The 62874-nt window shown below is 42.6% G+C and overlaps 2 protein-coding genes across 3 annotated transcripts; one reads left to right on the forward strand and one right to left on the reverse strand.

Annotated features, from left to right (window-relative positions):
- The first annotated feature begins 17434 nt into the window (after window positions 1–17434).
- Window positions 17435–19164, forward strand: LOC105043504 (B-box zinc finger protein 20). 2 transcript variants are annotated; one of them, XM_010921074.4, is made up of 4 exons: window positions 17435–17595; window positions 17739–18010; window positions 18101–18556; window positions 18654–19164. In XM_010921074.4, the coding sequence occupies exons 2-4, from the start codon at window positions 17810–17812 to the stop codon at window positions 18879–18881; spliced, it is 885 nt and encodes a 294-aa protein (XP_010919376.2). In that variant the 5' UTR covers window positions 17435–17595; window positions 17739–17809; the 3' UTR covers window positions 18882–19164. The 2 variants fall into 2 exon arrangements, with proteins under 2 accessions (XP_010919376.2, XP_073111880.1); XM_073255779.1 differs by lacking the exon at window positions 17435–17595 and having other exon boundaries at window positions 17653–18010.
- A 3254-nt stretch (window positions 19165–22418) lies between these two features.
- On the reverse strand, window positions 22419–49207 carry LOC105043503 (kinesin-like protein KIN-7K, chloroplastic). The gene is given in 28 exon segments (XM_073255780.1): window positions 22419–22637; window positions 22745–22881; window positions 22979–23108; window positions 24369–25000; window positions 25003–25123; window positions 27268–27342; window positions 27345–27401; window positions 27630–27677; window positions 27856–27906; window positions 28019–28145; window positions 30417–30550; window positions 33445–33630; window positions 33947–34129; window positions 34290–34421; window positions 34511–34618; window positions 34874–34953; window positions 34956–34977; window positions 35657–35761; window positions 35848–35904; window positions 38229–38296; window positions 40460–40538; window positions 41827–41886; window positions 42275–42328; window positions 43774–43839; window positions 45250–45302; window positions 47781–47870; window positions 48505–48602; window positions 48733–49207. Coding segments are annotated over 27 exon segments (3234 nt in total). The 5' UTR covers window positions 49065–49207; the 3' UTR covers window positions 22419–22637; window positions 22745–22795.
- Between the last annotated feature and the right edge of the window lie 13667 nt (window positions 49208–62874).

Here is a 62874-nt window from a genome sequence, read left to right on the forward strand (position 1 = left end):
TAACATATTATGTTATATTATATTATAAAATATTAATATATTATTTTATTTTATTATTATACATTAATATAATATAATATATATTATATAATATTATTATATATAATAATATAATATATTATATTTTAAATATTAATATATAATATATAATATTATTATATATTATTATATTATTATAATATATTATATAAATATTATATTATATTATATTATTATATGGTTAATGGGAATTAGGAATGAATTAAATGGATTACTTTTTTAGTTGATGAAAAAATGATTTAGCCACCTCCTAGGTGGGTAAGATTTTTCTCTATTTCATGGGTAAATGCTATTCATGAAAAAGTAACTTATCCATCTTGAAAATCATGAGAACATGAATAAGTTGGTTAATAAAAAATTTGATCAATTTTTTTATAATATTTATCCGTAAAAGAACAGGCCCTATAGTGTAAATTTGTGATGGAATTGCTGTGAATATTTTAGATCTTAGGAGGAGAGTTTAGAGTTACTTAAGTTTTTTAAGAAGGCAATAAGAGCCCATCATGAGTACTAAAAATTAAATCAATACATGCCAAGAATTTGGTATATAATAGATAAAATTAGTTATAAGAGAGATTTAGATTTATCATTTAGTAGAAGAAACGCATATGTAGAGATGCACATATGGCAAAGAGATAGTGAGGAGGGAATTAACTTAAGAGGGAATAAAGAGATAGAGGTATATTGGGATGCCACCTGGCAAGTTTTTTCAAGAAGAGAGAAGGATGGTAGGTTAAGATGGTTTTAATAAAGTACACGCCTATTCTTCTTGAGGTGTATGCATGATAAAAGGGTATGGTTTATAGGATGAGGATATCAAGAGATCCAATGATATCTAAACTTGGCCAATCTATCATGTGATTCATGAAGGATTCAATTTTGAATATAAGTATAGGATTTAGGGGCTAGCTAATCTTATATGCTATATCTAAAGCTTAAATCAAGGTACTAGATTAAAGGGATGAGATAAACTTAACAAAAGGTTAGATTTGCTGGGCAAGGTTTGATTAAGAATGATTAAACATAATCAAGTTCAATCACGTACAATTGGATGTAATCAGAGAGATTGATTTGGCTAGATTTGGAAGGATATGGTTGATTTGATTGGCTAAGGTTGTGATGGGTTGGATCAAATGGGTTAGGGTTCAAGTTCGAAATCAAATAGAATAGGGTTCAAATCAGATGAACTAGGATTTAGATTGGATGGATAAAGTTTTAGGTTGCATGAACTAGGGTTTAGATCAGATGGATTAGCCTTTGCTACATTATGCAGGAAAGCTATTCTCTTTGTAATTAGGAATGTCTATAATCATGCAGTATGAAATATATAAGTTTCCTAGCTATTGCTTAACAATGCAGTTTAATGATATATGCTACCTCTATTAATATACTAAGTTACAAAGCAGTCCTAGCAAAGCAACCTCTAATTGAAAAGAAAATCTTAGTAGAGCATCCCAAAATGAAAGATTTTAGTTTCCTAGAAGAACAACATTGCAGAATAAATCTCTAATTATAAAGTGATTAGTTGCATGTTAGGACTCAAATGCTACAACATAGATGAAGGCTGGTGAATACAAGTTCGATTGCCTGCATTCATTTCGGATGCAAGCAGCTAAGATAAAGGCACGAGGTGTTTTGCTACATCTCGATATGTAATTAAAATTTCATATAATCCGAGATGCAGGATTCTCCTGATATCTTTAGTGACTTGATACTATCTCAATAATAGAGGAGAAAAGAGTTTGCCTCCTCATGCTGGAGCTTCCTCCCTCTCATACGCCAACTTGTCTTGCTCCCACGATCATATCTTATTTCTCTAGCAAAATCTCCATAATCCAATAAGCCATCTATTTGAGGTGACCTTACTTTGCTTCTTTCTTTGATCATGAGGATAGTTCCAGCTACATATGGCTACATCCGTCCTCCCATGAGGTATTTTGGCAACCCACTTCCTACCTCTCCCTCTCGATTCTCTCCCTTCTCTCTCTCTCTATCTATTTTCCATCATTCTTACACTCTCCCTCTTGTATCTCTCTCTCCCCCTCTTCCCCACCCTCCTACCACTACAAGAATTTAGATTTTTAGTGATAAAAAATTTGATCACAATATTTTTTATATTTTTATCATTAAAAATTTTTAATGATCAAAAATATTTCATCACTAGGTAATCATTAAATATGCCATCGCTAAAAATTTTAGTGACCAAAATATAAACTCATCGAAAAACCTACTATATTTGATGATGAAATATCAGTGGTCATTAAAGGTAAATATTAGCAATGATTATGTTCATAAAAAAATTAAAAAATAATCATTAAAGAGCTAAAAAATGATGACTTGTTTAGAAATTAATAATCAAAAATAAATTCTAATGAAAATTCAATATTGTCACTAAAATATTTTTTATGATGAATTTTATTGAACACAATAAGGTGATATAATTAGTGATAGAATGAAGATGGCCATTAAAAATAAGCATTTGTGATGAATTTTTTAATAACAAAAGATTTAAAATTTTTATAAATATTCTACCAAAGTAAAATATTTTTATTACAAATTAGAGTTGTGCCACCTCTATTTATATTCATTCTCACTAAATTTGAATGGGGATGTCATAAATCTAGTATTCATATTTTTTTTATATATAAGCCTCTACAGGGGAGAGAACCTAAGATCTATTAGATATTTGTCATATACTTAGCCATTATGATAATATTAACTTTTAATATGAAATCATATTTTATTATACTTATTATAAATTTTTTATATTATAAAATATTCTCATTTCAAATATACTATAAGATATTTTATTTTTATAAATTATTTTTATAATAATTTAATATTTTTTAAAAATTTTTTAAAAGTAGATAATTTATGAGTCTTTTTATTTATGCTGTAAGTAATCAGTAATGATATTTCATATATAATATTTTTTATACTTTTTATTATATAATTTATTTAAGTTAGATTGGTGATCCAAATTCTTGATTAAATCGATCTTCATATAAATTTTTAATGATTATGTCTTAAACTATTACCTGATTTTCATATGTTGCTTCCAATATTGATAATATATTTTATAGTAAAAATTATTTTTTAATCGATAAACTATATTGACTCATATACTTATATATTAATTAGTAGATTGGATCAAATCAAATTAAAAATAAATATTTATCTATCAAAAAATTTCATCAAAAAATAAAATCTATAATCAATTTTATTAATAAATCTCAATACAGCGTATAAATTTTGATAGTTTAATATATTTGAAAAATCTATCAAATATGCCATCAAAATCATAGAGTATTAGGCACATCTTATCATTTTTTAGTCTCACTCCAACTCTTGCAATGATTGACATGATTTTAACGGTATATCTAGTACAAAATCAAGATCCACATCTTATTTTAGTGATTAACATATATATTATTTATATATTATTATAATTAATATTTTAATTAATGATATCATTATTTTATTATTGATATGTAAGATTTTAACAATAGTATCACAGTTAGTACTAAAGATATAGATATTTAATAATCACTCTATAATCTCATCATTAATAGATATACCTATGGTGACTATTATATGCTTTAATGATGAATCATAAAATCATTATTAATATATTGATCAATATTTATTTTAATGATCATTTTATCAACTCATCATTAAAAAAATATATGCATACAGGATTATTTTAAAATATTATCACTAAAAATATAAATTTTTGTATTGAATTATAAAATTATTATTAGTGATTTGACCAATATAGGTGTTAATACCAAAATTATCACAATATAATACATTGTCATTAAAAATATAGATTTTTAATGACTGCTCTATAAGTTTGATCATTAAATATATATATCCACAATAACTATCTTAAAATATTATTATTAAAGATATAAGTTTTAATGATGAATTATAAAATTATCATCAATGAGTTGACTGAAATTAATTTTGATGCTAAAATTATTTTTTCACCATAAAAAGCTTTATTTAATGACCTATTTATTATGAAAAATAAAAATTATCACAAAAGATATATATATATATGTTGGTGCAAAAATTCGCCGGCATCGAAGAAGCTGGAGTCGAGGGAGTCGCGGTGCCGTCGGGACCTGCAAAAAAGTCTAAACCGGAGTTGGAGGTGCTCCGGCAAGACCCTCCGATGCTCAAGTCAGTTCTCTGCCTCAACAAGAATGGAGTGCTCGAACAAAAATTTTAGCAGAATTTTGAGATAGAAATTAGAGCTTAAAGAATAACGTATCTGGGGTCCCTTTTTATAGGCGGAGGTGCAACAGACTGATAGCGACGTTTGTAACCGCCTGGTAGTGGGCCGTTCGGGGCTAGGAGGAGTTTGTTACGAAGAGTAGTGGAGTGGAGTCGTGGCCATCACCGTGGCCTGCACGTGGAGCCTGTTGCGGGGAGTGGAGCAGTGTCTGTTGTCGCGACTTGCCAGAGAGTGGTGGAGTCGCACGAAATCCATCCAGGAAGTGGAGCAGAGTCGTGGCCATTACTGTGGCCTGTCAGGGAGTCCAGGCCTGTCGGTCGAAGCTCGGTTGAGGTGTCTGGGGAGAGAGGTGGCTATCCATCTGAGAGGAGCTCGGATGTTGCTGGCGAGCCTTCTACCGTTGGGTGCCTTGGGCGTTAATACTGCAGGCGAGGCCATTTGCTGTAGGAGCTCCGGTCAGAGGCTTTCCGTAGACGAAGTTCGGTTTTACGCAGAATTCGGCAGAGGGTCGACCGGCAGTGGATGTCGGACGATGCTGGAGAGGTTCATCTGCTGGAGGGGTCTGACTGCTGGAGTCCGTGTGTCGTAGGAGTTCTACGAATCTGTCCGCTACAGAAGTTCGATCGGAGTCCGATCTCCGTAGAAGCCCGGATGAGATCATTTGTCGAGGAAGCTCGGCCGAAGCCTACCTGCAATAGAAATCGGAAGAAATTCATCCACAATGGAAGCTCGAGTGAAGGCTTACAATGAAAATCCGGCGCGGACCGCTCGTAGTAGAAATTTAAAGTAGACCGCTTGTACAGAAGCTCAGAGTAGATCGCTTGTAGTAGAAGCTCGGAGTAGATCACTTGTAGCAGGAGCTCAGAGTAGGTCACTTGCAGTAGAAGCTCAGAGTCCGGCCCATGTAGGAGTTCGGATGAGGTCTAGAAGATGGTCGACCATCGTAGAAACTTGGATGGAGTTCGTCCGTCATGGAGAATCCGGTCGACACTGGTGGGGGTTTATCCATCGACAGAACTCGAGAACGTTGCGGAGGCTCGGCCGCCGGAGAGGTTCGGAAAGATGTCGCGAAGGTCGGACGTCGATAGAATCCTGGAGGGTCACTCCTGACACGAACTTCGGCTGGGGGTATTTTATACCCAACACCAGTCTCCCTACTTTCGAGTTCGAGTTTCGAATGAAGGAAGTACAGAAAAATTTTTACAACCGAAGTTGCCCCCTTGAATCCTGTGCACGATCGCCCTCAGATATTCCGGCATTTATTGCGCGCGTGCTGGAGTCTTTTTCCAATTAGGACGATCCGAAGAGTCTTTCAGAATTTTCGCTGGAGCGTAGTCCCAAGTGCCACACCATAATGGTCCCGCCAGTAGTCAGCCCTACGCCACGATGAGTGGGACACGTGGCGGGCATTGGTTGACCTAGGGATATCCGCCACCATGACTGTGCCGGCCCCGTCGCTTATTTAAATCCCCTCCTTCCCTCCAGGGACTTCATTTCGCCTGAGAGTCCAGACGACGCCTTTCTTCTGCCTGAGAGTTCAGCCACCCATCGGCGCCCTTTTCGACCCTAAGCATTCTTCGCGCCAATCTTCGCCATCCGTCGGCTCCCCACCGCCTTCAGTCTTTCGAGCCCTTTCGAGGAGTTCTCCCTCCGGGGCTTCTGCCCCAGAGGTCAACCTCGAGAGGATGCTACGGATCGAGAGGAGTAGGAGGGAAAACAGTGGCCTGCAAGTTCAGCGACTGCGAACCGCCACTGAGGGTTCCCACAGCTTCGAAGGGGGCTCGAGGGAGGATTTCTTCAACAACAGGGATTTAATAACGGAACTAGCCAGTGAGCGCGTCCTGCCAGAGAATTTCGAAGTAGTTGAACGGGGCGACATCGGTCAAGGGGTAGAGTTATCGTCATAAGCTGTGGCGGATTTCTTGACGTCATCGGGTCAAGGGACCAGAGGCGGTCGCGCTGACGGCGGACAGTAGAACTTATTGCGAGGGTGGTGAAGTAGCGCATGCCGACCTAACCGAAGTACCTAGGATGGTGGTTGTCGGGGAGCACACGGTGGTGGTGCATGCCTCCGGCGTTATCGCGGCCTCCGGGATACTTCGTTCTTCCCGATATAGGTCGTCGTTGCTGCTGCCGTCGCTGCCCCGCCCCTTGAATTCTATCCCCCCTTTTCCCCTAGGGTTGGGGTTTCGGCAATAGAGCGGAACGAGGCGGGGGGCAAGAGCCGATGGGTTCATCACATGCACTGGAAAATACTACTGAGAAGGATGAACCGAAAGGAGAAGTCAAAAGCTTGACGCGGTCTCTAATGTATTCTTTTCAAGTCTTGTAGTAATGTTCTTCTTTCCTCGGTCCTCAGGGCTTTGTAACGTACACCTTATTAATCGAGAATGAAAAAGAGATTTTTGTTACCTTGTCCGCACTTTGCGTCAAATTGTCGCTTGCCGAATTTCTTTCATTCACTTTGTTATTGTTGTATTCTCTTTTTTTTTTTCGATGCCGATGTTGTCTGGAGGTTCCTGGTTGTCGCCACGTCGGCTTGCTTTTCTAGTCATCTTTCTTCTTCAGCCTTAAGGGCTTTGTAATACATACTTAGTTAATGACATGAGAAGAAAATTTTTCGTTACCTCTTTTACTCACATGTTGAATTGTCATTTGTCGAGCTTCTTTCGGCCTTTGCCTTGCTTGATATCGATATCGTTCGGAGGTACCCTATCGCCATCGCATTGATCCGTCCTTTTGTTTATGGCCGAGATTTGTCCGGGACCACTCGAGTTTGACGCCTCCTTTTAGAGTTCGAGCTCGGAGGTCTGAGCTCCTCGTCGCCTCGAGGAAGCCATCTTATCCTCGGCCTGTGTTGAGAGCTCTCTTGGAGACCGGAGATTTTGATAAAAACCCCAATCCTCACTGAGACGAGGTTCCCTGTATCTTTGATTAATTTGCTTTCCATTTATCGTTGATGCAGTTCGTCGCTTTTCTTTTTAACCTCCCCTCCTTTTTCTTTTTCTTTTCTCGAGTGAGGTTTTTCCTCTGCTCTTAGTGGGTCGTGGGAGCGCGGAGGGGCCGCTGAGAAGGTTCATTTTTCTTATCTGTCTTGAATGACCAGACCTTAATTGGTGTCAGGACGAGGTTCTTCTCCTATTTCTGATGCAGTCGATTTCAGCTCAGGTTAGGATGAGATTCTTCCCTTATTCCTAACAGGGCTGTGGGGGCACATATGGGCGTTACAGGGCCTCTCTCCCCATCCTATCTAGAGTAACCGGACCTTCGACTTTGCTCATGTTAGGGCGAGATTCTCCTCCTGTCCCTAACAGGGATGTGGGGGCACATATGGGCGCTGTAGGGCCTCTCCCCCCATCTGGTCTAAAATAATCGGGCCTTCGACCTTGCTCATGTTAGGGTGAAGTTCTCCTCCTGTCCCTAACATGGCTGTGGGGGCACATAAGGACGTTGTAGGGCTTCTCCCCACATCCGATCTAAAAATAATCGGGCCTTCGGTCTTGCTCATGTTAGGGCGAGGTTCTCCTCCTGTCCCTAACATGGCTGTGGGGGCACATAAGGCGTTGTAGGGCCTCTCCCCCATTCGATCTAAAAATAACCGGGCCTTCGGCCTTGCTCATGTTAGGACGAGGTTCTCCTCCTGTCCCTAACATGGCTGTGGGGACACATAAGGCGTTGTAGGGCCTCTCCCCCTGTCCGATCTTAAAATAATCAGACTTTCAATTTTGCCCATATTAGGATTTGTTTTCGTTGTCTGAAGAGGTTATCCCCTGTCATTACAAGTCTATGCCAAAAGGGAAAGATGTGCAAATCTGAAAGGAATCTTGATTTAAAGCGAAGTCGTTCGTAATACATTTGTAGGTTTTTCAAATCTCAGGGCTGTAGAAGGTCTGCTCCCCATCAAGATCCTCCAGAGACAGAGCTGATGATCCCAATTGGAGGCCGATCTCTGGGCTGCTCTTCCCTCCTCGACGGCTCAGGTTGCGGCAGGGCCTTGGCCGATCCTCTCTACCCTCAGGCCAGCGTCGAATGAACATGTCGAGCCGACCTCGTCTGATGAGCTCCTCGATCTCGTCTCGGAGTTGAATGCATTCCTTTGTGTCGTGGTCGTGGTCACGATGGTAGAGGCAGAACTTGTTACGATTGCGCTTTCTGGGGTGCGTGCGCATCCTTTCTGGCCTTGGGAGCTGCTCTCTGACTTCCATCAACATCTGGGTTTTCGATGCGTTAAGGGGGCATAGCTGCAGAATCTTCCTAGGGGAGAGCCCCGCCGAACCCTGCGCTCCGGGCTTCTCTGTCTGCGTGCTCGGAGAGGAGTCTGGGCATGCTTGTCCCCGGAAAGAGTTGAGAATGTGGCCGAGCTTCTCTTGGCTCTTTTTCGACTGCGGGCTTACTCGAGTCTCCCGCCTGCCACTCTCTCGCGGTCTCCTCATCCTTCATCTTGAAGGCTTCTTCTGCTCGGATGTACCCTTCAGCCCGAGCCAGCAAATCAGCAAAATCTCTGGGGTACTTCTTTTCCAGGAGAATAGAAGGTCGTTCCTTTGAAAGCCGCCTTTCAGAGCGGCCATCGCGATCGATTGGTCCAAGTTCCGGACCTCCAATGCGGCGACATTGAAACGATTGACGTAAGCTCGAATGGACTCCCCCTCCCTTTGCTTGATGTTGATGAGGGACTCCGAACCCCTCCGGGGACGCCGACTGCTAACAAAATGAGCCGCAAACTGGTGACTCATCTGATCAAAGGAAAAGATGATACCCAGCTTCGGCATCGAGTATCAGTTTCTCGCTGCTCCCTTCAAGGTGGATGGAAAAGCTCGGCACAGGATGGCGTTTGGCGCGCCATGGAGTAGCATCATGTCCGAAAGGCCTCCAGGTGGTCAACTGGATCCGAAGTCCCGTCGTAGCTTTCAAATTGAGGAAGCTTGAAGTTTGGCGGGATCAGTTCCTGTATGATCATTTAAGAAAGGGAGAGTCAGTACAAATGTCCTCACCATAAGTGGGGGGAGCATGGCGGAGTTCTTTGATCCGTCGGTTCGTCTCCTGTAGCCTTCGATCCAGAAAATCCTCTCGACTACGGGTCTCGAGGGTCTTCTGACAGAATGGAGGTAGAGATCTTCCAGGAGTAGAATCGTGATCTGATTGAGGGCTCTCCACCCTCAAATTCGTCTTTCTGGGAAAGACGGGGCGACTGGCCCAAGTGGCCCGTCCTACCGTCGGATTTTGGAGTTTCGCGACGTTCTCTCCAGTCGCACTGACGTCTGCGGTTGTTGCTGTGCTGCATGGCCTGCACCGTTTCAGTGAAGCCTCTGACCTGCTGAATCAGTAGGTCGAATTGCTCCGCGCCAACCGTCATTGCCGGAGGAGAAGGAGGAGCCTGAAAAACTGGAGGTGAGGTCGGAGCCTGAGATCTGGCCGCGGAGGCCGTGGATCGCCGAGTGGATGCTTTGCGGGGAGGCATCGGGCGAAGATCTAGTAGAGAAAGGAGAAGAGGATGTCAGAGAAGGTGACCGGAGGCGGTCCCGTTGAGCACTCCTTTAAGAATAAGGATACTGCGAAGACACACCCCTTCCTCTAGCGCCAATCCTGTTGGTGCAAAAATCCGCCGGCATCAGAGAAGCTGGAGTCGAGGGAGTCACGATCACCGTCGGGACCTGCAAAGAAAGTCTAAACCGGAGTTGGGGGTGCTCCGGCAAGACCCTCCGACGCTCAAGTCAGTTCTCTGCCTCAACAAGAATGGAGTGCTCGAACGAAAATTTTAGCAGAGTTTTGAGATAGAAATTAGAGCTTAGAGAATAATGTATCTGGGTCCCTTTTTATAGGCGGAGGGTGCAACAGACTAATAGCGACGTTTGTAACCACCTGGTAGTGGGCCGTTCGGGCCAGGAGGAGTTTGTTACGAAGAGTAGTGGAGTGGAGTCGTGGCCATCACCATGGCCTGCCACATGGAGCCTGTTGCGGGGAATGGAGCAGTGTCCGTTGTCGCGACTTGCCAGAGAGTGGTGGAGCCGCACGGAATCCATCGCAGGAAGTGGAGCAGAGTCGTGGCCATTACTGTGGCCTGCCAGGGAGTCCAGGCCTGTCGGCCGAAGCTCAATTGAGGTGTCTGGCGGAGAGAGGTGGCTATCCATCTGAGAGGAGCTCGGATATTGCTGGCGAGCCTTCTACCGTTGGGTGCCTTGGGCGTTAATACTGCAGGCGAGGGCCATTTGCTGTAGGAGCTCGATCAGAGGCTTTCCGTAGACGAAGTTCGATTTTACACAGAATTCGGCAGAGGGTCGACCGGTAGTGGATGTCGGACGGCGCTGGAGAGGTTCATCTGCTGGAGGGGTCCAGCTGCTGGAGTCCTGTGTCGTAGGAGTTCGTCCGGAATCTATCCGCTACAGAAGTTCGGTCGGAGTCCGATCTCCGTAGAAGTCCGGATGGGGATCATTTGTCGAGGAAGCTCGGCCGAAGCCTGCCTGCAATAGAAATTCGGAAGGAATTCATCCACAATGGAAGCTCGGATGAAGGCTTACAGTGAAAATCCGGCGCGGACCGTTCGTAATAAAATTTAAAGTAGATCGCTTGTAGCATAAGCTCGGAGTAGATCGCTTGTAGCAGGAGCTCGGAGTAGGTCGCTTGCAGTAGAATCTCAGAGTCCGGTCCATGTAGGAGTTCGGATGAGGTCTAGAAGATGGTCGACCACCGTAGAAATTTAGATGGAGTCCGTCCGTCGCGGAGAATCCGGTCGACACTGGTGGGGGTTTATCCGTCGGCAGAACTCGAAAACGTTGCGGAGGCTCGACCGCCGGAGAGGTTCGAAAGATGTCGCCGAAGGTCGGACGTCGGTAGAATCCCTGGAGGATCACTCCTGATACGAACTTCGATTGGGAAGAATTTTATACTCAATAATATATATAGTGACAAATTTTATTTGATTATTAAAAATATTAATCAAAATAATTTAATATGTCTCTCTCTAATCTCTTCCTTCTCTCTCCCTTCCTCTCCACTCTCCATCTCTCTGTCTCTCCCTCTTGATTAGCTCTCTCCCTCTGTACTCTCTCCACCTTTATTTTCTCTTTTCCCACCACTCTCTTCCTCTCCCTCGCAGGTCTCTCCACTCTCTCTCTCTCTCTATCTCTTCTCTCTGCTCTGTCCGTTCGATCCATCTCTCCCTCTAGACAAACATCTCACATTTTCAAGGTTGGAGTCAAGATATTGACAAAGAAGTCAAAGCAATTCCAATATGGTCATTATACAGTCAACAGGTTCACAATTTAGCGGAGGTGATCCTACCATAGATCCAGCTACAGGATGATAATCTCTCTCTTCACATTAAATAACCAAACACAGCATTTGCGCTAAATCAAGCAGATACAATATTTTAGATACAGCAATGTTTAGAACTGTAGGCCTCCCGGAGTACAGAACATCAAACAGCCGCTGCTTGTATAATATATTTCTTGGTATCTTCTACAAAGCATGGTTCACCAAGTTGGAGACAGCACCATCTCAACTTTGACAGTCAACGAATAAACTGGTACCCATCGTATCCAGTGATATCTTTTATATAAATTTTATTTTTTTAAAAAGAATATTGAAAGAAAAGGATAAATTTGCTTTTTTTTTTTTTTTTTTTTTTTTTTTTTTTTTTTTTTCACTCTGAAAACGGAGCACAGCCAGCTACACCATCAGTAACTAACAAAAGAAGACAGCCCTGCATTGAATCTGATGCTCGAAGATTCGGGAACACGCCTTTCCATCGAAAGAGCGAACATAAAGGAAGAGACGGACAAGGAAGCAAGGATGGGTCGAAACTAGAAGGTTGGTTCTCTTTGTTGGGATATATGGATTGATCTCTGTATGTCGACTTATTTTCGGATCAATCTGACTGACATCCGATTCTATCTATCGGACAGACAGACGACTGTCAATAATGGCTGTTGACAATATCCGACCGAAGATATATCGATCAAACAGACCAATACTGTTTCCAACTAATCGAATGATCGAACCCATATCACCGACTCACTATCGGGGGTGGCGGCCGACGTCCGACTTCCACAAGGCAACAGATTAGCTGACGGTGTTTTCGAATCGTCACCCGACGTCCGACAGCCGAATACCGACATATAGTCGGTCAGTCCGCCCAAACGTCGTACAACCGCTATGGACATGCTGTGCGACCATCTTGGGACATTGTCCTGTAAGGACATTGGTTAATTCTGATGACCTGACAACCTACGTCGATTTGACAGTTCCCGACATTTGACAACTCTCTAGTTATCTGCACCATTAATGACGGGACCATACCGCATTCTACTATAAAAATGGGGTAAGGCAACAGTTTTGGTAAGTGTTTTTAAGCTCTCGAAAAACTCTCAAGCTCTTCCTCCTCCATTGAGCCCTAATTTTTCACTGTTGTCTAGTCTCCTTTCTGATTTGACCATCGGAGGGTCTCCATCGGAGGTATCTCTGGTTAGTGAAGATTTTTCTTGCAGGTGTGCGACTCCGACGATCGAACGATGAGAGATTGACCGTAATACTCTCAAATGGGGAGGAGGAGCGGGAAGATCAGAGACTATCTTTTCCCTTGCCAATCGAGCGACTTCTCACACAACAAAACATCAATTTTTTTTTTTTTAATTCGAAACTGCACGATTGGCTACGTGCATCGTATTCATTGAAACCCAAATTGTACCCGATGGTTTTCCAAGTATATATATGACATAAATTTTATACTTCTATTTTTTATCTTTTTATAGATCTTATTATTTATATTCTAAATAATAATATATTTTTGAGAGTCGAGTCCTAATCCATTGCCGACCCAACTTGGATCTAATCACTACCTGACACGGTCACTACTGGATCAGTCAAATTAACTCGGTCCAATTGTTCGGTGGGTGGCGAATAGATTCAGATGCAAACCGAATCTCCTAATTACAGATTAGATTTAGCTTGGGAGTCACCTAAATCTCATCAGACCTGCTCCCCCCTAGGATCTATGCTCGGTTTCTTCAATTTGATGATGGAGTGGAATTCGATTATTTCGATAAAATAGCTATGTGCTACTAATGTAATGGTTATAAGCCAATATAAACTTTGAAAATGTTTGAAAGACGAATTTTCCTCCATTCAGGCTATGACTTCACTAAAAATGGCTGCCGTAAAAAATTATGACAGCAGTATAATGATGAGCAAGATGATGATGCCTAGCCTGCTGGGAAAGTCTCCACTCTCCACGCAGCTGCATCACAGATGTAGGATTAAAGACCTTACAGTATATTTGTAATATATAATTCTTATTTTTAAAATATTTATAAAGTTAAACTCTCTTCCAATGATGCTGTAGAATATCAAATGCTCTGATCTCTTTAACCACACACCATTAAATATGTCAATTTAATGGCGCAGATGGGCAAGAACTGCTCTGTAAGACGTCAGCCGTAATCATCACAAGGGAGAAGAAGTTGGGGGTGGGAGGGGCGGGGACTTTTCAATCAGTAGAGGTGCAAAAAAATTTCATTCAAACCGTCCAACCTAATTCGAATTGGACTAAATACGCGGTTTGATGGTTTAACTAATTCGATTCAATTGAATAAAATAAAAAAATTAATATTTTAATTTGATTTTTAATTTATTAATTTATATGATTCATTGAAATCGAACTGAATCACAAATCAAAATTAAAATATCATCATTTTATATATTTATATATACATCTATTTATATGATTTATATATTTATATATACATTCATATTATATATTTATTCAAAGTTGGATTATATACTTTATTAAATTAAGAATCAAAATATCGGTTTAGTCCTATTTTATTTTAATTTAGATCAAATTAAATTTGATTATAAACTATAATAAAAAAATAAAAATCAAATTAATCAATCCGTCTAAATCAAAAAATTGTTCAAATTATTTAAATATTTAAAAAAATATATGAATAAATTTGGATCGATACAAAATCGAATTAAAAAAATCAATTATATTTAATTAAATATTTAATTTTAAAAAAAATAAATCAAAATATTGATTTGATTTTAAAAAATTACTTAAAATCGAATTGACTGAATCATTTTCAGCCCTACTGCATAGAGTTGCGCCGTTGGGCGCCCCCACGGCTAAAACATGGTGCTTATGGATCAAAAACTCCAAGGACGATGCCACCTGTCGTGTTGAAAGGCATTCATCATTGACTTCCTCTATTTTGATACGTACACCATCTCTTCAGCATGTCGTTTGAGATGACAGAAGCAACGAGAGTGCAACCACTGAAAAATTGAAGACGAATAACCACGAGGCAGTGTGGAAAGGCTGACCATTGGAATCGAAATAAAGGCGTGTGATGTGAATGCATTGGTGGTTGGATGGAAGGTCAAGGTGTTGCCGACTTCGCACCCCAAGGAGCTGGATGGCCCTGGCGAGTACGCCAAACGTCGCCTTTTGGTTATCTTATGACCTCCAACAAATCCAGCTCTGATTTGTCTGTCGGCTCCACATGCCTAAGAATGAAGGAACCTCGAGACAGGGGAGGGAGGAATGGGAGAAATTATATTTTACACGCCATGTGCACCATATGACCGTACATACTTCAATCACAATCATATTTTTTATAATTTTTTTATTCATTTATTTTGATGCTCCATTGTAAAAACGTATAATTGTGATTGATGGCATGGATAGCCACACGGTGCATGCCATATACCCGTATAATGTTCTCATGGATGTGTTGTGGCTTTTCTGAGTTAATTAGATTAGATTAGATAAGATGACTTGGTGGGACTCCGTTTAATTATTCTATCTTTTTGTGCTTCATTGGAGGGCATTCAATAAAATTAGGTGTGGCAGATGACAAGATTATGTTGCTAAAAGTATGATATGGACACTTGCACATGTGAGAATTTGATTTGCGACAAGTGGCATTGATATCATCTTAGATAAACAAATGATATCCGATAGAGAAATCTTGCTTGAGATTTTTTCTGGTAGAACAAAGGAATCCACACCTATGAATACATTTGCACTTTAAACTCAATCTTGTTGCTCCAACTCTGAAACAACTTAAAAATTAGATCTATTTGACCGGCTCACATGTAGATTCCTGTATTGCTAGTTCAGCAAATTCGCTTAGAAGCTGACTTTTTTATTTTTTCCCAAACCATGTTAGACTTCAAAAAGTGGCCGAAACCTAAGGGTCAGCAGTAGAAAAACAGTAAAATTAGAAAAAGTATGATTTGGCCAAATGGCCTATGAAATCATAATATAATAAAGGCCTACGAAACCATAATGATGGCCAGTACCTGCAGCATGTTCAATGTTCAGGCATGGATCCAACCTGACATTTTTTTTTTTTTTTAATTGGCATGGTTGGGTTTAGATTCGGTAACTCCCCACCTTTTTCCGTGCGAGAAAATCAGCTTAATATTGCATTTGAATGAATGCAGGTGAAAGATGGTAAGATGAAAGAGGACAGGAGAGTGCTCGTCCTAATTTCTTTATCATAAGTGCAGGGTGGCAAGGATAACAGTGGGGGAGGGCAAGTTGGGCCTATATCATTATGCTGGCTCGGATGGCTGAAGCTGCCCATGCTTCTTTTGTCTGATATCTGACCCCATACCTGTCATACCTATCCCTTTTGCTATGCCCATCCAACTCCGACAAAGACACAGGGCAATCAACATGGGAACGAGAGAGAGAGACAGAGAGAGAGAGAGAGAGAGTCAATAGATTCCTTCATGCTTTTATATGTGAAAGTTTGCAATAAAAGATTGGCAATTTGATTTTAATCTAACAGATCTGTTAAAAACGTTGTGAATTGTTCGTTATAGCGTGTCTACAGACAAAAACAGTATAAATTTTTTTATATCTTTCATAAGAAATATGGGGCACAGTCCAAGTTCTGAAGTAATGTACGTTTTGGGTCTTGAAAAATTGACCATTAGAAACATAAAACTTGGGATGAAGCCATCGCCAGCCTTCCCTAATTTGTGCAGCATTTACCAAAAACAGCCCCCCCCCCGAGGCAAAAATTTTGTGGAGCACTGAGAGGTTATCTTGTGGATATGAGATTTTTCTTGTTTCTTTTTCAGCAAACAGTCTCCGTGTGCCACCTTGCTGGTAAAAGATTTGATTTGATCAAAGCAACAAACTCTGTTGCTAAGGCAGGAACTCGAAATAGTAGTCCAATATTGTATAAGACATTGTTGCCTATTAATTTTATTTATCTGGGAACTGTGGACTTTGTATAATAAATAAAGTTGTCAAAAGAAGGAAAAAAAAAAAAAGTATAATACGGACAAACTGCATGCTTCCGTTTTCTTAGCTGTCTAGTTCCATTTAATAATCATTACAACACCAAAAACTACGATAACTATTTGTTCAAAAGAGAGCCAACGTATGATCCGACTTCTCCACATAAACACGGGGGTGGGACTCCTTGGAATGCTTAAAATATGGTCAAAATGCTCGCAGGATAAGCGCAATCAAGATATTTATTTTACAAGACATTAATGTCACCCGTGTCACGCGAGGAGGAATGGCTAGAGAAGCCGGACATCGACATGTTGGCTATGCTCACTCACTTGCCACCGGTCTGACGTATGGATATTTCTAAAATAGCAAAAACTCATCCTTCCACCCTAAATAAATAAACATATCATGGATATGTGAAAAGAAGTTCTACCAAAAGCGTCATCTGTCTTGAGGTCCCCCAAACACATCCCATCGGCATGCGCGGAAGGCGTTGACATTATATTTCCCGAGCAAGACACCAGCCAAGAAAGCAGTTGAGGCGGTTTCCACGAATTTCACAACTAATAAATGGAGCACGCATCACACCGAGAAACTGTAACCTCTACTGTATGGACCACACGGCCGCGCATACTCCTCCCACCAATCACAATCCACTGCTACAGAAACGACTGATTACGATTGGCGGCATACTGCATATATATAATTTCTCCGTTGTATCAGCTTAGTAATTAGTTTTTCTCTCTTCCATGCATGCCAACTCTCTTTTTCAAGTCAATCGGTCAACAGTGGTCCGCACATCTCATTTCAAAAGAAGATCATCTCCTCCCTTTCTCTTATTAGGATGGGATTAAAGTGACCGTCCATGACAACCGTCCAAGCGTACGTCTCCCACAGAAGTAGAAGCCGAGCATTTGAAATACCAATGTGGTAACGAGTATCCGCCGTAATATTAGCCGGCAGGGTATCGGCTTCAGAGCATAATTTCACTCGTTCTGAGGGATTCTCAGCGGCGTAAGAGGCTGATTGTCCAACCCCTGCTCTTTTTCCCCATGCTTCTTGCAGCTAGGTTAGATTTCTCAAAAAGCAATCAAATCGCATCATTTATTTTATTCCACCCGCCTCAAAGTCCTCCTCCCAATATAATAAGCAGCCTTTCCCAACCCTTTGCGCATCCTTAGTTCTCATCCTCCTCTTTCTCCCTCTATCCAGTCCAGGCAAAGAGGAACAGAAGAAGAAGAAGAAGCAGCACCCTTATCCAAAAAAAAGAAGAAGAATCAGAGATGAAGGTACAGTGCGACGTCTGCGCCGCAGAGGCTGCGTCGGTCTTCTGTTGCGCCGACGAGGCCGCCCTCTGCGACGCCTGCGACCGCTGCATCCACAGCGCCAACAAGCTCGCCGGCAAGCACCGCCGCCTCTCCCTCCTCCATCCCTCGCCCTCCTCTTCTTCGATTCAGTCCCCCCCGCTCTGCGATATCTGCCAGGTGAGCAGCTAAACGGCCCCCCCAAAATTCACCTTCGGCTTCCTCCCTTAATTATGTATGAAAGGCTAAAAATGTTGTTCGATCTTGTAGGAGAAGAGAGGAATTCTCTTCTGCCGGGAGGACAGAGCCATCCTCTGCAGGGACTGCGACGTCCCCATCCACACCGCCAGTGATCTTACCATGAATCACAGCAGGTTCCTCCTCACCGGCGTCCGGCTTTCATCCGCCCCTCTCCCATCTGCCCCACCGCCAGAGGCAGGGGTTGTGGATGACAAGAACAAAGACAACGACAAGCACGTCAAGATCAAGAACCACGGCAACAAGGGTCATGAAAATCTTGTAGTTGTAGCAGCAAAGGAGGAGGCCGCGTGCAGCAGTAGCACAACCACCACCGCCCCCGCCGCTGCTGCTGCGGCGGCGGCGGCGGACGGTAGCAATAGCAGCAGTATCTCGGAGTATTTGATAAAAATGCTGCCCGGATGGCACGTGGAGGATTTTCTAACCGACGAGGCCGCCGCCGCCGCCGATGCCGATGCTTTCTCTCAGGTCCGTTATGATTCTAATTTCTTTCCTTGGTTTGATATCTTTGATATATAGCGGCAAGAGTTGGACTGAGAGATGGGCACGGTTGAGTTGATTGCAGGTAAACGAGGAACTGTCAAAAGGCAGCAGCGGGCTGGGTGGGGTGGGTGAGGGACCGCCCATATGGGTTCCTCAGGCGAAGTATCCGGTTGAGGAATGCCAGGCGGGGCACTTGTTCCAGGGGTTTGTTGGGTCCAAGGCGAGCCGGCAGCGGTGGGGCGACGCGTATTTGAGGGTGCCTCAGATGCACGGCAATAAGAGATGCAGGACTACTGTCTGGTACTCGTGAAGGGATTTGCACGCGTTGGCACCGCCCATCGGGGTTTGTGGTGGGGTTTTCTTACCGTTTTTTCCCCTTTCCATTGCAGCGATCGATTTGCGATGTCGGAAGCTTGCTTCCCCCCCCCCCCCCCCCTTTTTTTTTTTTCCGCTTCCCTTTCGTCTCCGTGAAACTTTTATTCCACCATGTGATTGGAGCAAGAAACGAAGGAGAACGGAGCTGTGATTCATAAAGAGATGTATGCTTGGCTACTAAATCATGAAAGGATTGTGGGACAAATAATGCTTGTTCTCTTGCGGCGTACTCAGCAATTCTGTCTGCAATTCTGTCTGAACTTTTTTTTTTTTCCACCACCTCTTCTTTTTGGGGAATCATTCTGATGGGTGGGTGAGGGACCACCTCTTCTTTTTTCAAGAGAATCAGCCGAGTTTGCTAAACGATAAATAGCAGCGACTGACAGCATACTTTCTACTCCGTGATTGTCGACAGGCAAAGCCAGACACACTAAAGAAGCTCGTGTTAAAATCCTCCTATGCACACACACTTAGATATGAAATTATGACGTCAAAATGTACGGCGAGCTTTCGAGTCCATGCTGCCCAACGAACGCGAAAAGCTTCGGAGCCCTAACACAAAAGCAGAGCCGCAACTCATGTCGATGAAAATTCCATCGGCAGAGGAAGAAGTCGAAATTTAAAGCAAGAACACTCAAGTCAGCTCAATCGCACCTCTAAAATACAATTTTTTGGTTCATATACTCGTAGATAAGCATGTATGTCATTATCGTTTCTGCGGTTGACAATTTCTTCACATCGCTCTGGCTAATGTGAAATCATGCGTGTCCCCTGTAAATGTAGTTCTAAAATCTCCGAACTCCATGCTTCGGTCAAATAAATCAACGCTCAGCACCATAGAAGGCATGTAAATTACATGGTTCCCCAAATACGGCTCGGTCAAGCTTCCTGCCTGAACAGTTGCATTTTGATATTGTCGAAGAAGCTAAAACAAAAATTGTTTCCCAAATGCACCTTCCAAGAAATTATTAAATTTCTAATACTATTTTTACTTAATGTATATAGTTTCAAATTTATAAGCTCCAATCTTTGAAATTGGAACGCTTAAGCATAATATTTGAGGCGGAAAAATTCACAGAAATTGTAGAAGTAACCACTAAAGTCAATTTTTGGAACAGATATCACATTGCATTTTCAATTCGAGTAGGTTAACAAAGCCCTATATTTAATTTAATCAGGATGTCGAACAAAGTTGTTAGTAGAGTATACACGAGGAATTTTACAGAGATTTATATAACACCATTTTGCAGAGATAATAACGCTGTGCATGGATGATAAAAGTTTTAGCGCTTCGAAGGACCTTTGACGCACCCGTCACTAAGGAGAGCCCTATGGGTTGGATAGAATGGACAGGATTACAGCAAGGCGTTAAGAGATACCGCCTAAGGAAGCCCCAGCAGATCTATATCTTTGGAAAGACAAGAAAGCAGAGAGGAGATATACCGAATTTCTTAAGCCTCGTCTACAAAGTCCGAGGCCAAAGTTCTTACCTCCATCTAAGTGAATTCAACCCAGCACCTTCTATATTGTCATCCATCTTTGCATGGTGAAGAATCCCTCAAACGATCCAAAAATTGTTCTCTTGATGTGTTAGCCTCTAGTTTCACCTAGAGAGGATTGTAAACACAGACAGTTTCTCTTGATATTGTGAACCTTGACACGGCCAAGAAGAATACAATTATTTGTTGGAGAAAGTGAAGATCTAGACTCAATCTCATGATTTTCACCATTAGGTTTTCTACATAAGACCTCTATCGCTTATCCATTGATGACATCTGCTTGCTCTGTCAATAATTCCATTTTATATTCTCATTACTCACCAATATAGAAGGGAAAGAGATACCGTTCCTAGCTGTAGATTGCACACTGATACCATCCTCTATCCATCACCATGCATCAAGGTTTCACATGAGACAGTTTCCTCCGAACCTGTTTAGCCATGCCGAGTATCGCATCCCTCTGTGCGACCAACAGAATTTATCATGTGATGACTGCCCAGATTTTTAACGGAAAAACACTGGCAGCTCATATGAGGGTTGGATGTACCAGATCCAGCTCGCGGATTTCTTTTCGGATCCTAATTTTCATTTTTTTTAAAAAAAAATCCCACCTGTCCATCATACAATAAGCAAGGAACCTAATCTCTCAAGTTCCCCGGAAAATAGAAGGGTACGACAGGAGATTAGTGCTGCCACCAAACCGTTAAAGCGGATCCCTTCCATATGCTTGACACGGCCGACCGCAGCTGACTGCCACCAAAGCGGTACACCCAGAGAAGATCACAACACCTCATCTCTAAGTCACAATACTAGCTACAACTTGAGCTAACCGTAATGAAACCTGCCTGCCCATCAAATTATTGATATCTCGGTACTTCCATAAAAATCTAAAGGAATATTAACAGCCGTCATACATCATGATTCCTGACCTATATGGAATTTACAGTCCGGATGATAACATAGATCATTACATGATCAAGAAACAACGGTCAGAACATAAGTAGTTCTCTTACCCAACAAATAAAAAAAAAAAAAACATAAGTACTTATTCAAGCATAACAGGACATCCAATTATTGAACATGTGGTAACATATACCCGCACAGAGAACGGAAAAACAGGAAAAAAACTAAGCAGCGCCAATCTACCAAGCTAATCCACACAACTTCAACAAATCTCTTCGATTCACGTGTCATAAAACAGCAGCTAAACTGAAAGTGTTTATCTTGTTCCCGGGGTCACATACTACTGATTCTTGACTGAATTCAAAAGAAAAAAACCAATGACAGTAACAAGACAACTTTAACTAGGGATGGCATCGGACCAGATTTGGGATGGATTTTTAACTACCAAAACACAAATCCAACCCAAACATTATCGGGATTAGGTTTTTTTTACTCAAACCCATCTCAATGAGGTATCGAGTAATTCGGGTTTACTCGACCCAATTCCAATGGGACGGCGGAAGGAAATAAGAGAAAGGAAGAAATGAGGGAATGAATGAATAAATTAAGATTTAGTAACTAATAGATGATAATTGATAAAATATATTTAATATTATATATATATATTAAAATACTAAAATAGTTTGGATTGAATATTGAGTCGGGTGATAATAATGCAGTCTCAATCGGAACCTAAAATTAAGCATTCGAATTTTATTCAAATCCGGCTCAAACCCAATCAACGCATTGACTACCCAATCCAATCAGATCGGGTCGGATACCCACGGGTTTGGATTTTGTTGTCATCCCTAAATTTAACCACCACCCCCCCACAAAAAAAAAATAAAATAAAACAAAACAAAAGAAAGAAAGAAAGAAGTAACAAGAAACATTTACCCCTTGAAAAAAGGACAAACTTCTTTTAGGCATTGATATCCTAGGGGAGCAAGCAATTCCCCACGAAATTCTCTTTCTTTTGTTTCTATATTCTAAATGATTGTCCCACAAATTTCAGTAGCATACCTTTATACATATTTGTGGCGGGGTACCAATCTCCTTTTACATTTTAAACAAGAGAAATGAGGACTGAGTATATCACATGGCATATTGCCTTCAGAAATGAGAAAGAATTACAGCTCTCACAAGGTAGAGGCAAGATTTAGATGGTACCTTCTGAAGAACTGATAAAAGAATTGGAAGAATATTGATTACACAGAAGACGAGGAAACAACAGAGTGCTGATAGTTTACCTGAAACAAATGAAAAAACATGCATTAGATATCCTTTGAACATATCAACAATCCATGAAAAATTGATTTGATAACCATGACAAAGGCTTTACAGGACAGTAAAGAACCTTTTTGGCTCGACGGCAAGACATCATCACCTCTAATCAGGAGGACATTACTTAGGATGTGAAAGTAATGATTCTATCACCAATCTTTGTGCGACAAAGAGGACACTCAGAACAGGCAAGAGAGCAAGGTTTACACACTGGGGCACAATCACATCAAGGTTCATTAGCCCCAAAATAGAAAAGACGAGTAACATATGACGTATTTGCAATGTAATAAAAAGTGAGATTGCTTACAACAAAAGTGCCGACATGGGAGAAGTACCGCAGCAGTTGGTGATTCAAAGCATACTTTACAAACATGAGAATTTGCATCGCCATTCCCAATAGGGTCAACTTCTTTCTCCTTCATCTCTTGAATTCTAGCCTGAATACAAGGAAAGAAGGTTAATAACTATTCAAACACATGTTGGGATTAAATTATGCTGTTGGGATTGTGCATAAGCAATATGAAACGGAGACTGCCTAAGGGTTAGCGAGGCCGGAGGATGGCCTCCGCCCCTACTTTGCGTGACAAACCCCCCACACACAAAAAAAAAGCGAGATTGGGGTCACCCCTATTAGGCACTGGAGGTGGCAGAGGCCCTCCTCCAACCTCGGCCGCCCATAAACCACCTGGCGCAGGCTCATCAGCCGTCAGAGATGTCATAACAGTGTCGCCATCCATGTGGAAGTCTCTGATGGCCTCCGAACATCCAGTAAGGACCCCCCCTCTCTCACCTTCCCTCCCTCCGCCCTTATCAAGCTTTGGCAAGAGCTTGGATGGCCTCCGACAGCCGCCAAAAGCCCTCTCTTCCTCTCCCTCTCCTTCTCTCCCCCTTTTATCTCTCTTCCTCTCTTTCTTCTCCCTCCTTCCGAGACGGCCGCTGTGCCGTTTTGTACACCAGAATCGAACTGGTTTCTCATCGGGTTCGACACGGTCTGAACCGTCCGATTCGGTGAACGATGATATTTTTAACAATCTATTTAAACAATAGTCCCTCAAAAAATAGAAATCCATTTTATTTTAGTATTTCATCTGATGTATCAATTTATTCTAAAATAAGAAAAAAAGAATCATGTAAATAGATTACATCTTGCCTATGATAAAAAGATTTTTTTTTATGTTCCCCAGTCTTATTGGCACATGTTCTAGTTAGTAAAAACGCCATAAGATCGCATCTTGCCCATTATAGTAACAAGGCTAAGACAAAAATAACTTAAATTAGATCACGAGAGCCTTGGTTAAATATGATATTGAACCATATAACAAATTCTAGAAAAACATTAAAAAAATATAGAACATATTTGCCTCTCAAACATTAAAAAAAAAATCAAAAATATCAATTTCAGTAGGTTTCATCAAAAACTTCCGAAACCCTACCGAAATTGGCCTAAACTGAACGAAATTGACACAAATTGATTATTTCACTCAAATTTCATATTGATCTTCAACAAAACAGATCTGTCTCGACCAAAACAGATCAGTTTCGGTCAAAACTTCAAACCATGATAATAATACAGAAGTAAAAGCAAACTAAGATATTAAGATTCAAGTGAAAAGAAGTTGCATATGCACCATCTTTGAACAAAGTATAAGAAAAGGCACTTCATCTTTTAATTTAAAATGATGAATACCAAATTTTACCTTCAGACGAACAAGAAGAGGTTCTAATTCAGGACTTTGATTCACTTGTTCATTAATTGGCTTTTCCAACACATCTGATGTCTGTCTCTCTTTAAAAAGATTGTCTATACATTCATTATTATCTTCTTTTTTATCACATGTGAGGTCAACTCCATTGCTGAAACTCTTATCAACATTCAACTCTGATATACCTGAAGCCTCTTTCTTTAGCTTAGCCACAAGTACCCACATTCCTGCTAAATCATTTTCTAAAGTCCTTTCTCTTTTCTTTGCCTCATCAAATTTCCTCTTGTACTCCTGTTCTAGAAGCTCTTTTTCAGCTAAAGCAGCTTCTAGAGAAGCTTCCCTTTGTTTCCTGGCTTGCAACTGCATCTTCATATCATCCATATCAAGACTGCAACACTCAACATCGCCATGTACTATGCTACCAACTTCACCACCCCTACTTGCTGGCCGGCCTCTTCTCGCTAGATTGGCACATTCAGCTCTGCTTTCTGAAAACTTACGGGTGGCTCCACCACCAGCTCTAGAATATGCCAGATCTTGAGCAACTAATAATTCTTTTCCCTGTCTTGCATTTTCTAAGGAGAGCCTTGTTACTTCCTCAGCCAAATTTTTTAATTCAACAGCGCGGAAGATGCCAGTTCTTTAGCAAACAAAGCTTCTTCAGCCAATTTCTGATTTTGATCAAGCAACTGATGGTTCTCCTCAACAAGTTGATGTCGCTCAATGTTTAGTTTTTCATTCTCAGCCTCCTGTCAAAGTACCAGAACAAAGTTAACCAATTTCAAAAGACATCAAGGTGTCCAGGCAAACTGACAGTTTGAGCAGTAAAATTCAGAGAAAGAAAACTCAGCATCCAATTGGCTATATCATTGGCCACAACAAGTGATAACAATTGATTATAAAAATGTATATGCCTGTTTCCTGAAAGAGAGAGAGAGAGAGAGAGAGAGAGAGAAAGAGACATACTTATCAGATGAAAAATGACAAAACGATTTCCTAAATATTTTTTGAGTCAGTTCAGTTAGCCTTATGACTTATTATCACCCCAAACAATGAAATATGAACCAAAAATTTATCTGAGAATGAGAAACATAACAGATCATAGCATGAAAGCAACTTGGTTATTTGATATAATTATTATGTCACCTCTCATCAAATTATCACGCCTGCAGGTCAAGACATAGCTGTGTGCATGATGTAACCAACTTGATCAAGACACGAGTTCGATGGACATTCCGCTATGCATATATGTATATACACCTACACACACACACACACACACAGAGAGAAAGAGAAATACATATGCACAAACATAGAAACATGTGCATATGCAAATAATGATGCACCGTGAGGATGCCTGGTATCTTCTAGACTAAATAGTCAATATTATATTCCTCATTCAACTGTAGGATGAACCATAGTCCAATAAGCAACCAACAAACAAAAGGAGCACTATTATAGGAATGCATTTGGAAATGGAGCATCTAAGGGAGGTTTTCTTGAAAATTGAAAAGGAAAGTGCCCAATATGTGCAAAAATTACTAGCTTTCAGCATATGCAATACAGATGCACCTACCAATGCTTAGATATGCAAATGAATTTAATTCTTGAGTTGCATACAAATAGCTGATGGAGATGATGTTATTTGGCAATTTTAGCAGCCTCTTGTTACAAAATAGATCGCACACAAGACTAGTTGGGGCATTTTCATTGTATCATAGAACGCGTCACATTAGAGAAAAATCCAAAATAAGCAGAAATGTCATATAAGGAAAATTAGTGAAGATAAGTAGAGTTATACAGAATCCTCCACAGTTCTCGTCAAAGTAACAAGGGTGTACTTGGCAGAAAAATTTGCTTGGGAAAAACTATTCTCATTTACTTAAAATATGTATAAGAATAGAGATATTATAGCTTTCGAAAAAATGAAAACAAGGCAGCACAGTTAGCCTGATGTTACTAGTAAATTTTTCAGTGCCTGATATTTATCATAGCCTATGCCAACCGAATGAAATACTAATCAAGAGATACACCATATAATAAAGCAGCTTTTATGATCACACGTTTCTCTAACAGAACGTGTTGTGGGGATAAGTGCTGTTTTGAGTGATCCACTGAAAGAGCCCACTGAAACATGTATCTTGACAAAACTGAATAATATGTAAAGAAGAATGAACTGCTCCAGAAATTAAATGGCAGTTTGAATTATAGAAATAGAATTGAAGAAATTTGATTATAAAATTATGGTCATTAAACTCAAGTGTAGATAGCTTGTCAAAAAGAAGAAGAAGAAGAAAAGCAATATACTACCAGTCTTCTACATTGATTACAAAAACTAAAGATCTAAATAATGCAAAATTTGACTTCCTCTTATTACCAACAAAAATTTCATGAATGAATATATAACATGGAAGGCTTGGAGGCCTGATGCATTAGAGCCTGAAACAGGAAAGACTTCATTAATCTCACTAAGTATCCCAAAATGGTGAGACTTTGTGTGGGGCCTAGAGTCTGAAGCCTTGAAGGCTGCCTTTCCTGAACTCCTGGCTTCAGTTTCTTTAATTTTTTTTTTTTAAATTCCTGAACCAGCAGAGAAACAAGTGTTGTCTCATCTTATAAATTTGACCATACCCACACACCCCCCCCCCCCACCCCCGGGCAAAAAAAAGAAAAAAACACTCCCCCAACCCACTGTAATGTAATGTATGCACATGCATCAGACTTTCTAAACTCTTGAGGCCGATTAAAAATAATTAACAATGGTGATATACCTATACATAAACACGAAAACACCGAGTGAAGAATGACGCTTTAGAGCATCATGGAGGCCAACCACCACCATGCAAGTCAGTTTGCATAAATGCAGTCAAACATTAAGGATCAAAGAGATGACCTGAGACTGTAGTTTGCTCCTTAAGTCACTAATTCCTTCTGAGATACACTGTTCTGGTGACTGGTCCATTTTGGCTGAAGCAGCTGCTGCTGCAGAACAAGCACTTTCTCTTGCAGTTCCTTGTTCTCAGAACACTGCCAGAAAAATAGAAAGTCAAACAATGTTTTGTTTAAAAAAGATCATAACAGTGTAATATTTGCTTATTAGGCATCATGAAGTGGAATGAACACACACACACACAGCAGACCACAATCAAGTAATTAAAAAAGGGCAGCTGGTTATAATATTTTCCCTATGGCAATAGTGTAAATGCACGTTGGCAAAACACAGCAGACCACAGAATATAGAAGCTAAAAACTAACCTTCTGTTGTAGCTGCTCCTGGAGAATACGATTGTCCGCTGTCTTTAACTGCACCAATTTGTATATAGAAGTCATCGCAATAAACAGTTAAAATACAAATAAAAAAACATATAAGGATGCAGATTAAGAAGTAAAGAAAAAACATGACGTCTTCCATGGAACACTTAGAAGCCTGAAAGTTCGAATTCATGATTGCAATAATAAATATTGTAAAATCAAGAATCACCTCTAGCTCAAATCCCTTCTCATTGCACTGAGCCATTAACTTCATGACAGTCTGATTAGAAAAAAAGAAAAATACAATGTCAAATTGAATGACAAGAAAACTGACAGAACCACTAATACGTAAGTGTCAACCTTAACAAAAGCAGGGGATGACAGAAGCGAACCTGCTGCATATCAACCAAAGATGCGTTGGACATTGAGGCCTCACCACTCTCAATAATGCGTTGTTCTAAGACCCTCATTTGCCTTCGTTTCTCTTGGATCTCACGCTCCAAGTTCTGAATCTGTTGCCGATAAAATATGTGCTCAAAAAATCTTTCAAAGAAAAATGAATTCAATGAGAAATGTAATTTCACTGTCAAAAGCAACTCATCAATATTGTAATACAAACAACAATAGGTCTATCCATCAAATGAGCAGGATAAAAGATGCAAGACTAAATAGAGCCTCAGGAGTCAGGACAACATATTTCTCTAGTAAACCACCAACTTGGTGAAGAAAATGGAATAAAAGAAATAGAAGCATTGGGAAAACAATATTTGAGAAAGATGGGTTATACAAGACTATATATTTGCAAAACCTTTTGGTAATAATATATAGATAACAGTATAAATAGAAGCCTCAGGAGTCAAGACAACATATTTCTCTCAGTAAACCACCAACTTGGTGAAGAAAATGAAATAAAAGAAAATAAAAGCATTAGGAAAACAATTTTTAAAAAATATGGGTTATACAAGACTATATATTTGCAAAACTTTTAAGTAATAAATATACGTAACAGTATAATGCAATAGATAGACACCACAGATCTGGAGGTACAGTCTACGGACTGTACATGTCAAGGTAACCAAATCGGATAGGTAAGCAAACATCTGTAGCAACACAGGTTCATAGAATTTGATATTTCTACAAAATCTCAGATTGATCTGATGTAAACCAATTCACAAAAAAAGAGCAAATCAAACCTATCTTTGGTAACCCAAACTTAACTTTGGATTGAATGATGAAATCAAAAGGATCAGTTGAAGGGGCCTTCTTTTTTGGTAAGCACAGGGCCTTCGTTATTCAGATAGTTCTAGGGATTTGCTTCTTTTTGAATAACTCAAGCTTGCAGATAGGAACTTTTCACTTAATACACAGATCCATGATTGGAATTTTCTAGAGGTACTAGTGCGCTATTTATTACTTACTTCAGAAATAGCAGATTTCAGGAACCCAAACATTATACTGCACAAATTGGGACACAACGAAGCAACCTCAAGCAAAAAAAGGGAAATGGGATACCCATTAACTGGCTATCAAGATGTTTGCAGTAAGCAATAATTTGGGTCCAGTATTGTGTTTCAATTGCAAGGGATCAAAGAATACATGTGCATTCAATATGCAGTTGCCACCACTAGTTCTTAGTTACATCTATTGCATGGCTTATGCAATGCAACCAATTCTCATATACTATCTTTCAACAAAACTTTAACTCTTGTGCCTAAATTTTTTTCTGATTTTTGTTTAGCATAACAAATTATTTAATTAACTGTGCAGTGGCTAATTTTGGTGTACTATGTTGTCTATAATATTAAATCCTTGAATATGGTGGCAAAGCTTCAAAGCTTTTAGCCCACATTGGAAAAGAAAAATTCCTTCCATTCAGACTTATCAGCCTTCCTTCTCTCTCTACTTGGTTGAGTCTACAAAATCCTTCATGCACATGCCCACCTTGCTATGTTGTGTCATATCACGATGAACCAAGCAGGGGATACGTTGGATACTATCTATGACTTTTGCATTGAACAAGTATATGTTTTAACCACCTTGCCCTGTAAGACCAAAAGCTGGATGTGTGGACAAGTTGTTCAGGATATATCTTTTGTGCAAAAGAATAATTACCTTCTTTCATGACTTCAACCATTGGATCGTGCAATGGCCACTTTGAGATCTATACAAACTGATGAAAGAAAGTGTGGACTACTTTGAGATCTGTGTGAGGTGTGATCCAGTGGTTGACAACGCGAAAAAATATTAATCATTCTTTTGCAGAAAGATACAGCCCAAACATGTGGATGTGCCTTGCAGGAAGCAACCTCCGTTGTCCCTAAGATATCCACTAGGCTTCTATTGCCTCCTTGTATAAAGAGGTCTAATGATCCACATGTGCACTTCAGGCTCAAAAAATTTTCAAGCAAACAGCAACCAAAGAAAAAAGGGGTATCACAAGCATTCTCAGTCCAGTGATTTTTTTGCATCCAAATTCTTTCAAGAAACCACACTTTTCTTTATGTTTTCAAATCATCTAATTCATTCGGCAACAAGAAGAAATGGTTCACCTCACTTTTTGTGTATGGACAATAAAGCACTTGTTGGTGACTCCACCCCTTGATCCTATGACAGCAATATATATTTTTCTCCCTTAGGTTTTCCTTTTTTTCCGTTCTTTAAATTGCTTCTCTTAAAACATATAACTTGCCTATGCAAATTTTTCACTTTAGTTTAGAAAGATAAGCCCAAAATCAAAACTATCTTATAGTCAGAAGGCATTATTAGTAAATAGAAGAGTCGTACTTGTATTTTTGACCATCAGGATCATTAACAGACTGCTCGACCAATCTTTTTAGTGTACTAGTACTGAATGCAATTTCACCAGCAAGCATCTTAACTTGCTCCACAAAGAGATCCATTTCATCTGAAGCAGTCATTCCAGTCTGCAAATGTAGAGCAAAAACAAGATATTGGTCATCACTACAAAAAGCAGAGCACCACGATGACATAAGTTCATGACACACAAAACACCATCAGGAAGAAGCACGACAGTATCAAGCTCAGATCATCCAGCATGAGTAAAATCTCCATGTAAAAAAGATAGAAATACTTTGAAATTCTAGTAGAAAGAAAACATTCTTCAATACTTTATTTGTCCTAGATTCGAATCTATCCATGATAAGCCATGTGCCCTTCATTGTCACGCAACGTTTGCCATCTGGATACAAAACCCCATATCGGTACCATGCTAGTACAATGTTGGTATGCCCAATACAGAGGCAATTCAGCATATTGAGACTCAATAAAGACCCTATACCGAGTCATGATTCGGTACCAATATGGTGGTAAGGTATGCCCGGTACAAGGCGATATGCACCAATATGGCAAACCTTGTTGCTAGTAGCTACACATACTACGAGAACCAAAATATCCACTTATATGAAACCTGGGAAGCACGGATACGGCAAAAGGGCTGCCGTACCGGTGCCGGATGCATATCCGATACAAAAATGCCGGGGACACGATGTGATACGTACCCACCATATGTCCAACTGTTTTTTTTTCTATTTTCTGATTTTTTCGGCATCGGATACGGCCGGGTACGGTTGGGATATGAATTTTGCCATTAATGAAACATTAAAATGGCTGGGATATGGCTTAATGATGCTTAAAATGGGAACTGAATTTTGCCATTAAAATGGATGGCATTTTTGCTTGTAATGACTATACATTAATGATACTTACTTTTCAAACAAAGATGCTCTTAAGCTATAAACTTATGATTTGTGTTTATATGCTAAATTTATCTTGAATATTATGCTTCTATATTAATATTATGTTAATATTATATTTTTTTTAATATACCGTATGCCAACCATATCGTATCCTATATTTTTAAAAATTTATCGTATCTCCGTATCCGTATCGCATCGCACACGTGTTCCTTATCATCTCTGTGATTCCTAGTATGAAACTACTAGATGGATCATCACTTAGAGAAAAGCTATCAGTAATTATATCTCTAAGCTTAATTTGGATGTCAGTTTTCTAATCATCTGGAGAGCACTAGAAAATGTTGAACCATGTAATCTATGACCTATAAAGAAATAGTTGAAAACATCAACAGAAGGATTGCGGTAGTCCAACAAGCTTGAGAATTAATAAGGAAAATAAAACCCCTTCCAGTCAAAAGGAAAGGAGATTAAGCCTTGTTCAAAACAAGCATGGTCACACTGTTGAAAGCAAAAAATATAACCAATGCAAAATGCTAATAACATAAATCATCCATATTGATGGGTTGGTCACATGAACACAAACTATCATATCACATTTCATCATAATTCCCTTCAGTGGCAGATCATGGCAGGAAGGGGGGTGAGGGGAGTGGAGTTGCAAGGCCACAGCCCCGCTAAACATGACACTCATTTTATTTGTAAAGGCATAATGCCCAAACATTAGCACACCAGTACATGTTGATGCTCCAAACAAAAATTTTTACTTCAATACCCAACAGCCCTCCAACTCCTAGCACAAGGCCTGCTCCTTAAAATATTGACATTTGACTTCATGTAAGATAAATAAAGAAAGAGAGATTGCCTCTATCTAATCCAATATGATTCAAATCTCTACTCTCATCATGAAAAATTTAACCATTCTAAAATCTCTCAAACCGGCCCCTCCTCCCATATTTCTATCTGTGAGGCAGTGACTGTACATTTGACTTCTCTTCCACTAGTGCCTACCATCTCTAATAAATGACTAAGAAGAGAACTTTATAGGCATACTTAATCAAAGAGTGCAGATAGCAAATCTATTCGAAACACTGATGGATTTATGAATCGGAGTATCACATCCTCCATCAAGTGTTGATGGCACTGAAGACGGGCCTATGGGAATCTCTCAAAGTCTCATGGCCGCATGAATCTCTTTCTGAAATGAAAAATCAAATTCTCTCTCCCTCCCCATCCCCCAACCCCTAAGAAAAAAAAAGAGAAGAAAGAGAAATAGAGGATTATGTCAATTGACTGGGAGACAATCAAAGTCTCAAACTACTGATCTTTCAACAATTGGCATCGAAGATTCAAAAATAACTTGTGTTGACCCTCTTCCTCTTATCTGAATGATACCATCATATATTGGATTGTTTTTTTCACTGCATAATGCCATAGATAAGGTACATGATTTTTCTGGTTGACCACGCATTTGAGTATAAGATGAAATTTTGATGAAATAGTGAAATTTAGCATACTAATTGTCAACATTAATTCTTGAATTAACAAAATGACAGTATAGATTTATATATGAAGGTAAGCATATGGATATCTATACGTATATATGTATATAAATGAATAAAGAAAGAAGGACATTATTAGATGAACACTTCTTGAGCAAAAGGATTGGTAATCAGATATAAGCTAAATATTTTTCATTGTTAACATCTATGTCCCCCAAAAACTAAATATAAATTAGAAAATACTTCTATGCTTGAGCTGTTAAGACCAAAATTGGTTTAGCAAGGTTGACCTGCACATCTATGTTTTTAAGTAGTAATTATGTTTCTATCAGATTCGATATTTTCAATTTATAGTCAACAGATACATGCCCCACTGGCTCCTGCATGTCTCACCCCCAGAAAGAAACTCATTTGCCTGAAATCTTAATCTTCTTTTTCTATTGTCAATACAAATGAATGGTAAGTGGGCAACTAATATTTAAGAAAGGAAAAAAATATGCAACATTAATACACAATATACTATGAGCTAATTTAAACAAAGATTAAAAAGCATAGCATCTGAAGTCAATAGCTATAACCAATCCCACCGATAAGTTCACCCACCTGATTTGATTCTGTAACTGAGCTACTGACTGAGGAATGCTCATCATTCAACTTGCTTGAAGACCTCTGATGTTTAACATCAGATAAAGGGTCCAACGGATCTGATGGAGCAGAAGATAGAGAGTCCTTTAGGGTATTCTCACCTTCTAAAAGCAGGGGAGAACTCTCGCGCGAAATTTCCAGTTTCTGGAATAAAATAGAAGTGCAGAGTGCTCAAATTCAAAACATTGTGGTCCCCAATTTCAACATGTGAGTATCAAGAACTTCATAAATCATATAGCCTTCCATGTCAAACAGATTTGACATCACTAAAGTTGCTAATCAATATATATGGTCCATAAAGATTATATTTGCAGAGGATTCGGGGAGAAAGGTTCTAAAAGAATAACTGACTGCTATGGCAAACAAGCACATGGTTAAAGACCAAGTATATTATACAGAATAAGAAAAAGTAATAATGCCTATTTGCACTAGTCTGAATTTTCCAGTTAAAAAAACTCACATCATCTTCACCTAAAGACTGGCGGTGCTGATGGCCAGGCAAATCAGTCAAACAGCCAGGAATTGAGTTTTTTGAAGAAACGAGTATCAGCTTGGTCAGCCTCTGTATTCTACTCATCAAAGCAGCTTTTGCTTCCTCTTCCTCCTCTAGACGAGACTGCATTTTTACCTGACCCTCCTCTAGCTGCTTGTACAACAGAAAAGAACGATCACTACTCATCAAATACATGATAATTCAGTGAAGATCAATATTTTTCTACAAGCAAACTTCAGAACAATCAGTAAGGTGAAATGCAATGTGATGTACAGTTATCCATCTACAAATAATAAAGAGTGCATCAAACCTGTTGTCGCAAGTTCAAGATTTCTTCCTGATTGACCCCAGTAAGAATTCCTTTCTTGAAATGGTCAAGCTCTTGCTTTAGGATTGCTATTTCCCTTTGATACTTTTTAATCAATGACTTTTCATCAATAATCTAAAATAACATAATATCTTAAAATTAGCAATCTGTATTCCTACAAAAATGTATTGGGCATTCCACAAAAGTTTGCAATTTACATATACCCTATTTCGAGATGCATAAATCTCAACTCGCTTTGCCCTGCTCGCAAACTTCAATGTATTGTGAGTTTCTTCCATGTTACTAGATGCAGGAGTAACTGTGCAAATGAGCTGTACAAAAACTGTTAGTATTCTTTAGGCATCACCCATATTTTATCTAACATGCCATGAAAAGCATGCAAGCACAGAAACAAACATACAAAAGCATTATATCAAAATATAAAAGAATATGCCACAAAGCAGCCACCGTAATCTTTTCTATAAGAAGCAAGAAACATTTCAAATCAAGCCGATTAAATAAATAATCACTTGGAAGAAGCAGGAAACATGTTAACTATTTTTCATAAACAAAACATAGAGACTTACTGATACAAGACTGTGCCCACTCAATGAGGATTGCAGAAGGCGAGTCAACTTAGAATCACGATAAGGTATATGAGTAGCTTTCCTTCACTAAGCTTTCCGATAACCTTCAAATTTTCATAATAAAGTTAGTCTTTAACTCAAAAAAATGTGTACCAAAAGCCACAAAATTATTCAAAATACCATGCTCAATAATATTCAAGATTTTAAATACCGGTGGAATGCAAGGCATCTTATTGTCCCAAGTGTGAGGACAGGATGAGTTGGGAAATGGACGTGGACAGAATGGGACATCCACTATCCTTAGTTTTGAGATGTGGGGCATTCCATTCCATGGAAAAACTGGGCTGGCCCTATCGCATTGTAGAAAAGATCTTTGCAATTTCCATTATGTATAGAAAAAGGTACAAACAGAAGGTTTGCACAAAGATGGTGCTAAGCATGTACTAAAATTGATTCCAAAAGGAGACCATTAGTTGTTTAAGGCCAGCTACATTAGCCTATGTTGCCATATAGAAACTTGATCATCAAGATAATGATGTTTTCCAACACGATCATCATACATCATGATATAGAAAATAAGAATCTTATTAAGCAAAGAACCTGAAAATTATGATCCCTATCGACAACAAAGAATAACCACACCTCAACAAACAAATAAAGATACATTTTCTATAGGCTTCCACAAAAAAAGTTATACAAGTGAATGAGAGTAAAGCACTTTTAATCTCAAAATAAATTTTTCATGATATTTGCTTTGAAATACATATGGCCACCAGAACCTACTGTTCCAAGGGTTAGAAGACTTTTGTTTATATATGATCCTTCCTTTCTCCGAAGTCCGGTTGTTTCAGTCTTCGAACTCTCAGACCCTGCTAGGTCAATCAGATTCTAAAAAAGAGACATCAAGAGTTACGAACTAAAAATATAAAGCATGAAAATATTGTAAATTCGTATGGCTAAGATTCACAGCATACAAGTTGAGAATACATCACTCCATCATACTCATCGCCATGAGCACTGCTTTCAATCATCTGTTGAAATAATTCATTAATTATTTAAAAAAAGAAAGAAAAAAAAAATGAGAGTGGGAAATCTATATAAAGCAAGATAATGCTGGATATGGAATGAAAAACAAATAAAGGTGCAACTACTCTTCTAAAGCTATAAGACTATAGCGTGGAAATGAATAATGATAAAAATGTAAAACAGTCAGTAAACCACAGGCATGGTATACACAGAAATATACAAACAGTACAGAAAAGTGATAATGATTAAAAAATTAGGAAAAAAAATTACATACTAACAGCACATAATATTCGTGAGCTAAAATCCTACACTTTAATTTCCACCCAAATCATTGCTGATGACACATCAGTTCAGTTTGATTTCAACCCAAGGTGTTGGCTGAGCAGGAAACAAATTATTGTTTGATGAAGAATCCTAACACATTTCATTGGAAATGAAAAAATCATTCAAAAACAAATGCATCTGAAAATTTACATACAAGCATTTTGTAATCAAATCATTTTTAAACATTCTCTTCTACATGGATACCAATTTTGATTTTCCGCTTTTTATACATTAGCCATGGCATGCTTTACAAAGTGATTCAAAAATTAGACTGAAAAGTTCAATGAGTCAGCAGTCAACTGGAAACAGTTTTCTTGAAAAGTGTTGCTAAGACCACAAGTGCATAAGCAAAATACTTGAAGTTTTTGGTGAGGGTACTGTAGGAAATGAGAGAGGAATGAAAATGGAAATTGCATGGATATATGTTTATTTATTTTTTTAGATATGGGTATCCAATGATTGAATTTCAGAAAATTTGGGTTTTCATCAACTCAAAGTTTGGTAAAAATTCAGGATCAAACAGAAATTGATCAAACAAATGTTGAAATAGAGCATGAAAGCAGGTTGAAAACCATAAAAGACAAAACATAGAAGAAACATGACAAAAGAATAAGATAACATAAAGCCACCACACACATGTTTTCTAATACCAAGGTTTCTGATATATGTTAGGATGCTAGCTACCCCTTCAAACTTGTGCCTCACATACGTAGGTAATATGAATTGAAGACTTCAATTCCACGAAAGCGAAGAAGCAAAGTATATTTGGATGAATAATTAGTGAATATGGGAATAATTCCCCCAAGAATTGGAGTGGATGGATGAGATGTGTAAAAAGGTGTGAAACTAATGAGTTTCCCGGCCTCCCCTCTACCAAAATTTTCAGGATAACAGTATATATTTATTTATAGAGGTAAATTTCACAAAAACATTTATTTAAAACAAAGATTAACGAAATGTGAAGTTTTGCATTTTTGGCAACATTTCTCCTCACTAAACTCCCAACACAAGGGAGATATCCAAGGATATGGCTACAAAGAAATCAAGGACTAGATGGATGAAAGGTGGGAGTGGAACAAAAAGAAATCTTAATACTGCAGTCCCATTTTTGAGATAGCCCAAATCACATTTTAGACAAAATATGTTATCATGGATATTGATGTGATTGGAAACTTGGGAGCCACACTCCCTCCAACAAATAATTACAAGTGTATCTCTGTCCAAATACATCAAAGCTGATATCCCAGCACCCCTCCTTAAGATACACCACATGTGCCATACCGGGCAAACAATGGCAGACGGGCATCAAAGACAAACAGCAAGGCCAGTAAATACTTGAGCAGCACTTTGCATATACCCATGGCATCAAGCAAGCCAGATGGTAGACCTAGCATAGAGCTCTTTCCCCTTGGTTGTTGTCTGCTCTTCTCCAAAGGAATGGGCTCAATGTGTTCGGATACATTATAGGATGTGGGATGGGTGGTAGGAAGCCTGGCAAAAGCAGTTTCACAGCTCAAGGTTGACAGCTTCTTGGCAAGGGATAGGATCTTGTGGTAGAGGTAGGACAAGGGCCCCTAAGGTGCTTTTAAGATTATTGACCCAGAGAGATCAAGTGTTCAAGGGCATAAACCAATCTCTCAACCAATTAAGACAAAAAAAAAAAAAAAAAAATTAAATAATGAATTTTAGAATTAGTTCCATCTTTTTGTGTCTAATAGCTTTTAAGTTCTAGGTCTTACCTCTTTCTTCCTCAATTTAAACAAAAAGACACTGCACATCTGAAGAAAACTTACTTGATGTAAATCTGAGTGGATTGATTAAAGAACTAGACCCTTAAGTCATAAGGCAGATAGCAAGAAAAAAAGGATCATAATGTTCATCAAACATTTAAAAAGAGAGAAGGAGACATGAAACAAGTCAACAAAAAGCATAGCATTTCACGTAACAGGAGTAACTACCTTAGCAATATTGCAATATAACTTTTTTCAAAAGTATTACAGCATACCAGGGTAAATATTGTGTGACTTCGGCTACTGAACAAGTTAAAATTATTAGAACCAACATGACGATGCTCTGCAAATGTAAAACAAGCAAATTACAATAAGATTGTCTAGAATCTACCGGTAAGGATGCAAACAGATAAGGCCTTCAACTACTGCAAAATTCAGATGATCAGAAACTTTAAAAAATATCTGCCAAAAACATTTAAAAAAAATAAAACTTTAGGAAATAGTATATTGACAATGACTTGCAATAATATGGCAGAAACAGCATTTCTAATGCATATGCAGTTATGATTTTAAACCATACATACAAGCACAAGACCCACATACATACATCAATACGTTTATATTATCAGGTAGAAAGTTGGGTATTTCTAAGGAGGCATGTTAGAAGACTTTTAACAAGAATGGATTTGCTTAGAGGCATGTATGGTCAAAATGGACAGTAAATTAGATATGTTCTAAAATTCATCTAAGAAGCTACCTCAATCAGTTATCCGGTAGATTCTTAATAATCGCTAAAATTTAATATGATCATCGCAAGCTTGGGCACTAAATAAAAATTTTCATATTGCAATCCATTAGAGAAGCACAATGGTCAAATGTCAATCAGATAGACACATAATTTGAAGAGCACCAAAGTATTTGGGACCCTCAGATTTCCAAACTATAATTGTCAATATCATTTTACAGATTCCAAATGCCAACAAGCAAAGATGACAGCATGCCATCCCAGCAAATTAAGACTCGAGGAGGTTTATGATCGGGCACTATAATGGTTAGAAATTGCCATACAATAAAAATTTCTACATTAGTGGAATTTGAAGAACTAATTACTGAGATGTCTATTTGACTACAACTATAGGTTTCCATTTTAAAGAACCAATGAAACACAACAAAAAAATTTACCAAGGTCTTGTATGCAACACAAAAACAATGCAGGAAGAGACTTGCAGAACATAGTCAGTAATTTAAAAATTGCCACTAAGAATATCTATGTGAACGAATACCATCATGTCTTTGCAACAGTGTTTCAGAACGTTCATGCCAGTTAAGAATAAAAAAATACAGTAAAAGGTGACAGTTACTTGAGTGATGATGGTATTGATCAGATAGTTCACATTGCTCAACAAATGTGACCATATGGACCCTTAATGCAGAAAGACAATAGAAAGTAAGATTAACTGAATGATATACAAAGATTATTTAACTGGATCATCATTTTTCCCTCACATAAATGGTGGCTTTTTGCAAACAAGAATCCATCACCTATGAATCTCAAATGGTACATAAAAGCCCTAACAAGGCCAGCAAGTCAGGTACATAGGTCTAAATATGAGCATGTACATTACATTAAATATATGCTGGACAGCATCGCTCTTAGCATTGCTAAAAGAAAATATGTGAAATATCAGACCATGGAACCAAAAGAATGAAGAAAAAACTCCATTGTTGTCCGCAGCATCAAACAACAATAGAATCTTTAATTCCCTCAAAACATTTTCCAAAAGTCAGCCAAGAGAACCAAGGTTTCAACTCAGTATCCCACTATGCTATGTAGACATGGATACGTTAATACACAGCACATGCCCATGAGCAACAGTAAAAGGCCAAAAAAATCATTACAGAGCGAAGGTTACTTTGATGATTTTTTAAAGTGATATCAGAACTTGAAACCACTAGGGCCCTACCAACATTCAAATTTTATTTGAAAAATGGAGAAGAAAAACAAATTCATGTTTCCAATAACAAGAAAAAAAAAAACCTCTTTTACAAAATTGAAACATTTCTGCAATAAATAAGTCAACACTAAGTATATGTTCAGCTTGATGGGTTTACACTTATAGGTTTAGGAAACAATTGCTAACAATATTCCTTCTCTGTGATATACTGATATTTGACAAGCTTCTTTGCAGAAAAAAAATAAAAATTAGCATAAAATGAAGCAAATAAAAAGATTTGCATCCTATAGAGCATTGTTTTAAGTCTGCAGATTGAAACCTGCACCAATATCACATCAATATTGGCTAGTATACTACAGTATGCTCCTGTACCAACACATGGCACCCTGCTGGTGTTCCCACAACATCATACCATATGTCAGTACAGGGGCACCTTACTGGTACCATACAGGGCCAGTAAAGCTTTCCCCATATCAAGCTATACAGGATGGTACTTAAAATGTTGAATAGAATTTTGTAATAGAACAATGCATTCTCATATGGAGCATCACCTTCACCAGCAGCAATAAAAGAGAGTGCATGTCCAGGAGACAAAACAACTTCCTCCTTTATGCCCTCAACATAAGTTCCCTGCAAAATTTTAATGCTTACTGCATGAAAAGCAAGAACCTTTTAACAAAGGAAAAGAAAAGAGAGGGAGAGTAGAGGGATTTGTTAAAGTTCCAATTCCAGAATGGAAAGCTAAAAGTATAGAGAAAAAGTGGCCAGAGATTTTTAACTCAATAAATCTGAAGTTCCAGAGATTTTAAAAGTTCATGATAATAACAAGAATAATTTGGGTGGATTTTCTTCCCATTTTCCTCAAAAAGATAATAACAAATAAGAGCATTAGTAATCACATAAGCAAAATGCGATCTGTGTCTCTGTGATCACACTTTTTTTGGAACATTTTTTTAATTCAAGTAGTCACAATGGCGAATCTTCTATTATAGCTTTACAACACTCATCACAATATCAAAGCAGGAATTTGTAACTTCTAAGTCTTCCCACCTATCCTCAAACCATCAGCCAGGACACATGATGTGTATCCCATGACAATATGTGGCTTTTGTCACATGCCATACATGATCATCAACAATGCTTTTAGGAAGTTACTTTGAGGCTACCTCATATGCAAAACTAATCATGTTGTCCCTTTCTAATATATTACCAAGCATTATCATCTCAAAATATTTATCTCCATGATGCTCATTTACTGCATGACCAGGTTACTTGACCATCAAATCTAATCTGTCCACAGTACCTGTTACATACTTCCGACTGCTTGTACTTTTGAATATCCGCATTTGTAATACATTTACAATTTACAATTATCAGCAACAGTACTATGAAGCCTCATATCCTGAGAACATAAGAAAACAAAACATTGCAATTTTTTGCTTAAAGCCTAAAACATTTAACTCATTCCCAATCAACATTTCTGCAAAAAGTAACATATAAACCAACACAACAAGAAGTGTAACGAACAAGGGTGGATGAACAATAAGATGAAAACAGACAATTTTACAAACTAAACCACATAGAAGTAATGATGATAGCAATTTCGGATTAGTACTGGACATAACACACGTCAGCACACGCATTCAGTAAATATACTGATGGTAAGGGGGGAACAAAAACATGCAGATCATTGAATTATAATGAGCAACTGAAGTTATATAAAATTATAACAGGGAGCAATTAATTGCAGAATAAGAAAAGAGGGATCTGATGCAAAATTAAACAAAACAAGCATAGAAGACCATGCATAGACACATCCATTGAATTGGGTTAGCCTTTGACTGTTTAATTAAGATTGATTGATTATACTAAAGGTGTAAAACCAAATATTTATTGTTTTGGTAATGAAGCTTCAAACCTGAGCATCTTCTCTGACACGTAAATTCTGGCCGGTGGGGTCAAGCAAGTCATTTATCACCTGGAATGACAAACATACAAGAGTTCTGCAAGTCAGAAATTATGGAACAAATATACGATATATTCAAGAAATATAATGACGGTGAAAGTCATGGCACTGATAGAATGTAAAAGAAGTTGGCAAATTTATTACAAGCATGATAATAGTAGACTTCTAATAATCAGCATGGAAATTATTTGATGGATTAGTCAGTAAGAAATTGATCATGCCCTTTGGGAAATATTATATTATATATATGAACTCCACATAAAGGGTAAACGGATGAGCATAATATGCTTAAGATATGAACATAGGATAGACTGAGAATGACAAGATTCTAAGTTCTTACATAAGTTAAGAATAAGCGGACATTCATTTGCATTCTCTCAATTTATTAGTGAATACTTACCTCGTTATATATTTCAAGATATGACACACGAAGTAAAAATTCTCTTCCTGGAGTCTGCCAAAAACATAAGTGTTATGCTCCGACATATCCAATGCTTAAAGCATGCTAAGACTATTAATGCAAGGAGGAAAATTTAGCATATTGACAACGTAAAAATTAATAACTTTTTGAAAGTCAAAAAATAAATCAGAGATGAAAATCATTAGATAATGTTCAGGATAATGGTGCATTTCCTTGTGTATTGCATCTTTATAGACCATAGATCATGTCTTCTACTTTCTACAAGTCTGGGAGGTATCCTACTGTATTGGACTACTGCCTCCATATTCTATTGCATCGTTGTTACTTATCCAACTTGCTGGTCAACTTTGAGGATGTAATCGCTACAGTGGTTCTGAAATAGTCGTCATCATCTCGAAAATTTTAGATGCTTCACTTTTTGTAATAGCTTACAATTAGCTAACATTACCTTTAGTTTTGGCAAGAGTTTAGTTCACTTTGCACAGATATGATTGTTCTAGATAGACCAAACTCTAACTGGAACAGCATGCATCGCAGAATTTCTTCATTTTCTGCCAGCATTGCCAATGAAGACTGGTGTGCCCGAGATACCCACAGGCGGTTCACCCCCATTTTTTCCTTTATATTTTCCGATCAGGTGGCAACTGTGCCTATAGAAAGTGAATGGGACTTTTGAAAGTCATCAAAGAATGCTTATTTTTCTTTCTACCAAGTTCATCTATTAAACTTGTTGAATTTAATTTGGGCATATGGTTATATATTATTGTCACCTCTCCCTATGTCAAAATTTGATCAATTGCTTGCCTCATTGCAACCCATCTAAGAATCAAATTAAGTTTCATAGGCCCTAATTGCAGCTTCTGAAGTTCCTTCTCTTCTTAGTCTTTTATTGTTACTTTTTGGCCGATATACTAGGATTATTTTGGCCTTTTTAAGTGTTTCCGGTAATATATCAGTTCTCCTGATCTATCTGCTCATTTCATCTTTCCATTTACTTAGTTTTCTAACAATACTTCTCTTTTTTAAAATCCAGTTCTTCTAATCAAAGAATTTATCAATATTCAGAAGTTGGCCACTCCAATTCATGCCACTTTGTTTCCCTCAAGTCACAGTTAGCATCACATCATACTCTAATTTTTATCAAGTGGATATTTTTGTTTCAAGATATGACTAACATTAATTCTGTCAAAAGGCCCGGTAGTCGGATTATATCAGAAAATATGACAGTCAATTTAGAATATATTCAAACAAAGACCCATTGCTTAAGACTAATCAGCAGTATTAGATAATGATAAAATATATAACCTTTTCAAAAGACAAATATAGAACTAATTGTTGTAAAGTAAGTTGTGTAGCAAAACTTCGGCTGTCCAAAAAATCATACTAAGAAGTTGTTGCGCATAGTTCGTTTTGGCCAACTTGACAAAAATAAGTGAACAATATGTTTATATAAGTTTGTGTGTTAATGCTCATCATACATCTTGGATAATGCTGAAGACATCCTTGATGGCTAATGGTATGATTCCAGGAGATTTCTGATCGCCCTACAAAATAAAAAAAATAACCAATAAATAAGTCAGTAAAACGATATTCCCATTAAAATTTGTGTCAATAATATTCCCATTAAAATTTGTGTCAATAATCAAAGGTCAAGACATGGAAATACAAGAACAAATGAAGACATGATAGGCAATGTCCAAGCCTAGCAATATGATGACTAACCACCATGCCAGACTCAATGTATAAGATTATAAACAAAACATAGATGACATAATGGTGACAGCAGGAAATAATTGTTAGACCATGAAATTCCAAATTCTGTCCCTGTTGGAACATTTATAAGCAACAAACTGTAAGTAGATATTTTTTGGTAAATGTTTCATGCCATAAAAACAAATATTCATCCACAAGAGTTAGAACAAGATCGCAGTGTTAGTTGATCCCCAATTTGATGTGTTAAAATTCATTAAATGCAGTGTTGAGTTTGCATACAGGCATAATCTACTTGACGCAGCAGTTAGACTCAAAAAGAAAACAACCTAAACCCGAATCACACACCATTCCTGGAACAGCAATCCTAACTCTGTCACACAGAGAATGTGCCTATTTTAAAATAATGCTCAAACTTCTACAACAAATTCTTGATTACATTGAATTTTATATCCAACTATTAAAAGCTGTAATGAGTGTATCTACATTGACCATGAATGAGGTAAACTTACTGACATCTTGCAAAGTGAAACAGCCAAAACAACAATTGTTTTATAGTAAAACAGTATGAATAAGCAAATATTAAAAAAAAATGCATGACTGCAGATAATTTTATTTAAACAAAACCACAAAACTAAATATCAGTTGTTCCATTTGTGGGAGGAAGGATGATCAACTGATCTTACTACCAAACACCAGACAATCTCTTCACCATGGATTCAACATAGCAGTTGATACACAGGCATACCACAAGGCTTGTACCAGCCTATACCACCAATACCATACCAGAGTGCCTGTTGTGCCATCCAGTACCCTATATCAGTATTGTGGCATGCCATACCACTCAATAACCAGGACAGGTTTGTGCCTCTGAATTTTAAACCTTGGCTTTCAAGTTAAAAACTCAGACATATCCCATTTTCTCAAGTTACAGAGTGATGACAATGCCCAGATGATGAAAAATGTGTACAGCAAACCTAAAAATTAAGACTAAAGAAAACTGAGTCAAGCTTACAGAATTACAGACTTGAAGTTGAAGAACCATTTGAAATAAGGAGCACCATCATAACCAGATTGATTCATATGCATGTGTAAGAGGAAGCAAGCACCAATCAACATACTATATTTGAACTGATTAGTGAAATATAGAAACCCACAAGTGTATAACACAAATAGTACACTATTCTCAGGAATGACAGATCATATAATCATCAGGACATCAGATTATGGAATAATTAACTTACATGCATAGTGTGAGTTTTCCCACTGCTAGTGACACCATAGGCAAAAACGGTTCCTACAAGTTAACAGAATTATGATGAGGAAGGTTTTTTTTTAATTCAGTTATCAAGAGAGCACTAAAAAGAAGCATGATGTAATAAAGCAATAACCAATCACACAATGAAACCAGTAAAAGATATACAAGATACTGTAAATAAAGAAAGCCCCCCTTCACTGGGATTAAACAAAGAATCCTGAAAAAAAAAAAAAAAAAAGGTGAATAAAAACAACGGACAGGATACATAAGAATATATGTGATTTTCGAGTTCATTACTTCACCAACAAGGGCATACACTAGTTAAACTTCTTACAATAGCCAATAATATTGTTGCTCATGAGAAACAGATATGTGAACCAAAGATTTCAAATTTAGATTTGAAGGTTAGGCCCAGGCTTTGTAAGATTATATCTGGATTTTCATATATGAGCCTGACTATGTCTACTAAAATTTCGCTCCAACAGTAAGTACTTCTTGAATGCTTTGAAATTGTAATGCAAGATTAGATCTGGATTTTCATATAAGAGCCCAACTACCACTATTAAGATTTCATTCCAACAGTAAGTATTTCTGGAATGCTTTGAAATTGTAAATTACCCTCTAAATTGCCTAAATGTTAACAATAAAAGATTTTCAAAATCCCACATCCTGTTGATCCACGTCAGCAATACCAAGCAATATCAGATAGCAATCTCAAACACTGCTTTGGCTGTAATTTGTTTTATTCAATGACCCACTTTTAGAATTACATATGTTGCAGCAGTGTTGCCATCAATATATGCATGAATTGTTCCACAAGGATGTTTACTGGCAAGTACTAATTAATAGTGCAGCAGAATAAAGTTGATAGCATGAAATTTCACAGTACTATAATGCCTCATCTGGATACTTATATGAGTTTTGAGCATTATATTACTAGACATCAAGCTGGAATATTTCCATATGGACGATTAAATTTAAAAAAAATAAATAAAAGATTACATATAGAATGGGAATAGAAATAACGTCTTCAATTCGTGTGGTAACATCATTGGCATTAGTTTTGCCCAAAATTCTTGCTGTGAATGTGCAGATCTATAAATTCAGCATGTGACAAAAACTCGACTTGAACTCACCAGGACCATGATAACAAATCTCTGTTTAGTGTGTGTCAATCAGTCAAATTTAACAAACTACAAATGCAAATGTGGAAAAGGCTCATTTATACATGTTTTTCTAAGGCCTCCCCACCAACCAACTGCCCTACAAAGTCTCATAAAATGCCAGGGATTGACCCTCTTTTAAAAGCTTTGTATCAGATTTTGAGATGACTGTGAAATCTTTAAGACTCTACTAAATAGTACCATGATAAGCAAGCCACCCCAAAAGGATTGACGAAGTATTGTGGCTAAAATTCAATCTTGAAATTTTATTTCCAAGACAAATACGGGAATGGATATGGAACACAAATCAAAGTGAAGAAGGCTAAACAGAAGGACTAAGCAAATTTTGTGATTGGTTGTCAGTCCAAAAACAACCCTCTTGTTGTTCAAATCCAGGGCCACGCAAATTTAGGCAAGATAAGGGCCTACCATGTAATATAAATGGGCTAGTTGGTGGATAAGGACTTCTACCTTACCAGTCACAGTTTAAGCTCATACAACCAAAATGCAACCTTCCAAACTTCCTCCTGACTTGCCAAAAGTCTAAGGCCTTTTTGGATGAAGGAATATATTGCCATGGTTAAATTAAGTCTTTGGCTAAAACTGAAAGGAAAACCAGTGACAGGAGAAAAGAATTTTAGGCAACAAAACACCAGACTGTAGCCTCCACTGCCTGCAATACAGAACAAATGGGATAAACAATTCCACTAGAAAGTTGATTTTCCTTATCCTAATCTTTTTGGGATATCACAACCTAAAGTTTCTTCAACCAGAAGATTTCTTCCCTCCCACCATTAACTCATTCCTAGCAGCAAACTTACATGGAAAATTTCCAGAGTATTTTATATTAACATGCAAAGAGCCCCTGAACAAAGTCGAAGACGATAATGATAAGTAAACTATACATATAGTCACTCATCTGCTCGGACTGAATCAAATATTTTAGCTGCTGACTAGCTGTTTTGTCATTAGCCAAATTAGCCAATTTATATGTTGCCAAACAAGTAGAGTTGACGCATATCATTAATTAACTTACTAGTCCCCTTTTAAAAGGAAAAAGATGTATGAGGTAACACCAACAAAGCAGACATTTAGTCCAGCTATTGGAGCTGCACTTGCCTTACAAACCCAAATATCAATGTCCAAATAACAATAATAACAATGTAAGCATTCATAGACATGTTTTGAAGCTAGATTTTCTCTTCTTAGAAAAACCAAATCCGACCAGTGAGATTTAAGAACAACGAATCTGACTCGAAACTTAAATCCACTTTTCTGTTGCTAAATATACAAGACATTAAGAGTGGAATGCACTTGCAGCTAGATATTAGAACCAAAAACTAAGGAGATGTACCATTGATGCCCTCCATTGCAGCTTTAACAACAGGACGAGCAGCCACGTCGTAGACCGCCAGAGAAGTTATTGCAGGACCAAAGACTCTATCTAAACAAAAAATAAATTAATTTAATACCACGAGTGCTTGCATTGTACAACTAGGGAGGGGGGAGGGAGGAGATTTACAGAGCCAAAAAAGAAATCAGATGAATATATCAAATATGAAGAAATAATGTAATGTGAGTTCTTGATGACCTAAAATGCCCACACATGAATCAATTGCAGCAATAAACAGACTATCATGATCATCTGGTCTTCATGCATTTGCACAACGTACAAAATCCATATTCAATCTATAATAAACTACAATGCATGTATTTATAAATCAAGCTTATGCAATTTTGCTGCTAGAAAGTTGAAATTCACATTGCCAACGAAAATCTAGGTTCAGCTGATTTCCAATGGGTTATTTCATTGGCAAGTTATCAGATTCAATTCTAATTTTTAATAGCTATAGTTTAGTTTGATCAGCTAGTCGAATGCAGAAGTACATGCCAATTTCATTCAAGAAGAGAACACCATGTGAAAAGGTATGAAAACACAGCAAAATAAATATAAGGAACACTTAACAGCAAAACTCTTGCTCAAAAACATATATATAATGGATAAAAGAAGTGCTTACAATCTAGATCAGATCTCGCATTGCTTCTTAAACTGAAAGAAATTAGCTAAGAAACATTACCAAATGCATAAGCAGTGGCCGGATTGTACTCGCTGCGAACTGTCTTATCTCCATCAGCATACCAGGCAATCTCATCCCCACGCTGGAATTCCCGTTCACTGCAATCACGCAATCGACACAACAAAAGAAACCAGTTCTAGATCCTCAAAACCTAGACCTCCAAATCCACCCCAACCAATCGAAGAAACCACGGATCCATCTAGACTCGACCAGATCCAGTCTCCTTACCTCAACGGCCTAAACCTAACGGTCACCGTAATGCTATCGCCGGATCTCGAACCGTCGGCCGGCTCCACGACGAGCTCATCCGCTGGAAGGTAGCTGATCGGAGCGCGGCCCCTGGAGGGATCGGAGCGGCCGCGGCTAGGCGTCACGGATCTCGGCATTCCCTTGACCGAGCTGCAAAAGTGGGACGAAACCGAGGAAGGCGAAGACCTCGGGATCAGCCGCCCGTTCATGAACGAGGACGAGGAGGACGACGAGGAGTAGGAGCTCGAGAGAGGCTTCCGGTAGCCGAAGGGGGAGCTGCTCCTCCCTCTCGACGACGACGACCCCGCCATGGCCCGCACTATTCGAGCTCTCTCCCCTCTCTCTCTTTCTCTCTCTCTCTCTCCCTCCGCCGAAGAGAGGAGAAGAAGGAGAGAAAGGGGTGGGGAATATAAGGGGTGGAGTGGAGTGAGGAGGATTCGGGCGGTCAGACGTCACATGCTTCGCTTCTAATAAAGTAGGAAAAAAGGGAGAGGAAAGAGGGGGTCTAGGTTCCCCCTTCGTGAAGCAAGCAACGTGGTTATTTTTCGGAGAGAGACGCCGGCGTCGAAGAAGAGATCACGGGAGGGGAGGGAGAGAGAGAGGAAGAGAGGAGGGGAGATCTTCTGGGGGGAATATGTTGGGAAGGAGGATGGAAAATTTTGGGGGAGTTGATGCAATGAATTGATTGGGGGAGAGCGGTGTGGGAGATGGGACAGCGAGCGAGGGCCGAGGAGTCGGGGTGACGTGGCGGAGAGTGGAGCCAGCGTGGAGAAATTTGGTAGCGGGGAAATTACGGATGGGAGCCCACCAACGGCACCCTCGGCTGTTTTGGCACCAATTAATTGCTTAGCTTAACAGCGTACGACCAATCTCCCAGTGAAACGTGGCAATATAGGCTAATTTGGTTGGAGAACTTGGTGCAAAGAGAAAGCTTGGAGTTTAAATTAAGGGATGGTACGGCCTGGCGCCCGATGGGGAGCGGAAAATTGAAAACTAAACCGATTGAGCGGGAATAACTGCAGCGTATTTCTTATTGGGGAAAGTGGGAAGCGGTGGGAAAGGTGAAAGCGGAGTTAACTACAATAGTACTTGCCTCTGGGCCGGTCAGAGGAAGTGGGCCGGGAACGGCCGGGAGAAGACGGGACGATGCGCTGTTGATGAGGCCCTAGACCAGTACACCCAACGGATGTGCACGACTATTGATGCACTGGATCTGGGCCCCACCCCATGTGATTTCTGTGAGCAGGCGAGGAGGGTCTGCGTTTGGGTGGTTGTTCACGTGGTGCGGTCGGTGGTTTGGTCCACGGCCGGACTGGTTCGATTGTTCCCAAGTCCTGTTTTTGGCTGGGTTCAATTACTAATCTTGGCCTGGGTTGGGCACCCACTGGCATCATCTTGATCATGGACCCTGATTTGGATCAAGATTATGCCCGGCCTAATTGAGTTCTGATATGGCATCCAGTTGATTGTTGTTAACTAGCTGCAGAGAAGTACAGAGAGAAGGTCCATTTTTCCATCCTTCGTGACGGCCATAGGGATGTGTGTAGGTGATGGTTTTTTTTCCGTGCATGGCGCATGTGCTGTGGGGTTCGCCTGTCAAAGAAGTGTTCTTTGAGGCAAGAAGGACCATGCATTTGCTGACCGGACAAAGCTCTCCGCTTCGGTATATATATATATATAACTTGCTCAGGAACTACCCCGTTTGATGAAAAGAGGCTGGACACTAGTCGCTAGGTGAGATGAAAAACAACCAGAATCTATACGAGGATCTTTTGTGTGCATGCATATGCGGACATGCCCTCTCGACTATCTTGATGAAAGGAGACACCCGTTGCACCTTTCACTTTTAACCTCTCGAGTGATTCTTTTAAATTTTTATATCATTTACTAGTTGGTCATTTTGAACGGAGGCTTCATTGTGATCTGTGAATTGCAAGTTACATTCATGAGTCATGAGCCTAGCTTTCCCCTGCAAAAGTTAAAAGTGTTAAAAAGTTTTGTATTGAGCTACAAATATTCTTTTACATTCTGAAACGTTGCAATGACAATGTTGCATCTTCCTTATTGCCCAAATAGATTTTGTTGTTGCTAAATCTCAAAGATATGGGGTGGTCTCTGTGGCTGAGGTAATGAAATTATGCAGAAGCGGCGATCTCCGAAGACCAGCTTGAGATCTACAAAAAGTTCTGATCGAAATATTTTTCGATGAGAATCCTCCGACGCTCAAGTATGAAGAACAAGAAGGAGAGAATATTTTTCAAAAGCTGACCTTGGTGATTCATACTCTCCTCTGTTGGGGGATACCCACCGACCGACCGACCGTCTGTCGGAGGGCCCGACCGTCTGGCAACCCGACCGACCGACTATCGGAGGGCCCGACCTGGCAGCCCGGCCGACTAACCGACGATCCGACGGACGACTCTGCCTGGCCGATCATAAGTCGGGCGACAGGCCGACGGACGCCATCAGCGGCTAACTGCGGCCATTCCACGGTCCATTCCCGACCGACTAAACCCAGAGGTCCGTTAGCCGACCCACATGAAGCTCGCCGACCGACGGAGGAGTCCGACCCCACTCTGCTGGCCACCGACCCTGGGTCGGCCGACTCCACCAACCGCCGTACGGCCGCCAGACGTTGTCAGCTCTGACACGGACATGCGGCACAGTTACCTAGGGGCATTGTCCCGCCGAGAACCGGGTCAACCCTGGTGATTAGACGGCTACACGGCGACGTGACATTTTCACGGCGGCTCTGACAGCCTACAGTGAGTTGACAGTTCCTCACTTGTCCGCGCCATTAATGATGGCGCCATACCATGCTCCACTATATATACCGGGGAAGGCAACAGTGCAAGGGATCGATCCGCCCGTCTCTCCCACATACGCAGGCTCGCCCCTCTCTCTCCTCTCCCTCTCAGAGCTCTCTGTCTGCATTTCACTGTTGCCCAGTCACCTCTCTGACTTGACCGTCGGAGGGTCCCCACCGGAGCCGCCTCCGGTCAGTGCGGACTTCCTTTTGCAGGTGCACGCTTCCCGGCGATCGGGCGACGAGGCGATTGGCCGCAACAGATTGGCGCGCCAGGTAGGGGCGGCATGACAAAGACAAGAGCTCAACGATCGAGAATCACTGGGTCGGCAAGGCGTTCTTCCCGCCGGGAAGAAGCCTCCCCACCCCCACCGGCGGCGGAGCCTAGCTCTCCGCACCCCGCAGTAACCACGGAGGCCCAGATTGCGGCCATCGTGCGGCAGATGACCGTGCTGACCGACGCAGTCAAAAGCCTCCAGCAACAACCGGCGGCCCGACCTATGCCTTCCAGGAGCAGCCGCCGACGGTCGCGCCGACCCCTGCCGCCTCCAGGCGAGCACTCCCAACAGCGCTCCCACGGGGAGGAGGAGGGTCGACCTCGGCGCGACGACCGACGGTCCCAGCGGCCCTCTCCTTCCCCGTTGGAACGGGCGAGGAAGGAAAAGCGGCCGCGCACACCGTCGGCCTCTCCTTCAGAGTCTTCCGGAGGCTCCACTCCCGGGGTCTCCCAGCATCGACGAGCGGACGACTACGAGCGACGGTTCGAGGAGATCGACCGCCGACTCGCCCAACTGCAGATGGACGGCCAGAAGTCTTCGAACGACGTCGACTTCCAGACCGCCCAGCCTCTCTCTCGACTGGTCCTCGATGAGCCGATTCCCAGTCGGTTCAAAATGCCGAACGTGGAGCCATACGATGGCTCCACCGACCCGGTCGACCACCTCGAGAGCTATAAAGCTCTCATGACAATTCAAGGGGCAACCGACGCTCTTTTTTGCATCGGTTTCCCCCCACACTTCGCAAGGCTGCCAGGGCTTGGTACTCCGGTCTTCGATCGGGCAGTATCCATTCCTTCGCGCAGCTCGAGCACTCGTTCGTGGCCCATTTCAGCACCAGCCGAAAGCCGCCGCGAACGTCGGATAGCCTTTTCTCCCTCAAGCAGGGGGAAAACGAGACGCTCCGACACTTCGTGGCGCGATTCAACGCTGCCACGCTCGAGGTCCGGGACCTCAACGAAGACATGGCGGTTTCAGCCATGAAGAGGGGCCTGAGGTCGTCCCGATTTACCTATTCTCTGGACAAGACCCTCCCCCGAACATACGCCGAGCTATTGGAGCGCGCATACAAGTATATGCGCGCGGACGAAGGAGCGTCCGACCGACGCTTGGTCGAGCCCAGGGGTCCGAAGGAGAAACGAAGAAAAGGTCGGGAGCCCGCCGAACCAAGCAGGCCCCCGGCCGGTAGTCGGCTTTCTCCACCTCGACAGATCCAAAAATCACCCGGCCGACAGACTCCGAGGTCGGTGCGTCCCAGGTATGACTCCTACACTCCTCTCTCCGCTCCTCGTGCGCAGATCTTGATGGAGATCGAAGGGAAAGAATACCTGCGACGGCCTCCGCCTCTGAAGGCAAAGGGCCTCGACCATCGGAAGTACTGCCGGTTCCATCGGAGCCACGGCCACGACACCGAGCGATGCATCCAGTTGAAGGATGAGATCGAAAATCTCATCCGCCGGGGGTATCTCGGCAAGTTTCGAAAGGGACCACCGGCCCAACCGACTGCCGATCGACGCCCCCAGCCGACTGAAGAGGCGCCGACTAACCAGCCGACGGCTGGAGTCATCAATATGATCTCCAAGCGGCTGGGATCGGGGACATCTACAGGGGGGGAGCCGACGAAAAGGCCGCGCCCGGACGACGTGATTACCTTCTCGGAAGACGACGTTCGGGGCATCCAGACTCCCCACGACGACGCTGTTGTTGTGTCGGCGACAATAGCCAATTATGATGTAAAACGAATCTTTGTTGATAATGGAAGTTCGACGAATGTTTTGTTTTACTCGACCTTCTCCCGAATGCGACTACCGACGGATCGACTTAGTGGGGTCTCCACGCCCTTGATCGGCTTTGCCGGAGACACCGTCACGACAGAAGGAGAAATCACCCTGCCCGTGACGGTCGGTACCGAACCACGGCAAAGCACGGTCTCCCTCATCTTCGCGGTCGTCCAAGTCCCTTCGGCCTACAATGCCATAATCGGGCGACCCGGACTGAACGCTCTCAGGGCGATCGTCTCGACGTACCATCTCCTTGTTCGATTCCCGACCAGAAACGGAGTCGGGGAGATGCGCGGAGATCAACAGCTCGCCCGACGATGCTTTCAAATCTCCGCCCAAAGCAACGAGACAAAGGATCCCCTGACAATCGACAAACTGGATCAACGGGAGGAGGAAGAGCGGGGTTCGCCGGCCGAGCAGCTCGAGGCGATCCCGATAGGAGAAAATCCCGACAGAAAAGTTTGGGTCGGGTCTCAATTGCCCGACGCCGAACGCCACCGACTGGCGGAGCTCCTGACGGCCAACGCCGACATATTCGCATGGTCGGCAGCTGATATGTCGGGCATCCCTCCGGAAACAATGACTCACCGACTCAACATCGATCCGACGATGAAACCGGTGAGGCAGAAGAAAAGGTCCTTCGCCCCAGAAAGGCAGAAGGCCATTGACGAAGAAGTGGACAAGCTGCTCGAAGCGGGCTTCATTCGCGAATCCACGTATCCCGATTGGCTCGCCAATGTCGTCATGGTCAAGAAAGCCAACGGGAAGTGGAGGATCTGTATCGATTACACCGACCTCAACCGAGCATGCCCGAAGGATAGCTTTCCACTCCCAAAGATCGACCAGCTGGTGGATGCGACGTCCGGATTTCGACTGCTCAGCTTCATGGACGCCTTCGCCGGGTACAATCAGATCCGGATGGCGCCTGAAGACGAGGAGCACACCGCGTTCGTGACCCCCAAGGGCCTCTACTGTTACAGGGTGATGCCCTTCGGATTGAAGAACGCCGGTGCCACCTACCAGCGACTCGTCAATAAGGTCTTCAAAGACCAGATCGGCCGCAACATGGAAGTGTATGTGGACGACATGCTGGTAAAGAGCACGCAGATCCCGGACCATGTTCAGGATCTCGAGGAGACCTTCCGCACCCTTCGACGACACCGAATGAAGCTCAACCCGACCAAATGTGCCTTCGGGGTGACCTCGGGGAAGTTCTCGAATTCCTCGTTTCTCAGAGAGGGATCGAGGCCAACCCTGAGAAGATAAAGGCGATCCTCGACATGCGTCATCCGAACACCAAGAAGGAGGTCCAGCAGCTGAACGGGAGAATCGTCGCTCTTAGCCGATTCATTTCCCGATCAGCTGAAAGGTGCCTCCCGTTCTTCAAGACCCTGCGCCAGGCGAACGGTTTCTCTTGGTCGGATGAGTGCGAACAGGCCTTCGAAGATCTGAAAAAGTACCTGGCTTCCCCGCCGCTGCTCGTAAAGCCGCAGATCGGGGAGACCTTGTATCTCTACTTGGCTACATCTTCTGAGGCGATCAGTTCGGTGCTCGTTCGGGAAAACGAATGCCGGCCCATCAGCCCATCTACTACATCAGCAAAGTGCTCCACGGTGCCGAAGCCAGATACTCGGAGACGGAAAAGATGGTCTTCGCCCTGACCGTCTCCGCGCAACGGCTCCGCCCATACTTCCAGGCCCACGCCATCGTGGTACTCACCAACCAGCCCCTGAGGACCGTACTGCGCCGACCCGACACATCCGGACGTCTCGCTAAGTGGGCAATGAAGCTTAGCGAGTTCGACATTCAGTACCAACCAAGGCCTGCCTTGAAGGCTCAGGTCTTGGCCGACTTCATCGCCGAATGCCCGACGACCGACAAAGGGTCGGGAGCTGAAGGCCCGGGACGAGATTCGGTCTCTGGACGGGACCCGATCTCCACCTGGGTACTTCACATCGACGGAGCCTCCAACGCTCAGGGAAGCGGGGCCGGGCTTTTGCTCACGAACTCGGATGGGGTAGTCACCGAATACGCCCTCCGGTTCGACTTCAAGGCCTCCAACAATCAGGCCGAATACGAGGCACTCCTCGCGGGCTTGAGGATGGCGAAGGAATTGGGCGTCGACAGCCTCCGGGCATTCTCCGACTCTCAGCTGATCGTGGGGCAGGTCAAGGGCGACTTCGAGGCGCGAGATCCGACCATGATCCAGTATCTTCAGAAGGTAAAGGATCTCGTGGCCCGCCTCGAGTATTTCGAGATCTCCCACATCCCCAGGACGGAGAACGCTCGTGCCGATGCTCTCTCCAGATTGGCAACGTCGGCCTATGATTCTTTGGGTCGGACGTTTGTCGAAAATCTCCAACAGCCGAGCATTGATCGGGTCGAAGAAGTGCAGCAGCTAACGTCCGAACCAAGTTGGATGGACCCGATCGTCCGGTACTTGTCCGACGGGACCACTCCCAAAGATCCCGCGGAGGCCAAGCGACTCCGATGGTCGGCGTCACAATATGTGATCATGGACGGCCGACTCTACAAGAGGTCGTTCTCCCTCCCTCTGCTCAGGTGCTTGGGTCCGACCGACGCTGACTACGCCCTCCGAGAGGTTCACGAAGGAATTTGTGGGAATCACTTGGGGGGCAAGTCCTTAGCCTTCAAGGTCCTACGACAGGGCTACTACTGGCCGACCATGAGGAAGGATGCGGCAGAGTTGGTCCGAAGGTGCGAGCCATGTCAGAAGTATGCCAATATTCAGCGCCAACCGGCCAGCCAAATCACCCCCATTGTCGCTCCGTGGCCTTTCGCTCAGTGGGGAGTCGATATTCTCGGCCCCTTCCCACCGGCGTCGGGCCAAAGGAAGTTCATCGTTGTCGCCATCGACTACTTCACGAAGTGGGTCGAGGCTGAGCCCTTGGCGCAGATCACCGAGCGGAAGATGGAGGACTTCATCCAAAAGTCCATCATCTTCAGGTTCGGATTGCCGCACACCGTCATCACCGACAACGGGCGGCAATTCGACAACCAAGACTTCAAGGACTTCTGCGCCAGGTTCCACATCCGTCATCGACTAACTTCAGTCGGGCACCCACAGTCCAATGGGGAGGTCGAGGTGACGAACCGAACCTTGCTCCATGGACTCAAGACCCGACTGAACGAAGCCAAAGGTCTCTGGGTCGACGAGCTGGGCTCTGTCCTATGGGCTTACCGAACGACCCCCCGTATCCCGACCGGGGAGTCGCCGTTCAGTTTGGCCTACGGGACAGAAGCTATGATCCCGCTCGAGATTGGCCTGCCATCTTCAAGGGTCGAGCGGTACCGCGAGCCGGACAACTCCGAAAGCCGGAGGGCCGACCTAGACCTCCTCCCCGAACTGCGAGATGAGGCTCAAATCCGAATGGCCTCATACCGACAGAGGGTCGCCCGGTACTACAACGCCAAGGTCAGACCAAAGCTCTTTAAACCTGGCGACCTAGTCTTGAGGAAGGCGGAGGTGTCGAAGCCCTTGGACCAAGGGAAGATGGCTCCCAACTGGGAAGGACCCTACAAGGTTGCTGACACCTTCGGGCCGAGAGCCTATCGGCTGGAAACCCTTGAGGGAAAAACCATTCCCCGGACTTGGAACGCCGACAACTTGAAGCTGTATTACCAGTGAATTCTGTAATTCAATCATCGGAATACAAGTTCAGTTTGAAAAAATCGGAGTTCTAACTCTTCGACTACTGATCGGCGCTCAGCCCCGGCGCATCGACACGGACTTGGAACCGACGACACATCGGCCCCTTACTCGGACCGATGCATCTACGATGGCGGGAGTTTGTACTCCTACGGTCGAATTTTCGGGCAGAATCCATCGGCCGACTGATCGATCGGGCCCCGACCGAAGAAAGGCTAAAAGCCCACGCGGCTGTTGCCGCGACATTCCGACCAGGCTACGGCCGGTCGAGGGATATTCGGCTTACCACCGTCTATCACATGACACGACCTGCGGCCGGCTGAACGACACTCGGTTCGCCACCGTCTGTCGAAGGACATGAGAACCCGACGCAAGTGCTTGGGGATCCGACTCACTATCGCTCCCCCGACACTGCGCCGGTCGATGTTCGAGTAAACGCATCTACGGAAGTCCGACTACCGAACCTTACCAGGTTCGATCGGATCCCGACTTAACAGATGCGCCCGAATAGCGACTACATCGGAGCTGTGCAAGCCGGTTGAGTCCTACCGACTTACCCGAGTTGGCGACTTCTCTAAGTTGGCGACTAGGGTTCGACATTACAGCGATAAGAAGCATTACAAACGAGAAGCAAAAGAGAATACAATTTCATTCATTGATTAAAAGAAATTACAAAGTCGGGCCGAAGCCGATTACATGTGTTTTCAAAAAGAGACAAAAGGAAGACAGTCGGATGGACCGATCATTCGTCCTGGATAATCTCTTCGACCGACGGAGGATCGGGAAGAACCGGCGTCTCGACCATAAGCGGCGCTGGGTCGGCGGCGGAAGGATGTCCTTCAGTCGGCAAGGGACCTCCGGTCGGCTCCTGCTCCGGGACGGCTTCCTCCGTTGGGATGATGTCTCCCGACAGATGATCGGCCTCCTCTTCGGTTCCGTCCTCTTCGGCGAGTAGCGGCGCGACTCGGCTGACGTCCACCTCCGGGTACAAGGCATGGACGGCATCCCGACCATCTTCGAACCCGACCCGGTAGGAGGCGAAGCCCGATTCGAGCATCTCCTCCTTGAACCGGTCGGAGGCCCGGAAGTCCTCAACCGCACGATCGACCGACTCCCTCGCCGACCGTGCCTCGTCCTCAACGTGGGCCAGCTCCTCCTTCGCCAACTCCGCCTCGGCCCTGGCAATTTCGGCGTCGATTTGGGCGATGGACAAGTCCTCTTCGGTTTCCGCGAGCTTCCCCAGGCTGACCCGAAGTTGCTCGCGTTCCCCTTGGAGTTCGGAGGTGGCACTGTCCCGTTCGCGTCGAAGACGACGCACGACCCGGCCTTTGTGCTTGGCCTCCTTCTTGGCCGACTTCAGTTCGGCCATAAGCCGGGAGACCTCGTCCGTCAACTTGGCCTCCCGGTCGACCGACTCCTGTAGCTGGTCGACTAGCATCGTTCTTTCGGCCTCGGCCGCCGCCGACCTTTCCTTGAAGGCTGCCCGAACGTCGCCGAACCTTCGGTATCCGGCCTCCAACTCGGACATGGTGAAGATCAGCTGCCGACGGAAAAAAGCTCTGTCAGAATTATGTGGCGAGCAAAAACTTTTAAGGGAAAAGAGGACGCGAAGCTTACCTCCACCATCGACGGGTAGAACCGCGACAGCATCTCGGTCACCTGCCGAGATCGCAACGACTGAACGTCGGTAGGGAGGAGGATCCCCTGGCACAACCTCCTCGCGAGGTTGTGATCGGCCAAGGCCGATGCACCCTCGGGGTAGTATGCGCTTTGGGGCATTGATCTCTCCTCCTCCGAGGGCTCCATCGGGGCTTTCCCCCGATCAGCTGCCCCGACCGACGGGGCTGGCAGCGATGGGACGCTGGAGTTCGACCCGGCGCCCCCCGTTGCGCCAGCGGACGCCTCCGGACGATGTTCGGCTTCCCGAACGACATCCGGCTCCACCCGCGGCGACGAAACCGCCGACCCTCCTTCGGCCACTTCCTCGGTCGGCCTCTCCTCGACTCGGACGGTCGGAGCCGCGAGGGCTATAATCGGCTCCGACCTCTCGGTCGCCGACGCTTCCACGATTGGCGGGACTGGGGCTGGTCTCTTGGAAGGGCGCGAAGGGCCTGCCCCCGACGCTGGCCTCTTCCTCGCGGCGGCAAACTGACGAATTTCGGCGTCGGTCGGCCTCATCCTCGGCGGTGTCCCTGCAAAACCGACCACTGTTAAAGGCCGGACCGGAACTACCCTAAAGCCGAACAAAAAGAAAAGCTGAGGAATTGGGCGATACCTATTCGGGGGACCAGACTCAGGCCGGCATCATAGAGAGCTTGCTCGGTAACAAGCTCCCTCTGCTTCGGGACCAACATGTCTTTGAGTCGGTGGAAGTCCTCCCGGTCGTCCACGTCGACCCGACTGTTGTCGTTGGCCTCAGTTCGGGGTACACCCCAGCGAGAAGGAAAGCCCCAAGAGGAGGAAGAGGAAACAAAGAAAAACTGGTTCTTCCATCCATGAATGGACGATGGAAGACCGGTTATGAAGGCAAGACCCTTCCGGGGGTTGAAGAGCCACCACCCTCGGGCCTTAGGGTGTGGTCGGAGCACGAAGAAGGCCCGGAAGAGGGAAACGCGGGGGTTGGTCGGCAAGAGCTGACACAACAGCGCAAAAGAAATGATTAGCCGGACAGAGTTCGGCGCCAGTTGCGCCGGACATAGTCCGTAGTAATCAAGCAGATTCCGGACGAACTCCGGAATCGGAAGTCGAAGACCCGCACGAAGGTCCTCAACGTACAGCCCCAGGTCGCCGGGCGGAGGGTTGTTGACCCGACCGCCGGCCCCTGGAGCATAGAGCCGAAACTGCTCCGGGATGCGATAGTGCTCCCGAAGCTGATCGACGTTCGGCCCCGAAAGCGAGGAGGCCTCATCTTCCGGAGCCGATCGGGTGTCGTCGGCCGGGTTCCCCGACCGAGCTCCCTGAGTCGGTTTCCTGGTCATTGTGCAGGAACCGAAAGAAAGGAAAGAAGGGAAGAAAGCAAGAAGGGGAAGGAGGACCACGAACCCGATGGACCCTCCGGAAGTAGAGAAGAGCTCTGCCCGCGACGACCGAAAAATCGCCCGGACAGAGTTTCCCCAGCAAATGGCAAATGTGGGTCAGGGTCCGGGAGGTCCTATATATATAGGGCCGACCGACGGCCGAGATGCTCCCGCGCCGACCAAGGTCCCCCAGATGCGCGACGCGTGGCGCCCGCCGGTTGGCTAAGGATTCGGCGCGCTTCGCCCCGGGACGCCCGCACCGCCTGCATTAAATGCCGGAGCGGGCGCCGGCCAACCACCTTGACACGCGGCGCGCGGGGGTTGGCTCCGCCGTCGGCCGCCCGCGCCGGTCCGCATTCCCGATGGGACGCCTCATCCACGATCGGCGCCGAATATCCGATCGACTGATGCGGTATCGTCCGGCACCCGATCTTCTGGCACCGACGTGATGGCTGACAACGACAAGACGTGGCGTCTGACACCTGACGCCGGCGCGACTTCCGGCATCGACTAGACGTTCGGATCACAGGGATTCGTGAGATGTCTGACAACGGATCAGCCGGCGGTACGATCGGATCTGCACATGCGACAAATCCACTCCCAGTCGTCCGGCCTTGCTACCCGAATGAAGGCATCGACCAGCTCTCCACCCGACTTGGGAGTGGAGGGGGGCAACTGTTGGGGGATACCCACCGACCGACCGACCGTCTGTCGGAGGGCCCGACCGTCTGGCAACCCGACCGACGTACTATCGGAGGGCCCGACCTGGCAGCCCGGCCGACTAACCGACGACCCGACGGACGACTCTGCCTGGCCGATCATAAGTCGGGCGACAGGCCGACGGACGCCATCAGCGGCTAACTGCGGCCATTCCACGGTCCATTCCCGACCGACTAAACCCAGAGGTCCGTTAGCCGACCCACATGAAGCTCGCCGACCGACGGAGGAGTCCGACCCCACTCTGCTGGCCACCGACCCTGGGTCGGCCGACTCCACCAACCGCCGTACGGCCGCCAGACGTTGTCAGCTCTGACACGGACATGCGGCACAGTTACCTAGGGGCATTGTCCCGCCGAGAACCGGGTCAACCCTGGTGATTAGACGGCTACACGGCGACGTGACATTTTCACGGCGGCTCTGACAGCCTACAGTGAGTTGACAGTTCCTCACTTGTCCGCGCCATTAATGATGGCGCCATACCGTGCTCCACTATATATACCGGGGAAGGCAACAGTGCAAGGGATCGATCCGCCCGTCTCTCCCACATACGCAGGCTCGCCCCTCTCTCTCTCTCTCTCCCTCTCAGAGCTCTCTGTCTGCATTTCACTGTTGCCCAGTCACCTCTCTGACTTGACCGTCGGAGGGTCCCCACCGGAGCCGCCTCCGGTCAGTGCGGACTTCCTTTTGCAGGTGCACGCTTCCCGGCGATCGGGCGACGAGGCGATTGGCCGCAATATCCACAAGCACATGAAACATAAACAAATAAATAAGAAAAATAAAAATCAGGATTGGCTCGGCTCATGCTTGGATTTTAATCTCCCAAATCCGAGTCTGATCTATTTATTAAATGAGCTTGTTTTCTAGGTTTATCCGATCTGAGCTCGGCGGATCTAAACCCTTGGCCCGAGCTCGCCCAAAATGCTAGGACTTAAGCCAGCGTAGAAGACGAGTCCTGGCTGACCCACCAAGTGATATGATCGAACTCGAGTCTACAGTTGAGACTCCCTAGCCAGTTCAGGTCCTCCAAGGGCTAAGGTGGACCGACTTATTTATTGAACTAAAAAGGTTTAATTACGTGTTGACGTGCCGTCTTTAATAAGGTGTCGTACTTTCTTTCCCCTCCCGCAAACCAAAGGAAACGAAACCTTCCGGCCACTTCCTTTCCGCCCATCGCTTCAGCCTCTTCGCGACATCGAATCGATTCGCTGCCGTCTTCTCGGTGGCATCCAACAGGTCAGTCTCGATCGATTCTTCGTTCCTTTTCCCTTTTTCATATGTGGATCACCTCTTAATTTCTAGGGTTCGTATTGTTTTCTATTTAATTCGGTGCTGTTAATAGCGGTTTGTTCGGTGCTGCGATTCTCTAACCTTCGGTTGATCTCTTATCATTCTTGGAGGTGGAGACGATCGCATTTGTGAAAATTTAGAGATGTTTTGATTAATATACACCTGAATTAGAATTGGAATGGAAAAAGAAGAAGAACCTATGTATTCTTTGGAAAGCTTATGATAATATTAATTGGACGGGGAAAAGTTATTGGTGATCTTGTGGATTGTTGGTAGAGAGACCAACTCTGATGAAAAATACATGCATGAGCACATTATGGGGTGATTAGTTGCCCGAGTCCTGAATTTTGCATGGACATCACAATTTTCTTGGCCTTTTTGTTCTATTCTTCATTTTTTTTATTCAATGATTGGAGATCAGGACATTGGACCAAAAAATAATGGAGATTAGGGCATATTGCTGTAATCTTAAATTTTGTGGTTATTTTGTGGTTTCCAAAAACTGAAGGAGGATTGACCTATCTATTTTCCTAGATACTCAGTATTATGTGCTGAGTAGTTAATG

This window comes from Elaeis guineensis, chromosome 4, assembly GCF_000442705.2.
Source record: "Elaeis guineensis isolate ETL-2024a chromosome 4, EG11, whole genome shotgun sequence".
In the NCBI taxonomy this organism is placed as follows: Eukaryota; Viridiplantae; Streptophyta; class Magnoliopsida; order Arecales; family Arecaceae; genus Elaeis; species Elaeis guineensis.

Coding starts and splice junctions, on each gene's coding strand:
- LOC105043504 (XM_010921074.4), top strand. CDS start 17,810: ATGAAGGTACAGTGCGACGTCTGCGCCGCAGAGGCTGCGTCGGTCTTC. Junction 18,011..18,100: donor CGCTCTGCGATATCTGCCAG/GTGAGCAGCTAA, acceptor TCGATCTTGTAG/GAGAAGAGAGGAATTCTCTT. Junction 18,557..18,653: donor ATGCCGATGCTTTCTCTCAG/GTCCGTTATGAT, acceptor AGTTGATTGCAG/GTAAACGAGGAACTGTCAAA.